The sequence below is a fragment of the Perna viridis genome, chromosome 3 (genome assembly GCF_037379345.1).
Source record: "Perna viridis isolate PV_CMFRI_1.1 ecotype Kerala chromosome 3, ASM3737934v1, whole genome shotgun sequence".
In the NCBI taxonomy this organism is placed as follows: domain Eukaryota; kingdom Metazoa; phylum Mollusca; class Bivalvia; order Mytilida; family Mytilidae; genus Perna; species Perna viridis.
In genome coordinates, this window is record NC_142447.1 from 29,419,773 (window position 1) to 29,480,720 (window position 60,948).

General features: G+C 32.8%; 3 protein-coding genes across 7 annotated transcripts; 1 reads left to right on the plus strand and 2 right to left on the minus strand.

Moving 5' to 3' along the window:
- Positions 1-9,726: 9,726 nt before the first annotated feature.
- Positions 9,727-13,561, minus strand: LOC148621781 (uncharacterized). Its single transcript, XM_088576467.1, has 3 exons — positions 13,447-13,561; positions 11,595-12,557; positions 9,727-11,100 (listed from the first exon to the last, which is right to left on the minus strand). The coding sequence occupies exons 1-3, from the start codon at positions 13,448-13,450 to the stop codon at positions 10,988-10,990; spliced, it is 1,080 nt and encodes a 359-aa protein (XP_088432593.1). The 5' UTR covers positions 13,451-13,561; the 3' UTR covers positions 9,727-10,987.
- An 11,956-nt stretch (positions 13,562-25,517) lies between these two features.
- Positions 25,518-36,127, plus strand: LOC148621782 (uncharacterized). 4 transcript variants are annotated; one of them, XM_088576471.1, is made up of 10 exons: positions 25,518-25,561; positions 28,036-28,561; positions 28,960-29,096; positions 30,855-30,908; positions 31,411-31,557; positions 32,187-32,318; positions 32,806-32,928; positions 33,194-33,445; positions 33,823-33,906; positions 34,191-36,127. In XM_088576471.1, exons 1-10 carry the CDS (start codon positions 25,534-25,536, stop codon positions 35,285-35,287), a joined length of 2,580 nt encoding a protein of 859 aa, XP_088432597.1. In that variant the 5' UTR covers positions 25,518-25,533; the 3' UTR covers positions 35,288-36,127. The 4 variants fall into 4 exon arrangements, with proteins under 4 accessions (XP_088432597.1, XP_088432596.1, XP_088432598.1 ...); XM_088576470.1 differs by having other exon boundaries at positions 25,532-25,564; XM_088576472.1 differs by having other exon boundaries at positions 25,534-25,564; positions 31,411-31,545.
- Positions 36,128-37,173: 1,046 nt separating this feature from the next.
- On the minus strand, positions 37,174-60,745 carry LOC148621783 (erythroid differentiation-related factor 1-like). 2 transcript variants are annotated; one of them, XM_088576468.1, is made up of 22 exons: positions 60,656-60,745; positions 57,439-57,665; positions 56,941-57,004; positions 56,510-56,635; positions 55,657-55,713; positions 54,978-55,057; positions 54,071-54,164; positions 53,369-53,490; positions 52,734-52,845; positions 52,269-52,416; positions 50,463-50,671; positions 49,734-49,850; positions 48,841-48,999; positions 48,214-48,553; positions 47,308-47,484; positions 46,806-47,018; positions 46,006-46,229; positions 45,178-45,336; positions 44,776-44,925; positions 40,640-40,787; positions 38,353-38,572; positions 37,174-38,083 (listed from the first exon to the last, which is right to left on the minus strand). In XM_088576468.1, the coding sequence occupies exons 1-22, from the start codon at positions 60,677-60,679 to the stop codon at positions 37,921-37,923; spliced, it is 3,333 nt and encodes a 1,110-aa protein (XP_088432594.1). In that variant the 5' UTR covers positions 60,680-60,745; the 3' UTR covers positions 37,174-37,920. The 2 variants fall into 2 exon arrangements, with proteins under 2 accessions (XP_088432594.1, XP_088432595.1); XM_088576469.1 differs by having other exon boundaries at positions 60,484-60,682.
- Between the last annotated feature and the right edge of the window lie 203 nt (positions 60,746-60,948).

Sequence of the window (60,948 nt, forward strand, 5' to 3'; positions counted from 1 at the left end):
AGCATTGCAATTTGTACATGACTTGTCTTATGGCAATCCTTAGTGAAATTTGTTCCCCATTTGATATTCAGTAACACATGTTAATGGATATTTATCAACATGTGGATAATTCAACTATTGATATCAATAAATGGAGAAGTTTTCTAGACAATACAAACACGTTCAAGACAAAACGTATGTATGTTCAAATTTGCATGCTCTTCGGGCAGTACCAGTCTGCGTTCATGCTTGCCCCTTAGTCAATACCAGTCTGTGTCCACACTTGCTTAATAACAAAAACGATTAATCTGTCGTGAGTTTTGTTCTCTTCCATTAATGTTTAAAATAGCTTAAGGTTAAAAATAAGTTCTGCAACATGTTTTATAAAGCGTGAATTTTGTAAATTTTGAATTTTTCATGTAAATAGGTTTTTCGATTTTACTTTATGTATTAATTTCTTTCGTGTATTTTAGTTGCCTTACTGAATCATTTTAAGTTGCAAAAGTTTAATGGTTCAATGATTACATCAATTGTTTAAGTAAAGATGTGTTGGACAGTTGCATCTATGTGCGTGTACAATTTTAACAAATTCTAAGGTCAATGCGATCACTAAGCCCATTAATCAAGTTGTCAGTTGTGTAACAGGTCAGCAAATAAAGTGATATTTTACAACCTGTGTACAAAGGAAAGTGTCATTTGACCTGCCATATGGTAGACAACCAAGAAAATAAAAGAGATGACCACATGTTAATAAAAAAAATACCTGAAATCGACTTTTGTGCTTAGTACTTAGATGTTTAGTATATCGAGGATGAAAAAGATGTCCGGTTGGAGCGGGTGGTATACTTGACGGAATGGTGGTATTCATGAAGAAAGAGTGATATACTAGTATAGTTTACCTTTGTACATCAATGAAAAACGTAGAACTATCAATGAATATAATAGTTATGGTGTATATGTTAAAGAGACAACAATCCCACTGGGATAAAAATGTCAACCCATGGCCATCCATTGGTCTTCAATGAACGACAAAATCTTCATACCAATGGGCAGGCTGATGCTGGTCCCAAAACATCATTATACACAGGTGCAACGAAAGGTTTGCCCCTATGTACTCAACTAACATAAAAAAATAAATTAAAGGTGAAGTATTGTATACCCGGCATTAGAATGCCCTTTATATTAATCCTGATTCCTTGTTTTTCGGGTAGCTGATTGCCTTGATATCTTGTAGTAGGGTGAGTCCTTGGCACATTGAACAATATTAGCATTTTGACTAGAGGTACAAACAGATAACTCATCTGTAGGTTCTGCCTCTGGAACTTGGTATTCCAACATTTATACGTGGTAGAACCACTAGGTGATGGATTTGGCTTTCTATCGCGATACTCTGGGTTTAAGTACTGCTTGTATACAATTGATATTTGGGATTTAGATCTTCCTTTATTTTTTATTCTAATGCTGCTGATGAGAGGTTACTCCTTGAAACATTGTGCAGCATATCGAAACTTGCAAAATATATATATATATATACAACGTCTCAGAATGTGACGACTCTATTTGCTACACTGCTCCATCGGATCAAATTGATACAGGGAAGATATCTAAACGTATAGAAAGGTCTGAAAATTCCCAACGATGTTAGAACTGTCAAATTTGCGATGCAAATTTTTGGTCGTTCCCACCGCGGGACTCGAACTCGTACTGCTGTGAGATCTATGGCAACACCGCCTGCACAAAGTCCAGCGCCCTAGACCACTCGGCCAGCTAGGCTATATAAAAATATAGCTTTCGCTGGCCGGGTCATTCCTCCTCGTAGGATTAATCTAGGGCTGTAACTTAGTGCACGATGTATGGTGGTACGGGACAGTTCATTTAAATGTTAATATGTAGGATAGAGGATCAAATTAATGATGCGTGTCACAACAAATCAATATTATACAACATCTCAGAATGTGACGACTCTATTTGCTACACTGTTCCATCGGATCAAATTGATACTGAGAAGATATATAAACGTATAGAAAGGTCTGAAAAATTCCCAACGATGTTAGAACTGTCAAATTTGCGATGCACATTTTGGTCGTTCCCTCCGCGGGACTCAAACTCGTACTGCTGTGACATCTATGGCAACACCGCCCTAGACCACTATATAATTGGTATTTTTGTATTGTGCATTCCTTTTCCTAGTCGTGAATATGAAGTTCAAGAAGCACGAATATCGAATGATTGATACTATTGCTTTTAACAATGATCTATGGACGCACAAAGTTAATCTGGACTTACTCGTGTATTTCATATCTTGACATACACGTAGAGATCGATGGAAATGGAAAACTATTGACCAAACTATACGACAAACGCGATGACTTTTCATTCCGTATTATCAACTTTCCTTTCATCTGTGGCAACATATCACCAATTGAACTAGTGCGTTATGCCAGAGCTTTCCGTAATTATGCAGACTTTATGAACCGCGCTAGACTTCTTCCAATTAGGCTTCTGGAACAGGGTTATATTGATTGAAGTCATTACTTAAAGTTTTATGCAGGAATCGTTATAGTGTATCCATCTGCACCATGACAACCGATTTGTTCAACGTGTCATAGTTTCTCTTTCCTCTTTCGTCTACCCCGTGCACGACTTTTTATGAACATCTCGGCTGGTGTTTCTAGAAAAGCAGAGGACACTTACCCTACCGGCGCACCTGATCCATGCTCCCAGTTTTTAGTGAAGTTCGAGTTGCTCATTTACTTTTGTTGCTTTGTACGTATTATTTTGGTTATTTTATGTTCTTTGGTGTGTGTGACTGTTTTCCATTTGGGTCTTTTCCCTGGATTGCATTCTTTTTTACGCTAGAATCTTGGCTCCCTTGATTACTCTATGACAAGATTGATTTCAAAATAAATTGATAAGTAGAGCTTACTTGATAAGACCTTAGTATCCCACTAAGAAAATGCGGTTTGTGTTTTGCGAAACAATTTAAAGAAAAAATGTTGTGGACGCCCCGACTTGTAGTTTGGATCCATGATCGCAAGAGTAATCAGAGGAACTAAGAATCTAGCGGAAACCAAAAGAATACTATCCAGGTACAAAGACCAGACAGATAAAAGAAGACAAATTACACCAACAACTTTATAATATTGGTAGTTACTTTTCTCTATCAAGCATGTGGTATAAAGGAGATAGAGGAACAACCCAATTGTGCGGGATTGCTTATTGTCTTTGAGTGGAATGCCATATCTACCAGCATACTGTTGTTTCTGTGAACTTGCACAATGAAAACTTAAAATATGTAACAACTGTCAAAGGAAGTAATATGTCGATGGACGCAAAACTGCAATCAACCAATAAATGAAAACTTCAAGAGAAAAGCTATGAAAAGATTCGAAGGAAAGATATATATGAATTGAAATTTCTTTAATTTTACAGTTAGAATAAATTGTCTATCATTACGAATGTCATCCGCAGTCCTACGGAAACAATATAGTCAGTTATGATACATGTTCCAGTTATTAATCATTTTCAAGACCACCTATCGATCATGCATGACCTTTACATTAAGTAAAATGATAAGTTTTCGTACGAAAATAAATGATGACGTGTCGTCATGAGACAGGAAACTAAATGTATCTATTCTGCATTTTTACGTTCCCCTTCATACAAAGAAACTGATAATTAAACTAATAAGCACACATACAAATGCAGTTAAATAATTTATAAACTGATAAGGAATATAAATATCTTTGGACGGCAGTGTGTGTAAGACAGCACTGCAAACTTTATGGCACTTCCGTGATTCAAGAATTATTCAATATTTCTTTTAGTTTTCTGGAAAGGAATGATAAAAAAAATCAGTTGAAATTGAAGACGTAGAAAGATGTAAACATTATTTTCATGTGCACAAATTTTGTTTTGTTCATGTTCTTGCTTGTCACAATATTAGTAGAAAATCACGACATTTTTCTACATAAATGGTCAAATAATCTAAACTTAAATGTATCTATGGTTGTTTCCAACTTTCCAATTTCTTGCGATGATATTGTGATTCGTTATACCGACTTTCTTTTTGACCTTTTTTGCCTATATTTTATTTATTCAGTAATTATGTTACTACCCATTATTTGAATAGGTAACATTACGAATGAATGTTACTTTTTTATCTACGTACATTTCTTTAATGCACCTCTCTTTCATGTGTTTAAATGTTATTATTAAGCATTTTTAATTTATAAATGTACTAGCAAAACAAAAAGAAAATCCAATATTTACCAAGACTTAGTATTTAAGATCATAGTTATGGCCAGTTCCACCAGTATTACGTCCAGTTCCTCGGTCATATTGGACAACCATTAGCGTTGCACCACGTCCATTTGCCATTCGACCTCTCCTCATTCCCCTTATTCTCAAACTGCCTCCACCTGGCATACCGTATGATTGTCCAATAAGACTTGAGCTGCTCATACTACCCATGTATTTGGACAGCTGTGGAGCAATGGCTACTCTCATACCGCTTGAAGAGCCCAATCTTGAAGCATAACCATAACCCGAAGCATAGCCATTGCTAACAGATCCAATATTGGAACCTGTATTGTAAGCATAACCATATCCTAGACTTGGGTAACTTGGTATGGTAGAAACAGATGGCATATATGCAACAGCTGATGGTTCGACACTTGAGCCAGAATAGCTACTGTAACCACCGAATCTGCTACCAGCAGCTCCAAAACCGCTGTTACCTCCTACGTAGACATAGTTATTCCCGCCATATCCGGAGTATCCACGAGACAAAGATGGTATGGAGACAGATGGTAATGTCACGGGAAATTCGGATGACCTCCTTGGTAGCGGATAATGGGCGAGTGCGGTACACAGCACACTGGCAAGTATCAACGTCAACATTTTGAATGTGTTGATCCTGTTACATAAAAAGTGTGTGTTAAAAACATCTTTTCCAACTTAAATATTATTCCTTTCACATATTCATTGCTTTAGTTGTACATTTGTTTAAATATACATATGAAGGGTAAAAATAATGGCATAGGGAAATGGAAATAACGGGCTTATAGTGTTCAATAAAATTAATAATTAAAATGTTAAAGCAGCTCTTGTCATCAAAAACATATCATTAAACTATACGAAAGTTAATTATAAAGGAAAATTAAAAGACAATTAAATCGAAAATTCAAAATGCACATTTAAGTAATTGTTGTCCTTCTTCAAACCCACCAATCCCATTACCAACGTTTGCTTACTTAATGTCCTGCAATGAATTCTCGTATTCCAGCAAGTGCCGAATTTTAAAAAAAAATATTATAAATATACAGTGAAATATGGATCATTAGCTTTATACGTAATACGGGCGTCGCTATATTTATCGATATTGACAAATTGACTTCGATACGCCGAATATTTTTTTTTGTTTGATCAAGTAACAATCCATCTTAATGATGGAACAAAAACAAAATAACTTTATTTCAAATATGTCTGTAAAACTTTGTCTCCTGGTTTTCGTTGCAAAGTTAATCGACCCAAGTAAAACAGAGTATCTTTACTCTACACCATAAGCTGTGATAAACAAAAGCTGATCGATAGCAAAGCACTTTACATGTGTATCCATTATTGTAAATGTACAGAAGTCATTTACAAGTTCAACTTGTTAGTATTCTCATACGTACTGCTCAAAGAAGCAACTAATGTGTTGAGTCCCCCCTCCAATAGCCGATGAAAACGAACCGCAGATCATTCCCCTCAGTTCGAGTAAAGTCCGGTCAGTTATCAAGACTTAATTTGTAAAGCTCTTTGTTGTTGTTGTTGTGTGTCTTTTTTTTACTGTCTCTTAGCTCTGTCTTGGGTACAGTTCTGACAGTATTTCAGCGACATCGGTTCCTAAACCACATATGACCTTTTAAAATTAAGGCAAAAAAATCGCCACATCGACATTTCTTAAAGTTGCGATCTATGCTTGAAAAAATAAAAGAAACAAACAGAAGAATATCAGCAAGTTTAAAAGATGTCTGGTTTTATTGATGATTTATATAAGCGAAATTGTTGTAAACAGCTTACGAACGTACAGGATAAAGTATTTATTTCTTTATTGCTATTCACATTTAGCCTTATACAATCCCTATTTCCCATTGTCCCCAATTTTCAGAGAAAATTTTACTTTCCCCATATGGAAAATGTGCTCATTCTATTCATCAAAATGCCCAGAAATCTCGATTGCATTTTCTTTATCATATCATTTTTTTTTTTAATTCTTTTGATCTAAATTATACTATATGATAATTATTTTACTTAAATCAAGCATAATTTAGCAATAAACAAATGAACGAGATCCCAATTTCCTAATGCCAATCTCCCGTCCATATCATGGGATATTTACCCCATATTTGAACAGTTAAAAAACCTTTTGAAATGAAAGTAAAGCTTATTCTAATTTAAAATAATTCAAAGAATATTGGAAGCAATTGAAACCTTGGGCCTGTTTAACGAAGGTGTCTTATGACTAAGACAGGTCTCAGGGTGGTCTTATGATATATCCAAGTTTTAAGTCTGTTTATCGAAGATGTCGTAAGTTAAGACATATCTTTATTTTAGTCCAAACTTTGAGACGTCTAATTAGTAATCTTATTATCATCTGACTTTATAGCTAATCTGATCAGAAAGAAAGAATATCGTTTGGCTAGATCCTTCAATCTCAGTTTTCGCTATATAAATGACGTATTATCTTTAAACAATCCTAATTTCGGGGATTTGATACATCGCATCTACCCAAAAGAACTTGAGATAAAGGATACTACAGACACTGTGAAGTCAGCCTCATATCTTGACCTACACTTAGAAATCGATATTAAAGGAAAACTATTGACCAAACTTTACGACAAACGTGATGACTTTCACTCAGAATTGTCAACTTTCCTTTCATCTGTGGCAACATCCCTTCGGCTCTTGCGTATGGAGTGTTCATATCACAACTCATACGTTATGCCAGAGCTTGCCGAAACTACGCAGACTTTTTGTATCGCGCTAGAACTCTAACAAATAGGCTTCTGGAACAGGGTTATGTTGCTACAGGATTGAAGTAATCACTAAAGAAGTTTTACGGTCGTTATCATGAACTCGTGGATCGTTATGGTGTATCCAACAGCACCATGAAAACTGATTTATTCAACGGGTCATAGTTTTCTTTCTCTCGTTTGTCTACCCCGGACTTGACTTTTTATATGCAACTGGGCGGGTGTTTCTAGAAAAGCAGAGGACGCTTACCCTACCGGTGCACCTGGTCCATGCTCCCAGTTTTTAGTGGAGTCCGAGTTGCTCATTTACTTTTGTTACTTTGTATGTATGATTTTTGTTACTTTATGTTCTTTGTTGTGTATGTCTGTTTTCCATGTCTGGTCTTTGTCCCTGGATTACATTCTTTTGATTACCGCTATAACCTTGGTTCCCTTGATTACTCTTTAAGATAGGACGCAGACTAAGAATGTCCTAAATAGGTAAACAAACATGGTTGCTGTCTTATTTTACACGAGATGTTTAAGCAAAATATTAAAATTAACAAAATATTTAATTTTGATATAAATTCCTTGCTGATGTGCATTGTTTTGCCAGATCCTTTAATCTCAGTTTCCGTTATATAGATGACGTATTATCGTTTAACAATCTTTGTTTCAGGGATTTTATTAATCGAATCTACACCAGAGAACTTGTGATAAAGGATACTGCAGGCACTGTGAATTTAGTCTCATATCTTGATCTACACTAGAGACCAGTGGTAAAGGAATACTATTGACCAAACTATACGACAAACGCGGTGACTTTTCATTCCTTGTTGTGAACTTTCCTTACGTATGTGGCAACATCACTTCAGTACCTGCGTCTAGCGTTTTTATATTTCATGTTACAACTCATACGTAATGCCAGAGCTTGTCGTAACTACGCAGAATTTTGATACCGCGTTAGACTTCTTACATTTAGGCTTCTGGAACTGGGCTATGTTGCTACAAGATTGAAGTCATCACTACAGAAGTTTTATTGTCGTCATCATAAACTCATGGATCCATCTGCACCATGAGAACTGATTTGTTCAACGTGACGGTCATAGTTTTCTTTTTCTCTCTCGTCTACCCCTTGTATGTCTTTTTGACGGGTGTTTCTGGAAAAGCAAAGGACGCTTACCCTACCGTTGCATGGTCCATGGTCCCATTTTAGTGGAGTCCGAGTTGCTCATTTACTTTTGTTGCTTTGTACGTACTATTTTTGTTATTCTATGTATTTTGTTGTGTGTGTGTCTGTTTTCCCTTTCTGTTCTCTGGCCCCTGGATTACATTCTTTTGATATCAGCTACAATCTTGGTTCTTTTGATAACTCTTTACTTCGAATACCGATGAATTTCATCCGGAACTTTCCGATCGTAATGGTTTGTCCATCTCTATTTATGGTGATAGATTTAAAAATTGTTTAAATGTATGTAGTACACTTTTCTTGTAATGAATTTTGATGGAAAATGACAAACGTTTATTTGACGTTGTCTTATATTTTTCGATCAATTAATGAATGCATGTGTCAATATCAGAAAGATAACTAATGTTTATTACAGTTATGACTTTTTAAACGTACTATTAGGTGCTTATCTCTACTAGGTAACCGAACATAATAAGTATCCTCTTTGCACAGAATGTCAGGCACGACATGTTTCTATGCAGCAGAGGGGATTTGCCCTACCGGATTAATGTTGATGGAGTTTGGGTTAGTCTATTTAACTTTATGAGTGTTTCGTGCAAAGTCAAAACGACTTATTTTCATATACAAATGCTGCAGATATAATTGATCGGTTAGTATGATAATAACCATTTCCAATACGTTTGAATAGTTTAATATTTAAGTTATGTACATATACAGATTTATATGTTTTTGTATAGTTAGAATATTGTACTATCCTTTTGTGTTGTATTACATGGAAAATCTGAACAGGACAACAAACCGTTTAAATTGGTCGAAACAAATGTATGGATAATCTTTCTACTCCTAGTTTTGAATGTGAATATAAAGAGGCTGACATTTTTTTAGTGAAAGAGATAAGTATAAGATAACCAAATACCAAAACTATAAACGATATGTGGCCCCCGAAACTAAAGGTAATATTATGGGCCATAAGGGTGATAGAGAAGTCAACAGTAAAAACAAACAATATTCAGCAACTCAGACTCGACCAAAAAATAGAAGCAAGATGTATATAGCCATTTCCACTGTGGAGACAGATATTCACTTCACTTCTCATCATTTTCGTTGTTCGAACACAACATCCTACATTAATACATTGTAAGCCATAATGAATTTAGAAAGGTATTTCTGGAAAGGCAAACCACACACTATAACCCAGTACGCTTAATTGAAATAAATGTATTAGTTACCTTTTTTTTAAAAAATGAATTGAATGTTTTGCGTTGTACTTATTTTCATATTAATGAAAGTTCATTGTGGTGGTCCGTGACAACTTTTTATGTTGTAATAGTAGTATGTTTATAGTTTTTTCTCTTTTTTTCGCGTGAGAAGTATGTGACGATTAATTTGATAATTTGTGGTTAATTCAATTCTGGTACTAAACTTGTTGCATAATAACAAAGCCTTCTTGTCGAATTGATGGGATCGTTTAACAAAACTTTGGTTTGCATAAGATTTATACATTCACGTTTTTGTATCAAGTCACGATGTGTCGGCATAAATGATACAGCTACCACAAAATACTAGAAACATTTTTATTTAAACTTACTCATAATGGGTATATGAACAAGGACTTTAAAAGGAACGGAAAGTTTGCCAAATGCACAGGAGTTAAGTTATCAAAACATTCAAACAGCTGGTCAGTTCTTTTCCGATGTTATCCAATTGATAAAATAAGTGACAACAGGGGCATAATCTGTAGTAACATCTATTATATCGAACAGTCCCTGCTTGGCGCTGGTAGTACACAATGAGCCAGTTTGTATTGTGCTAGATCACAGAAGCAATTCAGCTCGCAGGAAGGCAAGCCACCCTACTCAGTCACATTATTCTGACTCCGGACCAACCAATAGTCACTCTATTCCCTTGAATACCGTAAGCTTGGCAGAGAGACGGTGACTTCCATTTTTTAAGTCTTTGGTTTGCTTCATTCGGAGAATGATCCCATAATTGGATAATGTATTGTGTACATTAATAAAATTCTAATAATGATATTATAAAAGTCAAAAGAGAAAACCTCAAATTATTTTCTTCGATTAAAAATATGTTTGTTCATTTCAAAAGATGCGAGGTAATCGTTCGTCCATCCAGAAAGCTAAAATTAAGGGCATGCTATACTACAGACACTGCGTAGACTATTTCATATACTAGTACTAAAAACAATTTAAGACTATCTGTGAAATCGAACAGTAGCGGTTCTATTTTCTATCATCAATTGCTTATTACCACTTTGTGACCCTTGTCGGGAGCTTCATTATCTTTGTTAGACTATTACCGGATTACACTCACTTGCAATATTGATGTTTGGGGAGAAGGACTTACTTACCCTTCCGGAGCACCTGTTAAAGGGATATTGTTATTACATGTAATATATTATATCGGGACTGTTTATTTTAAATTCACTTTTCGATTAATGTGAACATAGAAGTCACATAAAATGTCATTTTAAATATTCTTTCGAAAGATACTTGACTGAATGTTTACAAACGTAATTTTAGAAAGAAACTTTTTCTTTCCCATATAAATAATCAATGCTGTATAACAACGATTAATTGGCTTAAAAGTTGTTGAATTAACTTGTCAAATGATGAATGTGATGCAGTGGCGGATCCAGAGGGGTTACTCCCATTTTATTGGAAAAAAATGTCATTTTCAAGAGTAAAATTGACAAAAACATGTCCTAGCACCCCTTTTTTTACCGAGGAACCCCGGTTAGCACCCCTTTTCAAAGTGTCTGGACCCGCCCCTGTGACTACTTGTGATTTTAAAAGTTATTAATTAGTTAATCCATTGGTGGTGCAGATGGTAAAGAATGTTCTGATAAATCCATTTTTTCAAATTCAGCTTCAGAGTATGAAGGTGGTAGTTCATCTCCGCCATTACGTCTCCGTGGGTCTGAAATGTCAGAACTACATTGAATAAAGGGTTTACTATTTGAAAAACCAAAAAGGATCCTTGCAGTTTTTAGCTTATTTCTTAAGAACCATTTAGATCTAAAGAGCATGTCAATGGATGAAATGGTCATCGTTATAAGGATTACATACGTGTATATCTTTACTTCGTAGAATTTAAATGGTGATTTATGTCTCAAGATATTGTCCATGTAGGGGCGAAAAATGATTCTTCACCAATACCTTGAAAAACATCACTTGTGAAAGGATATATTTGTTTGATAAAATGGTCTTATAAAAAGACATAGAAATGTCTTCTGGGTTGAAGTCATAGGATGACTCCTTATTAAAGCTATTGCCCCTGATGTGCAAAAAATGGCCTTAATTTGTCACCAGATTCATTTTTTTTCAGGTAAGTGATTCAGGCTCTTTGAAACCTGTAATATATGACCATAAAGAAAGTTTTTGACAATTAAAACTGACAATCTTCATACTTACTATCAAAGGGTGGCGTCAAAATAGCGGATTCTCGGACCATGGAAGCAATTTCAGTAATTGGTATAGGAGAAGTACGTGCATGTTCTTGTGTTTGGGTGTTATTGGTGAAATGAGAATATTCAGCATGATACACGTCACTTCTTGTAGTGGGGGACCAATGAACATGGTTACTTGTAGTGGGTGTCCAGTGAACATGGTCACTTGTAGCATACTTGACATCGAGGCAGTCCGCTACACAATTTCTTCTATTTACTAGAATACTTCTTTGGTTTAAATTACTTTCATTACGTTCGTTCATCGTCGATTCGTGGAAGTGTTGTTTGAATTTCCCTATGCCTAATGATGCCTCGCACTCGAATTCTGATTGTGTATACGAAGGAGGACGGGCGACTGAAGATTCATTTGAGTGACTCGAAAAAGACTTACGGTTGATTTCAGCAGCTAAACCTGAGATAGTTTCAGACGTTTGGTTATTTCTGTAAAATGAATCAGGTATAGTCGGATAAATGCAAGTCTCTCTTCGTGATATATTGTTTGTTTCTTTTACCGTGTCACGGAGATGCATCTTGTTCGTGTTAGTACAAGTCCCCGGTGACAAATAAATGTTGTATTCAACCATGGGATGGGCAATCAAATGGGTGTCGCCATTTTCGTGCTGTTCTTGTGAATCTTGTACAGATTTGTTTCTACGCAATTTTGGTGATCCATACAATCGGGCACTGGCTTCTTCGATTTCGTCCACGTTTATCCCTGGTAGATCATCTGATGATCTGGTATTTGTCTTATATATTCCATCACAACAACAGTCTTTATAGATCCATACATAACAATGACAACATACTGCTTCTGTGCAGTGACGGAAATCGCTATCGTTTCTACCATGACAAAACAATAAACACAGCACAGTTATAAGAAGTATAAATCCTAGAACTATTAGAACTGGAACCAGTATTGTCGACCATTCTAAAACAAAATTGATCGCAAATGAAACAGTCGACTTGGTAATAGTTCGGTATCTCCAAACTTTATGTAAACTAAATGCGTCTTACTTACTATTTTTCACGATACATATAGTACTGTGGCATTTCTTCATTGTTTACTCGCCTAACTTTTAAAGGTTTTCTTATGTCTAAGTTTTTTACTTCTTACTCATTGGTATATATCTATAACGGTTTTAGTTGCCCGAATTACAGTTGTGGATTTACAGTTATAGAAAATTAACCCTAATAAAAACAAAATAACGGTATAAGCCTGCAAAATATTCTGTGCAATTGAATTCCGTATAGCAAATCTGCTTCCGTAAATTACTGATAAAAAAATGTTCCTATGTGTCTTGTAGCTGATAATACGCAATAGCACTCGCGATATGTAAACCCCCTCCAAAAAAAAAAAAGGAAGTTACTCTGGAACGGCAATCCTGTTTTTCTCCGCCTGTCACATTGCCGGTGTCTTATTTCTACGTGTAATTCGATGGGTTGCCGATGTAAGCCGTGATCAAGGGACAAATGCTGGCACATCTTTAACTATAAGTGTTACGTGCGAATAAACTATTTTCTTGTTTGTAAGACATTTCTTGACCAATCAAAATTAATGTCAACAGAGCAATCCGATATGTGGATTGTGTATAATAATTTAAGATACAATTAGGAATTTTATAAAATTTTAAATTCACTTAACTTGAGTGAAACAAATCTTGGTAACTTATTGGAGATTAATATATTATTTGATAATGGTGATATTCTGTGATTTTTATAAAATGAATACGTCGTGTATTAAATAAATAGAATTCATTTGAAAAACAATCGTTTGATCATAACTGAAGTAATTATAAAGAGCAACAATAATCACTTACCCATTCTCGGTTATTACGTTTTCGTATTTGGTGATTATTTACTGCTGTCAAAATATGTATTGAATACAAATGCGTGCAATGTATGACATATAGATTTATTTTCAAATTTAAATCCGCCAAATAAATAACTATGATAACTATTTTGAAATTCATTACTGTATATTTAATAAACGTTTAAGCACCTTATACTTCTTGCTTAATGTACTTAATTTATTGCTTATACTACAAATTTGCAGGTGTTTACGTTTATTTACGTTTATTCTGTATCGGCTTTTCGACTTGTGATATATACACGAGTGTGTTAATTTTTGGTACAAGTAGTTTGATTTTTATTTAAAGTTAATTCGCCTTGGATATACTCGTTTATTTTTTAAATATTTATCTGCACTGTATACAACATTTTTACCGTAGCTATGCAGTTGTGATGTTCGTTCCTCTATTACGAGTATGTGAATTTTTTTGTTTCCTAACTACTTATAGTAGTCTATCATGCAGTATTTCTTGCAACATGACACTAGACTGTCCTTGATATTGAAATACCTTTTCATTCTGAATTATGTTTACATTATGTAATACCAATACATAAATAGAAATTCGTTTTTTAATCTTTTTGGTTATTGAGCAATATGTTTCCGTACTTTAATTCATTTCGCAACTTAATTAGTCATTGATGCGTGTGTGTATATGACAGGGAATTCTGTGATAAACATGCATCAAAACACGACTACCCCAGAAAATTGTTAAAATCAGGTATTAACACGATTGTTTGTTCAAGATAGAGAAAACTATTTATACTGGGCTATGAGGATATAAGCACACACACGCGCGCGCATAGATCACACAATCTTACACCCCGTGCGGGTCCAGCTGTCAAAAGAATAGGCCCACAGCAGCGCTAATTAAGCATGTCGTAAGAGGCGACTACATGTAAATAGTGCTCAGAACCTTAGCCGGGGGCTAGACCGCTCTGCCCACAGAGCAACTGGGTTGTGTGCCCCAGGTGGTGGAAAGGGTACCCCTGCCATGCTTCTGGCTGGGGTCGTCAGGACATAATACGGAAAACCTGACCGCAAAGCATAGTGGTACACCGTGTTTGGAAAGATGTCACGTTCCTTGCACATTAAAGAACCCTGCTTTGGTGTTATCTCGGAGTAGGAACCTTTTTTGAACTTAGAAGTTCTACTTTAGACATACATGTACAATGGTCCCATTATCAGCAATAATGATTTTATTAATAGTAGAAAAAACTCTCAAAGGATGGGTTTACTTCAGTTTATTACGATTTTTGTTTTCTCCCACGAACAAACGGGGATAGAACATAGGTTTTCCCACTTGCATTTGCATATGGTCCTCGTCCTCCTCAATACAATCTGACACAACACACAGAAGCATGTAACAAATAAACATTTTACAGTCATTTGCAAACAAAACAACAACAAGGATGACAATACCAAGCATGCATTCGACAACAGTAGACAATTGACTTAGACAGCAATCGTGTTTGATTTTCTGGAGTGGGCTATGGATTTTTGGGGAAAAAATGTTTTCTGGAAAATGTGGGGAAAAATGACTAATCACCATTTTCACAAGTCAGGAGCACCACCACCACCACCCCCCCCCCCCTCAGAGCGAATGTGGACTTAAAACCCTAACTTGGGAAGATGACTAATCACTGGAGAGAAAAAAGTTTGTTTTAAAAAAGGACCCAAAAAAAAATAAATCATGCTGTCTTGGTGAAAAAAAAATATTTGTATTTGTATTTGTTTTTGTTTGTTTTGTTTTGTTTTGTTTTGTTTTGTTTTGTTTTTGCCCTGGAAAAAAATAAAAAGTTAGTTTAGCTCAAAGGAAAAAATGTTTGTCTCAGAAAAAAATCCATATGCCCACATAGAATCAAATGCTTGCTGCCTTTACTCACGAGGATGCATTTCGTTAATATACTATTTCTCCAATAATCAACTTCACCAAGTCTTCATATTTGCATTGTGGATTAAATATATTTATTTTGAAAAGGCCTTAAACCAATGATGACAGTCGAAGTTAAGTCAATATAATAATAAGTTTTCGTGGCTCCTGTAAATAGTAAGTAAGCTTTGATCCATATAAACTTGAGGCTTGACGCGAAAGATCATTTGAATTCTTGAGGAGAATTGTAGCTCGCGTGTAGATATATCATGATAAATGTATTCCAATCGCGAAAGCTTGACGGGACGGGTGAATCCGCACTTGTGAACAACCGACAGACAAGAGCCTTTTTGTAATGGGAAGATAGTATTATTTGTATACCCCCACTTGCAAAATAGGAGATGGTACATAGTGATAAGGGTGTCCGTATTCCTTCCCTCCGTTACACAATGGGGGTCGGGCCCATCTAATATATTATCCTTTACTCCTCCTATGCCACCGAATGGAATTGAATGAAAATTTCACAGAATCTTTATTACATGTTCCCATTGTGCACCTTCTACTTTAGAATATGCTACGAATGAATTTGGGATTTTCGCATAGCAAAATATTAACTTAGTCATTTGCTAATATGGGCAAATAGGGAAACCCATCACTTATTCGTTACTCCTCCCATATCACTGAATGAAATTAAATTAAACTTTCACGGAATCTTTATAACATGCTCCCATTGTCCACCTTATACTTTAGAATATGATACGAATGAATTTTGAATTTTCGCATAGCAAAATATTAACTTAGTCATTTGTTAATAATGGCAAATAAGGGTACCCATCACTTATCCGTTACTCCTCCCGTACCACTGAATGAAATTAAATTAAACTTTCACGGAGTCTTTATAACATATTCCTATCGTGCACCTTAATGTTTAAACATTTGATCAGAATCAATTCGGGGGTTTCACATAGCAAAACACGGACATATTCGTTAATATAGGGACAAGGGCCCATCTTTTAGTTCTATACCGATGAACGGAATTGAATGAAATATTCACAGAATCCCCATTGTGTACCCCTTATTTGAGATTTTGATCTAAATCAATTCCTTATAGCAAAACACGGACTTTGTCATTTTGTGAATATGGGGACATGGGGATACCACTGAATACAATTTAATGAAACTTTCACAGAATCTTAATTACATATTCCCCATTGTGCACCTTTTGTTTTAGATTTTGATCCAAATCATAATGCAGGTTAAAATTTGCATGTTATCAAATGTGGAGTTAGGACATACATCACGTTAACTCTATTTTATCTTTGTTTTACCATGGAATAGCCATTTATGTCGCATTGTTTTACCATGGAGTTTCCATGATTTATTTCAATCATTTAAGGACTAGTTTATTCATATTGTTGTAATAGACAGTTTGTGTGTTACACGAAATGTTGGCCATGTGTTTATCACATTTTTACCATGGCTGTGGAGTATCAAGTTAGTGAACATTGCTCCCAGTTTTTTTCTAGTTTGATTGTTGTTGTTAATAAAATAAGGTTTCACTTACTTTTAAAAGTACAGACATGATTTTCATGAAAACACTGTCTATGGTATTGAAACAAAACTTCGCCATTAAAATAACCTCTCTTCCGAATACTGATTTACGACATAGAGAGAGAGGGGGTACGGAGGAGGCTACATTTCATCCATAATTATAATCATGTTGTTGAAGCACTGTGTCAAAGAAGACCTCAATTTAATCCAAAATATACATGAAACCAAGTTGTAAGGTAGATAACCCGATCAAAACTTAGTCCTTTTAAAGAATAACCATTTGTTTCAATTTCTTTTGTACTATTGCTTTTGGTATTCCTGGCTTTAAACGTACGTTTATATATTCTCAAATTTCATGACAATTTACACTTAAATCAGCATTTCTTAAAAATATGAATTCCACTGAGAATCATTAACTATCAATATGCGATGAAAAGTAAGAATGGATCTACACTTTGAAGTTTCGGTCTGGTTTTACAAAAGTAGAAATGAATCCCGCAGACTGGAGGAGGTTAAACAAGGGTCTAATCCCAAGGGAGAAATGAGCAAAAAACTTCTCATTGTTAGTACCCACATTTACGTGGAATTTTTTGGTAATTTTTTTAAATGTACAAATAAGGCAATCTTATTAACATTCAAACAGAACTGACTAAAACTTGTCCTTGTCATTGTTATATTGATTAGGCCCTAATTCGTTCAAAATGTGCACGTATTTACAATAAATGATTACCTTTCTCTAGGATTTTCCTAAAAACTACTATGCAGTTTAGAGATCTATAAACTAATACAACTTTGTAAGATTCCAATTAAGTACTAGTAAATGACATAGAGGTTTGTTGAATACAGGGAATAGGATTTCTTTATCACAAATGCACTTTGAGTATAAATCCATTTTTCTCTCCAAAGCAAACAGAATACTAGTGAACCCATACCCCATGAGTACCACATTTTATGATAAATCACTATTGTGCTCAAGCTGGGTGTTTTATACCTACCTCCAATAACGTATGTGCATTTCTCTCATTTTTCTCTGCATGATTGTTTCACAAATATGTATAAAATTATAATACAACTACACAACTATTTTTTGCATATATATAAGTGCTAAGAAATCAGGCTTCATGTTTGTATAGTTTTTTTATTAAGAGATATTGACATATACATTTACAGCTGCTTCATGCTTCACATACATTATTACATCGAGCCCCGTGCAGGTCCGGGTGTCAAAAGAATAGACCTGCAGCAGCGCTGTCGTAAAAGGCGACTAAATAGTGCTCAGAACCCTACGCTCAGAGCAACTGGGATGTGTGCCCCATGTGGTGGAATGGGGTACCCCTGGCGTGTTTCATGCTGGGGTTGTCAGGCTATAATACGGAAAACCTGACCGCAAACCATAGTGGTGCACCGTGTTGGGAAAGATGCCACGTTCCTCGCACGTTAAAGAACCCTGCTGTGGTATTCTCCCGGAGTAGGAACCATAGAGCTCCGCCACAGGAGGCTAAATTGCCCGACCTTACCCACCTCTCCCTATTTCCAGTGGCAATCAAAATTTGTCGACCCCATTGTCCTTGTGTCCCATCCCTTTTTCATTTCATCATCATTTCATGTTCATTTTATCATTAATTTCATGTTCATCGTCTGAATATAGCTGAAATATTGCTGCTCGGACGTTAAACCCCAACAAACAAACATATTACATCGAATTTGTGTTCGGTAAGTTTGTTGTTACCCTTATTGACTGCATCAGCAATTTTCATTATTTTCCAAAATATAATAATCGGCATTTAAAAATTTTTCTTTTGCAGTTTTCTTAAGAAAGTTTTCTATTAATTGGGCATATCATAAGTTCTAAAGAGCTTTTTACCGAATAAATATGTGTATATATATTATCCACTTTGTATCTCTACTTTTATACATGTATCAAATAAGTCTCGATTCCATTTTAGTACTTCTTTGCTTAACTAGTCTCGCTTCTTGTCGTATATCAATATTAAACCAATGTTTATCATGCGTTTGTTGTTTTTGTAACAGATCTAGCTATTTCAAGAAATTTGTTTTCAAACTCGGAGCAGATTGTTTGTTTGCTGATGCGATGCATGGATGCATCATACATGTACATGGTCACTTATCACTTTCAAAAGATAATCATTGCATTCCGATTATCAGTCTTTAAAAAAATACAATCAAAAATTGTTTAACAGTTTGAATAGAAAACGAATTTAGCTCGTCAATATCATTTGAGGAAGAAGACAAATCAGTTTTAATATGTATCAAAATACAGAACGCTTTCTGTATAATCGTTTTCATGCCTCCAAAAAGCATTTTTTGCTTAATTGCTTCATTTTTAGAACTAATGTCCGACTGTCGGTACTGTGTAGACTTACGTGTCAGTCATCGGTTGACGTCTGTGATTTTCACAGATTAAAATGATAATTAAAAATCCAATCTAGACTCCAATGGTAATCCAATGAAAAAAGAGCATGAATTAATGAATTGGCCAGTATAACGCGTTTGTTAAACACTTTAACTTTTTGTCATATTGAATTGTGTTTAAGTATGGTTTTTCTTTTACCTACAACACTTTTAACACATTAAATTCATTAAAAAACTTGTTTTACGTTTGTGTTCATGCACATCTTGTTTTGAAAAAAAAAAACATCATTCCTGGTGTTCATGATTTTTATTTCGCTTTTAATGTTTTTATGTGGACAAGGTGGACTCAAAACCCTGACTTGGAAGGATGTTTTGTCCACAGCTTGCAAATTCCGTTAGTAATGTCATATTAAATTTTCAGGTTAAATATCAGTATAAATGTTATACTTCCTATAAAAACTTAGCTTGTTCCGTTATAACTATTATATCTCTTATATTTTGCATGGCAAACTGCTTATGTAGTACAAAAATCCTTGTTGTCAGATAATAGAAAAAAGAACGGATATGGTGAAATGCAAAAAAGCACGAGCGACAAACAGACACATAGACTGAAACTTTATTTGACGTCGGTGATATATAATTACAAACACAGTCAAGCTCTGTAAAGCTTTTTTACCGAATACATTACATACATACTAAAAATTCATATACAATACATAAAAAGCAAGAGGATAAACATACAAGCTACTAAAGGTACATGCAGCATGCAAGCACAAAGCAAATCAAATAAAATTATAATAATTTGGATTACAAAAGCACGAAGACACTAAGCGTAAAGTGTGAAAAAGCAGCTTAAGATCTACAACGACCACGTCTGCATGAGTTGCCTTCCCAATTATTGATAAGACTTTTAAAGTGGTTCTTTGTCTGCTTGCGAATGACGTCTGGCAATTCATTCAAAAGTGTGGTCCCAGCGTATCTAAAAGAGTGCTAATCAAAATTTGTTGTTCTCATCTGAGCAATTTCTGTTACGTTTTCTTTTCTAAAACAATTGTTAAATTGATTAGTCATTTAAATATGGAGGAGACTGGTTGTGTAAAATTTTGAAAACTTCAACTGTCATTGTCCGTAATCTTCGAATTTTTAAAGAGTTGATAAACTAGATTTATACAGAAAATTTTCATATGATGCAGAGTAACCTTCATAAATGAAACACAAGAATCGCTCTTGAATTTTTTTTTTTATTTTTTTTTTTTTGTTCTTTCCCCCACAAAAATGCCAAAGCAACATGACCGGATCTGGTTGAATAGCAAATCCATTATGTACAAGGTATTAGACCGGATCTGGTTGAATAGCCTGTCTGGTCAAATAGATTTTCTTTGATGGCTATTCGACCGGATTTTGATGCACTTCATAAAAAATGTGCGACCATACGTCATCCATTCATTATGTATACAGCAAAGTACAATTTTGTTGAATATTGGATTTATATTAGTTTTTTTGCAAGTTTACTTATAGATCTCAATATATGCAATAAAGTTGTTTACAGATGAAACTACCAGCGTTTTCTTCTTTCATACATAACCTATACATCAATGACAAACAGAATTTTTTTGTAAATTGTAATTTTTGTAACTGAAAATAACAATTATTGACAATTCTGTCTATTAAATCTATTTCAAAAACTTTTCTAGGTTTAAACATATTTTGTTCAGAAATAGTTTTATTACAATTAATTACAGAACATAATAGTATTAAGACAAGGATTCGGAAACAAGCATAGCTTATACTAAGTCCGTCTCCTTATAAGAATGACAATTTGGTTAGCACATATGTTCTATTGCATGCTCACATGTGGCAAGGAGAAAATAAAGTATTTAGGAAAAAAGGGATGAAATGCATTAATAGGTAGTTGATTATAGTTAGGTGTTCACAAACCGTTTACTGTCTACTATATACTTTTGCACATTTGTAAATATATAAATATTTTGTTCTAAAGTTAGAGCATCTGATCCATGAAGCAAAATTTTTGGAGTTAACGGGATTGGTAAATCTAACGACAATATGCACGTCTGGCGAATGGCTGCATACTTGTTACAGTGAAGAAGATAATGGGCTGACGTTTCAGATTGACCGCATGTACAATGTGGGTTATCGACAAGATTTCGCGCAAATAAATGAGCATTCAAAGAACTATTATCCATACGTAATCGTGCATGGAGCACCTGACCGATTCTACTGTCGATGTAGAAATATGCTGGGCATTTTACGTTCTGAACTTTCAAATAGTTCTTGAACGTTTCTAACGATGACGCCTTACGAATGTCAGGAGGCAAGTTGTTCCAGAATTTGACACTTGAAAGTAAAAAGTAACCAGAATAGATATTAATTCTCGTAGGTATTTCGGGTACGTTGTTGGAATGTTTAGTAAAATGATGATGCAGGTCCGAAACCGTGTTTGGTATCAAGTTACAAAGATAGTCATTAACATTCTTATGCACCATTTTATGAATCTTAACAAGTTTATGATTCTCTCTACGATCTGCGAGCTTTTCCCACCCTGTCTCAGCGTATAATTTTGCTATAGAATTTAGTTTAGTCCCACCCGTTACTATTCCCGTGGCCTCTTTTTGTACACTCGACTTTTTCAGACAAGTATTCTATATTGTTGTCCCAAATGACGTCGCCATATTCCATTAGTGGTCTAACGTACGAGAAATACATTTTTTTGAGTGTAAATCTATCAAGAACTAATCTCAAGCGACGAAGTGCATTTACACGGGTAAACGCTTTTTACTCGGAAGTCACGTCAGTGGCTTCGAGTATTTTAAGTATAAGAATGACAAAAGGGCTTCCGGCAGATAACTTCACGGACGAAAATGCTTTTTTCAAATTAATGCGTGATTCTCTTTTAAATTTTAAATATTTCACCGATATCTCAACTGAATGATATTTCAAACATTTGAAGTGTTAATTTTCAGCTAAATATTGTCCAACTGGTAAATCGAGACGCAAAACTATTTCTTGCGCTAGGCCGCGTAGTAATTTCAGAGAAGATAGTTAAATGCCAATACAATTTAATTGGAGTTATCTCTCTTTGGGTGGTGTTGGATTTTAACTAAGCCCCGTGAATGGTATTATAATCAAAATCATTTTATCAAGAAGAGTCACAATCAATATCATCAGCTGACTTTTTTCAAGTTTAAGGTCTCAAGAACGTAAACAAATACAAAAACTTATTTTCACGATATTTGCGTACATCTTTGCAATGTTTTGCTGCAGGTTGCAAGGGAAATATCGGTTCAACACCAAAACATTCTCAACCTTAGTCCATGTCATGACCGGCACTAGATAGCACATTGCTTAAAAAATAAACATCGGGAACCTATCTTGCAGGTTGCACGCCAAGCGACTCCCGAGTTTCAGCACATTCGGTGCTTTGATTTGACAATATTGTCGATATGATTATGTCACGATCCGTTATCTGAAAATATTATACCCAAATGCTTATGGCTTGTCACTTCCTGTATGACGTGATTATTCATCTTTAATACCGGATGTACCACTCGTGTACACTTGCGCGAAATAAGCATCGTCTCGGTTTTCGGTGGATTAAATTTTACAAACCAAGTAGTTGCCCACTGGTGAATTTTCGCGAGGTCATTGTTGAAGATATTCGCGGCGATAGCAGGCGAATCGACGGTTACAAAGAGGTTAGTATCGTCAGCAAATAACTCAATAGTCGCATCTATTAAAACTTCTCTATGTCACAGACAGTAGGGAAAAGTGAGTACAAACAAGAAGTTTTTTGCTCATTTCTATGGTGTATCCATCTGCACCATGAAAACTGATTTATTCAACGGGCCATAGTTTTCCTTTCCTCGTTTGTCTACCCCAGACTTGACTTTTTTGAGCAACTCGGCGGGTGTTTCTAGAAAAGCAGAGGACGCTTACCCTAGTCCGAGTTGTTCATTTACGTTTGTTACTTTGTATGTATGATTTTAGTTACTTTATGTTCTTTGTTGTGTATGTCTGTTTTCCATGTCTGGTCTTTGTCCCTGGATTACATTCTTTTGATTACCGCTATAACCTTGGTTCCCTTGATTACTCTTTAAAATAAAGACACCGGAACTTGTGATAATTATGGAGGTGAAATCTTCAATTTTAAGTCAGCGTCAGACACTGAAAATGAAAATGCTGCCTACGTAGTAAACCCTGAAAGACATAGGTGTTAAAAAAGACAAATCAGCCGCCATAAATTCCACTACTTATTCCAGTGCACAAAGTTGAAACAAGTTATGAAGATTTATCCTGCAATGAGGTTATTTGTTAAACGAATAAAGATATACCGTTATTTTTTTGCTGTATTCGTACATTAGCAGGTTATCGACTTTCTGGCTCCTCCCACTCACGTGATCGAAGGAACTACTTTTTTCTGGTATGCATAAATTAATCATGGCCGCCACCATAGATACGATATAAACAAATTGCGATTGCGTATCCGGTTAATCTTTTTTTCGCTGTGTTGTTTCGTTTTCACTTTTTTACCTGAATGAATAAAAGACTTTATGTAAACCAAATAATGATTTTGTTTGTATTTTTTTCACTGTCATATATATGGCAAATCCCAAATCTCGTTCAGATTTGATTCATTATCAGTTTGCAGACGACTTCCCCTGTCATTTCAGCCTCGCATTTCCTACCCGTTCCGTCGCCTCATCACATATCTTCAATAATTTTCGACAATGTACCTATATTGTACATATATCATGCGCATGCTTGGATTCTGATGTAAATATAAACACGTAAAACTGGTAAAAAGAGTCAATGATAAAAGTACTTCACCGAAGATGCTACGGGGCGCCAATTGGGACCCTTGTGGTTTTGTACTCAAAATTCAATTTTGTGTCACCAAAGTAAATTCTGTGTCACAAATTTCAATTTTGTTGCATGGTAGGCTGTTTATAAAACATACAATGAGTAAGTTGCTGAACGTCTGTTCTTATGTAATGTTTGTAAATTTTTAAGATGGTTTTGCGAATGTAAGAAGTATAAATTTCGGAAGATTTTTTAGCAGCTTCAAGTAAGCTAATGACTTATAACTTGAAATATTAATTATTTGTGGCGGTGGGAGCCAACTGCCAGACAGAGTTGGTTATTCATATGAACAGTATTTGTGATAATTATGGACATTTTAATTATAATATAGACATTTTTGTTATATTTTTGAAGTTCAGAAATGTTTTGGTAATTATATCATATTGTATTGATGATAACTTTGCAATTTAAAATATGGCATGATACCATTTGATACGTTCACATTGAATTTAAAGGTTATGTTAAATTCATCTGTCATACTTTGCTTTTTAACCAAAAGCCATTTACCTTAGATAACTGTCTTTTAAGACAGAGATGCAGTGTTTTTACCGCAAGAGCCAATTTCACTTTAGGCACCTAGGCTGTCTTTTTAGACTGAGGTCTCGAACAGACCTGGCCTATTTCACTTTACAAATGTCTTTTTCACAAATACTAGCTAGTTTTTGTACATTTCCTTTATAGACTTTTTGAAATTGGTTTATTTGCACTGCTATTTTCATAGCTACTTTTTAGATATTGATAAATGGTGCAAGTTTACCTTGTTTCATTTAGTCTTGTGCAACAATGAGGGTACAAAGACTCATGCAGGTCCCTGTGTTCAAATCCGAACAATCCTATTAACTTAAGGGATTGCAAAGTAAATATTTCCCTGGAGTTGTGAGTTGTTAAAGCATATCGTTGCTTCTGGAGAAGAAACCTGGTAGAGACTGAAACTACGCAGACGAAAATATGTGACTTGACATCTTGCTCTTCAGATGTTCTCCTGTTACATATTATTAAATAATGCCAACGATGTGTCGTTGAAACTTATAATATCACATTTGAAATCATATTACTTGAATGTTTAATAAATGCATTTAACGTATTTTTTAAAGTCCGGTTGATTAGCCTGTCCATGATAGATTAAAATTAGACATGATAGGTGAATAATAGTGAACTTTAACGTACCTCCCCTGTTTTGATAAATGTTTATCTATACGTTTCAGAACATTGTAAGAACCCATAGTACCTTTTGACATGAATGCAGTTTTAATTATTGTTCATATGTCTTAACAGAAATTTTATTGAATTAATGTGGATGCTAACTGACTACGGTAGACGTTAAAAAAAACAGCATTCCAATGAGTACGCCGGATATAATTAATAAAGTTCGCCCATACCAAAATGGCGGCCGCTTGTGTTCAAGATCATGGTAGTGTGTTTCCCTTTTGAATAGCAAGATAGTTATAGGAAAATTTTAAATTTTCTTATCCTTATGCATTTTTTTGTTTCTTTGACCCATTTTCTTTACGTTCGATATAATTAAGTATACATTAAATGTTTTATGGGGTAACAGATTGAGATGCCCCTGAACACCTTGATAAAAAAACATTTTTTATATTTGATGTGAGGGACGCGTAAAGTTCCGTTAGCTCAGGCTGTGCTACACCCGACAGTGTGGCCAAGGACGTGAAAATCCACCAATCTTAATACTTAATAATGTTCATAACTGAAACTATTTAGGGTGGGTCAGTTGCGTATTTCTTTTAAATATCCAAAGACTATCGACTGCTACTGGTCATGTCCATGGTCAAAGACAAAGTTAAAGTGCTGTGGTAGAAATGAAATCCGAAGAAGTCCAAACCTAAAATAAGCTATAAGCATACGATTTTTTAACTTTTCATCGGACTACAATTTTACCCACCCATCAAAGAGTGTTTTTTTTTGTCAACTCTCGTGTGTCAACCAATTTTTCGTACTCTCCCGTGAAACAAGTTTGCACTAAATCATGGTAAATGGTGATATCTACTCCGACCAGCAGATACATGTACTGATAGAGAATAGATTTCCCTGTTTTCAAGACGGAAGCAATTTCCCCCAATCTGTCTTTTTTTCTGCTCGCAAAAATTTTATTCCTCAATTAAAAGGGTTGTATGATAGCTTATTTTGATAGCTAAATATCTATAATTATCTCCAATATGTTGGACATTTTTTCATTAAATATTGGACATGAACATTGACACAGGAAAGGACAAAAAAATCAGTTGTTGAGAATTATACTTGCTGGCAAGAACTACTTTTAGAAATAGTGTACAGACTTGTTAACCTTTGGAACTGTTCATGTGGGAGATTTTTTATGTAAAGGCAAATTTTTGATGTAAAACTTCAATTATTTAGTATTTTTCACAGAAACGGGGTGTAACAAATTCACCCTGCCACAATCCAATACATATCATGATTCTTTGCAGATGATTTGATTTGTATGGTACATGTAGGTTTAGTAATGACTAATAGGATAATTGTTTTGAAGGAGTGAATAAACAAAATATGGTCTCTAGTGCTGAAGAATGGAAAAATTTATAAGTGTGCAAACTTGTTCCGCATTGGTTAAATCTTAATGCATTTTGGCACAAGTAGTGATATTTTGGTTATTCACAATAAACAATGGTTTATCCTATTTATTACAAAGATTTCTCCTTTATTTGTTGCTATTTTTAATATTAACAGCGGATTGATATTCATGTTGTGACATTTTATGATGTTTTGGTGGGAGAAAGTCTAATGGAGAAATTACCTTAAGAAGTTATTTCACAGTATGAATTGTCAAAAATTTTTACACAGGGAACATTCAGTAAATTACTGCTAAGTGCTATCTACAATAAAAGCATTTATCCCTTACACTTTATGGAAATCTGAAGTGCTCAAAACAGCAGATGAATGGGTATGTGATTGAGAAACAATTTTTAGCCGTCATTCCAATTATGACTTTTAATTAAGTGTAATGAGGATTACATGTAGATGGGAATTGAAAAACCAGTCCCAGTATTGATTTCTGGATCGTACATGCAAATGAAAAGATCTTGATGCACCTGTGGATTGTTACCCCTTACAGAAAATATTGTAATTTTAACCAAAAACCTCCTACAAATCTTTCATTTTTATGTGGGAGATTCTAAATTTTTCATGATTTTGTGGGAGTCTCCCCCCCCCCATTATGTGGAAGGGTTAACAGGTATGAGTGTAAAGGCGTCTTACATATACCCATGGTACATGTATGTAAAATTCCTAATTTTTACTTTCGGACTTCTCTACCATTAAGCACCCTTCTGGAGCATGTGATGCATGTCTGATATACAAATTATTTTTATCATAGATGTATTTATATGATAGGAAACAGTGAAAGTTTGCATATCCAATCTCAAATTTATTCGTGTCATTTGAAAAAGTTGTACTGGTCTTATTTATGGTTTAAGAATTGAACAGTTTTTGGTGATTTGACCAGCCCCTGATGATTGTTGATATGCCTTTGCCAGATCATGCTTATTTGGATGCTACTTTATAGACATTACCTTAAATGTTCTTGCCGTGATATGGCCATGGTCGCTAAAACTGCATTAAAAACTATCAATCAATCAATCATATAGAAATTACCAGCAGAAGGATGTATTTTACACAAGGGGAAGGATGATAAATACATGTACATACATGTACCTTATTAAGCTACATGAACATGTACTTACACAAATGTGTAAAAAATTTCTCACTATTAATGGCTAGCAGTTTGTTGCTTGTTCTCATTTTATGAAAGCCTCTTTAGACATGTTAGAATATCATTTTAAAGTAGTGATTATACATGTACATCTACACGTGCACAATCAATTAAAGGGCTTTTTTTTCCCTTTTTAGATGGACTGTCTGAAGTTTCAGTTGAAAATGGAAAGTATATTTCTATAGAAGATCTCCAAAACCAGTTGCAACTTTCAGGAAGTGAAGCTCTGACTGTACAAGTTGACAATGAATCTGGTTACATCATTAAGTGTTCTGGTCCTAATGGTGACAATGAAACTGCAGGCCAACTTGTTGAAGCTAGTGGAGATTCTACTAGCATTGTCAAATATGCTGTACCTCTGGCTTCAACCAATCAGACAGCATATATTGTTGATCCATCAATTGTAAAAGGTGGTTTAATATGTAATGTTGATCACTCAGAACAAAGTACACAAAATGTGGACAAAGATAGGGTATTTGACTTTAAAACTACAGAAGGTTCCTTGGCTGATACAGTGGAGAGTAAAGTGGATGATGATGATGATGATGACGATAATAGCAAAAGGTCACAAGTAGAAATAGCCATCCAAGCTAATGATTATGATATAGAGAGGAGGTCTGGAAAAGTTCCTGCTAGGAAAAGGATGATTCCTTTCAAATTCAGGTTACTACATGATACTATTACATTTATACATTAGCAATTTAAGGTGGTGACTTAATCAATTTATAATCCAACATGATTAGGATCTGTTTGTGTGTTTTGCAAATATTTTCGAAAACAAAAAAAAATCATGTTACATTCATGTACATCTTTGTGACGTCAAACTCCTAATATGGAAGAGCTCCCTTGTTACTACCAATATTTGACAATTGTTCTTGTATTGTTTTATTGTAAACAGGCTGTATGGAATTGTTTTTTTTTAATGTTTTACATTTGTCTGTTTACATATACAGTCTCTATTTATCTTTTAAATGGTGCTTGATATTTTGGACATACAGTTGTTTGAAGCTGTACAGGATTACAAGTTTTTGTTGAAGGTCATTTCTGTTAATTTATTTCAGAGATTATAAGAACCCAGACCTTGTCAATGAGAACAAGAGTGACAGTGACTCAGATTATGATCCTGATATCAGTGAAGAAATGTCACTGAAGAGAAAAAGAACAGTTGCACGGAAATCCACAACACCTGGGAGAAGAGGTAAGTAACTCAGAGAACACAATTTTCGTCATGTCTCCGTGTATGCTCCCAAGATCCCCAAGTACATATCAGTGACCATTACAAACAAAAACCGTTGTTTTTTTTTTCAAAGACAACATATAGCAGCAATTGATTAATTCAATTTCTAGAGCCTTGCATAATTTTATGCATTGTTCTCCCAAGGCCCTTATAGCGCTGCCCTATACAGCACTGTCAAGTTTTAAGTACTGTGCTATGTTGCTACCAGTGCTGTGCTTTTAAGATTTGTTAATTTGTGTATTGTGGGGATGAAAAACCAATTTGACAGGAAACCCATGTGCCCTGAGGTAATTTACGGCATCCTACAAGGTAATTAGCTTGATCGACAGCAGTTAACAAATCACCACATGACCGCACAGGTGTTTGAAGGTAATTAATATTTATGACATTGCCAACATTTTTAATGAATTGCCTCCTCATTGATCACAAATTACTTTAGAGAGGTGTTGATCAGATGTAAAATACCTACAGTACTGAGCCAATCAAAATTGACTATGATCAAGACAAAGGTAACACAACCCTAACAAATGCAAGTGGTTATTTATAAAATTATGCAAGATTGGATGCAGTGTCGATGTGTTCAACATTTAGAAACTGATTTACATGTGTCCTTTGTTTACACTGCTATGTTGTTATGTATCTCCCCCCTACATCAGTAAAACATTTTTTTTTTTGCAGAAAAATCGATAAGAAATAGAAAGTAAAATTTCCTAAATCTAAAAATAGTACCAAGAATATAGATGGGTTTCTATCATGATTGAACTCCATTTTAATGTTTTAGATTCAAAGTTTTCATATAATTGTATTCATAAGAACTTCATAAGAACCATACTCATGAATTCTTTTGCTACCAACTATGCTGGCCTCACTAATGAATGACTTCCTGAAAATTGGCAAATTTCTGGCACTTTTCCAGCAACATAAATTGTAAGGCCAGAGTTGTCTGGTACATTTACTTGCTATCTTTTTAATTCTAAATTCTTAATGTATTGAAACTTACAAAACTAGAAATGGAGTTTAGTAGTGAAGAATGCTCTTAATCAAAAGAACAAAATTTTATCCATGGAGAACCCTGGGTGTACGTGTGTACATTAAATGTATGTTTTGGAAGGAATGTTAATGAAGAATTATATATCTTTCTAATCAAAAGAAGATCTTTTTATTTTTATGTCAAGTACATGTATTTAAAGGGGGAAAAAGCAGTTATTACCCCTTTTAAATATTTACCAGTGATATTTCATATAAACTGCATATTATTGATTTTTTATACACAGATAAATATTTTAATTACATAAAATACAAGGCAAAAGCGTGTCTGGATACATGACTTAAAAATGTCTTGTTACACACACTGAATTCAGCCTATCCAAAAATCCTGTGGAAAACACTGCTTTATGGTTTGGTCGACAAATCAAAAAGGGTAATATATGTACAGCTGTACTTGTAGATCACCTATTCCATCATTTTTAAATAAAAAGTGGCTTTGATGTATTTGAGGAATCTAAGTAATGAAGCTATGAACTTGACTGGTTAAAGTCATAGCTTTGAAAACTCTCACATCAGTGTTCAAATCAGTGTTTAGTATACCTTCTGAAGGATTTCCAGTTCAAATGATTTTACTTTAAAGATGTGCATATACTTCAATTGCTAGCACATGATTTTGAAGTTGAATTTTACTCAACCATCAATTTGTTTACATAAAGTCAATATTTATTTTAGGTAGACCTAAGAAGCAAGATCCTCAAGAAATGGTCATTGTCATACAGTCTACAGGTTTGAATGATTTATTCACAATAACAGTCCTAATAGTGAATATTTTATATTACCAGACTAAAAACATAAAATCAGGGTTATTTTGCTGTATGGAACCAAGTTTTATTAGCCCAAATTAAAATTATTACTGTGTAAGAAATTTCGCCATTTAGTTGGGATGCCACTTTTTTTCTGTTTCCCCAACAATAGATTAACTGGTCTTTCGTCCAGTGGCTCGTTTTTAGGGACTGCAGTTCCAAGTGAATTCATTTATTTCTTATTTATGAAAAAAAAAATGGATAAATCTGAAATCTAATCAGGTTAGTTACATATATAATTGTATTGATATTGATTATTTCACATACATATATTTTACATTGCGTTCTATGTTTTCTTTTTGTTTTTATATTAATGTAAACTGTTTTCAGTCTGTCACTCTTCTGATTGCAAATGAAAGGTAAAAGGAGATTGGTTTTGAAATTTTGCTAGTTAATACAGATATCAATCAAGTCTTAATTTCCAGGTCCAGGTACAGCATCGAGTCAGCTTGTACCATTAGGGTCACTGAATGAGAAAGTCGAACAGTCGATATCTACTGCTGTTGTTAATAGAGAAGTCAAGAAGAAAGTAGATAAAGAGAATACAAGCACTGAAGCTGGTACTAATGATGGTAATACATTTATTTTTCTTCCACATTGACTCATGGTATATTAAAATTTTATTGGATTTTTTGCATTAAATGTAAAAATGAACTGCTTCATCTATCTTGATACCAGTAAACTATACTATTGTTTATAAATATATGTTTGTATGTGTGATCATGAAGTTTATAAAAGTTTTGTTTTATGGTGTACAGACCCTCTTGTCACAAACTAAGGGTTTGATGATTCCATAAGTACAACTTCTCCTAAACCATTCAATTGATTTTGATGAAACTTTATATAAGTAATTGGCATAATGTATAGACATTCACATAGCAAGATGCTTATTCTGAGTTTCTTTGCAAAGGGAGAAAATCCAACTTACGGTTGTATATGTTTTAATCTTGAATATCATTCTCAGATTTAGTCAATGCATAATGTGAGACTGTTCACGTGTTGTAATTATAAATAAATCATGCAATTTATTTTACCTCCATAGTTTAGGATGAAATGTTAAAATGGTATTATTTAAGAATGCAATGTTTATATCACAGTGAGCATACAGTATTACAAGAAAAAACATCTGTTATATCATATTAAAGCATAGAAACAAATGCAAAATTATATTCAGCTATCAGTACTAATAATTCTTACTCAGGTGATGGAACAGAACAAGATTCCAATGATGAACAACAAGGAAAAGGAAAACAAAATTTAAAACATAAAAAGAAAGCTAAGAGAAACTTGGAATTCAAGTGTGAAGTTTGTACTAAACAGTTTTCTTCCAAAGGTAAGTTCCTATATACATTGTACAATGTACTTGTAATGGTTTGGCACTTCAGAAAAGTTTGCTTAAGCTGAATCCATAACAGAACAGACTTGAATCTTTCATCTTTGGTTGTATGTATCTTCATGCCACTCAGATGTTGTATTTCGAAAAAGTTCTGAATCCTTATTTCAAAAATTATTTTTTTACCATCAAACATGATTAAAAGTTATTACTGTTAATGAATTTTCTAAGTTAGTTATGTTCAATAATTATTCTAAAAAAAATCATATCATTTCTTATCCAGTTTTTAGTGGAGTCCGAGTTGCTCATTTGCTTTTGTTACTTTGTATGTATGATTTTAGTTACTTAATGTTCTTTGTTGTGTATGTGTGTTTTCCATGTCTGGTCTTTGGCCCTGGATTACATTCTTTTGATTACTGCTTTAACCTTGGTTCCCTTGATTACTCTTATATTTAATAATAATAATATTTTATTTTGTGTTTTTCAGGCAACCTAAAGACACATGAGAAAATCCATGTTGATGAAAAACCATTCAAATGTGATTTTAATGGCTGTGGGAAAGCTTTCAGGAGTAATGAAAGCCTCAGAAGACATAGACTATCACATATGGGTTAGTATACTAAAAAAATGGAAATATCATACCCTTCAATAATGTCAATTAAATGAGTTCTTGAATATAACTTTGCATTCATATGTTGTATGATTTTATTTGAATTTTTTAATTCATAAAATTTATACATCACTTGCAATTATATTGACAGTAAAAAAAAAAGTTATGATTCTTCTGCATTTATTATAATATTTGCATAGTCTTAATACTATTGAAGAGGATTTAAATGAATGATAACTAAAAATATATTTTAATTTTTTTCTAGGAATTAAGCCTTTTGAGTGCTCTATATGCAAGAGTAAATTTGCCAGTAATGTCAGTCTTCAGGAACATGTTTCCCGACATACCAATGAAAAGCCCCACCAGTGCCATATATGTCATAAACACTTCCGCCAAGTCAGCTGTTTACGTCGCCATCTTATTACACACACATCAGATATGCCATTTACTTGCCATGTTTGTGGACGTAAATTCTCGCAGAATGTTTACCTTAGGTCACATATGAAAGTTCATACTGGTAAATGATAACAAAAGCTTTGACAAGAAGATTTTTACCCTGTTAAAAGACTATAAAAGTTTTAGAAGATAAAATTTTGTTTAAGTCTGAAAGAAAAACAAACTTCCTATGAAGAATGAATAAATATATTATAAAATCATTAATCACCTTTTAATTCTGTTGCTTGCATTGTACATGTAACTAAGTGTAAACTGTCTTGAAGAATGAAAGAAGTATTGGAAAATGTCCTTCTTTTTATTGGTTTTAGTATTTGTTTGTATTCAACACAGCTAGCTGTGCTCTAGTAATGAAACTACGTATTTGCTATTATAAAGCAGTTAATTGATAAACTTGATACTTTTTATTTTGGATTAATGAAAATAAATGTTGTATTTCAGGAGAAAGACCTTTCAAGTGCAATGAATGCGGAAAAGCCTTTGCTCATCAATCCGATTTAACCAGACATAAAATTGTACATACAGGTAATCCTTATAAAAGAACCACTATTATAGACGTGATACATGTTTAAAAGTTTTGCTAAAATTTGGAGGTATTAAATATTGAAATCCATCTTGATCCACCTTTAATGAATGCTTAATTCAGACTGCTAGCCTAGACTTTAAAGTTTTATTATGTACACATACATGTACGGAAAATTTCTTCGAGTTTTATTGTTGTCTGTTTCTTTTAACTGGTGTAACTTTTCTTATTCTATGCCTTATTATTGTAAATAATATATCTCATTTCTTATGTATGTTTTCTGTAGGTCGAAAGCCTTATGCCTGTGAAGTTTGCAATGCAAGATTCAGTGATCCATCCAGTAAAAGACGCCATGAAAAGGAACATGTCAGTGCTAAACCTTATGTCTGCCAACTCTGCTTTGAATCATTTAAACGTGGAGGACAATTGAAAACTCATCTAAGCCGTAAACACACAAACCAAAAAGAAGATGTTAAAGTCATTCAGAAAGATGGCTTACTACAGTTTATATACAAAGATGGCAATAGTCAGTCAATTCCTGTTTCACAAGTGGACAACTTAGATCAGGTCAAAGATAAGAAAATTGTTAAATTGATTAAAGATTTAAATAATAAAATGGTGCAGCATGTCCAGATTGGTTTACCTCAAGATGGAGACATTGATTCTAGCATGGAAGGACTGGCTGCCATAGAAACTGTTGTTATGGAAACTGATCAAAGTAATGATAGTATGCTTCAGAACATTTGCTCTGGAATTCCAGTTGACAGCCAAAATATTCATGTGGAATCTAAAAACTGTGATGATGAAACTGTAATTACAATTGCCGAGGTTCAAAATCTGCAAGAAGTTTCTGGTAGTGAAGTACCTGTAGAGTATTTACAGATTATCGAAGGTGTAATCCCAGAAACCTCTAATCAGGAAGTGGTGGTGTATAATGAAGGGGAAGAAACTGACACAGAAAAAATGTCAGAAGAAGCTCAAGCTTCAGAAACACTCTTAGAAAAGGAAATTATTGAACAAGAAAAATCCATTCAAAATAATGAAAATATTGGATTGCCTCTGGAAAATACTGAGACAGAAAGTGAAGTGACTGACTTTGTAGCAAATCCAGACTTTAACAGCCAGCCATATTACAACTGGTTATCTAGCTTTACAGAACTGTGTAAAGTAATGCCAATGCCTTTAGACTTGTCACTGTTTCAGAAAATTAATCAAGTTCACAAAACTTTGTCAGATGTCATGGCTACACCCTCTGGTGTTGTGGCAGATAAAGAAAATTTCAAAATCCTCATGAATATTTCCCATGAACTTAATGGAATCATTAACGAACATTTGTTTCATGTAATGCAGAACTTAGAAGCAGACAAGGAACCACAAAGTTAATTTGAACTTTTAGGACATGTCAAGTTATTTCTTTAATTTGAGGGGTAGAGTCCTTATAAATACATGTAGAAATTTATTTATTTGCTATTATTACCCTCCTCAAATTCCTTAAACATTTAATTTTTTAACTTGAATTAATAAAACAATTGAAATTTTTTACTTGTATCTCAACATGTCTAGATTTAAAACCTTGAATTATCCCTTTAGAGGTGGACACAGTGTATGCTTTCCCTGAAATTGAGAAAGTGTTTTTGTTTTTACTTGAAATTTCGTGGTTATTTTTACATGTAAGATTAAACAAAAAAAACAAAGAACAAGAATTCAGTCCACTTTTACTAGTGTTTATTTTCATGTCCTATTATTGATCCACCATGGATTTTTTTAGTTTTGTTTGGAATGAAGGACAATGATACATTTGAACATACTGTTAAACCTATTTTAAGTGATCTTCCAAAGGGAGAGCAAAATTGTGGTTACATTAAACAGGTAGTCTTTAAATACATGTAGACTTTACATGTACTACACTTAAACTTATAACAAATTATATTCTTTATTCAGTGGAGATTCTTTAATAGTTTAACTTGTATACATGTGCATTTTTATAATCATGATGATTTGTGACACTTTTTGGTATATAAGGGTGTTGTTGTAAATGAATGAAGTAATTTAATTGTTGTCTGAAAATTTGAGTCTAATATTAGTATATGGTGCATATAAATTAAGGATACATGTACATGATGTGTACATCCATCTACAATGAAACATTTTTTTTAATGGTGTAATTGGTTTTACAATTTGATGTGTTACATTGTTTTAATAGTAATAAATTTGTTCTGTTCATGATCTTTTTATTTCCACATAATAAAGATCTTTATTTGCCTGTCTGGATTGAATAGATATTAGTAATAGTTTATTAAATATCCACTCAAAAGGAATTGAAATATGATTGTAATCTTTTTTTCTGTGTGTGGTTTTCTCTTTCAGTCCATGTTCCCATCTTTCAGTACATGTTAACAAATTTCCTTCAGCTTTAAAAACTTTGTATCCCATGTTGTTCAATGACCTTTTTTTACTGATTTTTAGCTCACCAGGGAATGAACTATTGCCATTATTTGCGTCCGTCCTCCTTAACAATTTTTCAAAACTCTTCTCTCCTGACACTGGACCAACTAGAACCAAACTCGATATGAATATTTCCAAGGGTATTCTGCGTGGAACTGATGTGGGGATTTGATCTGTTGCCACCGTTAATAAACATGGAACATAGGGGTCAGACACCAGTCTTTTGCATATATCTCCTAAACTGTAAGGTTCAACAAAATTCTGATAGGGTAAAAGTGTTCAGCATGATGAGATATATCAAATTTTCATGGAATTGTTTACCTTTTTTTTCAATGTTTTTTCCCTCTATTTATAATATTATTACTTCCAAAAAAGTATCATTGTACTGCACAAGATGACCATTGGGATATTCTATCTGTGAAAAAAAACATGGTCACTGTTATTAAAGATAGAACATAGGGGTCAAACAGCAGTTTTTTTGCATATACATTGTACTTCCTAAAATATTAGGTTTAGCCAAATTCTGGCACAGGTTCAGCATGAGATGTTTAAGTGGTTAAAGTGATGCGCTAATCTCCTTAGTAATGTTTGAGTAATCACCCTTTTACAACTTTTTTTCTTTCTTTTTTCTCTTTTTAATTTTATTACTTTCAAATATAAAAGTTGATATAATTGTTCCTTAAGGTATGATCATTAAGAATTTTTATTTTTTAAGAAAACATGGTCGCTTGTACAAAAATCAAGCTAGGTAAGCCATTCAGGCTCTTTAGAGCCTCTAGTTTAAATTCATGTGCATTAGAAAATTGAACCAGTTAGAAGTAAGATTACAAGAAAACATATAAGGTTTATTCATAAATGATCAACAACATTATCACAGATAAAGCTGATCCTGGATTATGCATTTTTAACTTAAAAAAAAAATTTCTGGAGAAATAACAAAGCCTTCAAATGAAATGAAAATAAAATATAGCACCAATGAAAACTGAAATAACTTGCATGGCAGAAAAGGGAGAATGCTTTAAATCTTACTATTACTACTGTCACTTGGATCTCTTCTTATATTCTGAGGGCTGTTCCATTAATACATAGGTATGGGGAGGGCACTCTTTAATGTATACATGGATGGTTGTCAAATCTCCTGAATAATTGAATGAAATAGTTAATCTTTGCTTAAAATTGTTTCTATGGTTGAGTCCGCCGGCAAAAAAGTGCCTCCCCTATACCTGACAAGTTTCAGTGAAACACCCCTGAAACAAATCTACCAAGAAATAAAATGTGCAGTTGTACTCTGAAATGCACGTGACAAGAAAATTGTAAATGATGTACAGCGTAACAAGTTTTAACACTAGTGTCCAATAATATGTTAGGAAAGTGAGAATTTCGCAACACCAGAGATCTTTATCCTGGCTGTACCTCATGGACCAAATTTTCCTCATAAAACTCTCTATGTGCAGTTGTACTCTGAAATGCATGTGACAAGAAAATTGTAAATGATGTACAGTGTAACAAGTTTTAACACTAGTGTCCAATAACATATTAGGAAAGTGAGAATTTCGCAACACCAGAGATCTTTATCCTGGCTGTACCTCATGGACCAAATTTTCCTCAAAAAACTCTCTAATATCGTCTAATAAGCTGAGGATATCTGATAGTCTGTCTAACTCTGCTAGTCTCCCAGTCTTCAGACTAGCTGCATAGAATGTCTTTATTCTCTCAATATCTGTCTTCCCAGATCTGAATAAAAAGTAAGTTTCAATTAACTTTCTCATTGAGGAATTTGACCTTTTGAAACACATACTTTTAGCACAATTTATCTTTTTATACGTTATAAAAATATCTTTGAAAGCCAAATAGTACTTTATGCAACAAACACATCTTAAGCTTGTAATCCATCAAAGAAATTCAACCAACCATTTAGAATATTTAATTAAAAGCTGACATGCAGAGGTAGATGGATAGAAATATAAATTGTACATACACGAAGTGTGGGTACAGTGACATACCTTTTCTTGTTACCAGTCAAACATTTCATCAACTGTAACAGAACAAATTGTATCCTGGACTCCAATATATCTGTCAGGTTCTTGGCTTCCTGTTGTGATTTCTTATCAAAATCTGGTTCTTGGTACTGTTTGATAATTTTCTGTATAATGTCACGACAGGACAACAGATGTGACAAGGCCATCATTAGGGTCCGTAATTTACTTCTGTTTGTGTTTTGAGCTGATAATATAAAATTATAATTTATAAATCAGGGCTAAATCTAGACATCATGGACAAGGAGAAGTTTTGGTAAATTCTATATGAAAAATTACAATATTGACATTTTTGTCAATGTAATCTATTACAAAAACATCTCCCTGTCAAAGAAAAAAGGGAGAAGTGAGCACAAACAAGGAGAAGTTTTTGCTCATTTCTCCTTCTAGATAAGGCCCTGATAAACTTTACTGTGTACTGGTTGCTTCTATTTTTCAAAAAATAATCTGGTTAAAATGTAAAGGAGTAATCAAGGGAACCATGATCCTAGTAGAAATCAAAAGAATGCCATCCAGGGACAAAGACCAGACATGGAAAACATGCACACACAACAAGGATCATAAAATACAACCAAATTACCAAAATAATACAAACAAAGTAACAAACGTAAATGAGCAACTCGTACTACACTAAAAACTGGGCATATGGACCAGGTGCACCAGAAGGGTAAGCATCCTCCGCTTTTCTGAAAATGCACGATCAGCTGCTCATAATAAGTCAAGTCCAGGGTAGACGAAAGAGGAAAGGAAAACTATGACACTCTGAACAAATCAGTTCTCATGGTGCAGATGATACACTAACGATCCATGAGTTCATGATGATGACCATAAAACTTCTGTAGTGATGACTTCAATCTTATAGCAACCGAAGCCTAATTGTAAGAAGTCTAGTGTGATACAAAAAGTCAGCATAGTTACGGCAAACTCTGGCATAATGTATGAGTAGTGAAGATAGTGGAAAAGTAATAGTACATGTAGATATCAATGAGACAAATCATAATTAGGCCATTGTGGTCCTCTTTATGAAAAAAAAATACCAAAAGTGTATTTTTCAATTTTATATCCTATAGCTGTTAACCATTTCATCAATACAAGTAATACATGTATAAGGGATGTACAGACAAAGACTCATTTTATTCTTCTAACATCCCATTCATATACAAATACAAAATGTCAAATACATCTGAGCAGTAATTGTCTTTGTGTACATGTACATCTTTGCCTCCATTTTAAAGGCCATACCCATGATAACCTAAGATTACTATAAAGCCAGGGATCCTCCAGCATTTGGTGGAACAATATGAAATTAATACAGTGGGCACAAAAGGGATAAAGTAAAATGAAACAAAATTCCACCATATTTAAAAACTATTTTATCACTTTTTCATAAGAAGAATTATAGGATAGTTCATTGGAAGGAATGATTTACCAAAATATGATCATGAGTGTCAAAGAACACCTAGATTTAACAAGTGTGTGGAACTTACATTAGTTAAATCTTTATGTGTTCTTTTCACATTTTTTGGTTATTCACGATAACCAATTGATTATCCTATTTTATTATATAGATTTCCTCCATTATTTATTGTTATTTTCAATATAAATTTTTAATTTTTTGAACAGCAGATTGATATTTGTGTTGAGATGTTTTGGTGGGAGAAAGTTCGAGAGTGAAAATTACAGAATTTAATTCACATTGTGAATTATCAATTGTTTTTACACTGGGAACAATTGATATCTCATTGCTATTTATATAATAATACCTTATTATTGCACATATCCACTCTTCTGGTTGTTATTTATTCACAAATTATATGCATAACTCCATGAGCATGCACCTTGCTATAATGTTGTAATGCTAGATTTTAACCTTTTCCTCTATTTCAGCAGGTTGCTAATTTACTTTTGTTTATTCGTGGATGTTATTTTGTTTGTTTCATGTTCAGTTCTTTGTTGTCTATTTTCTCTGTCTGGTCCTAGGAATACCCTCTTTGTTGTCTATTTTCCCAGTCTGGTCCTTGGAATATCCTCTTTGTTTGCTGCTCAAATTTTGGTTTCCTTGATTTCTCTATCTGCTATTTGATGTCCATTGGACACATTTTAGTTAAATCTTACATACAAATCTTTTTTTTTGCAATAACCACGATCAGCCTTTCAAGCAGATGAAGTACAAGAATAGTTGATTTTAAATACACCAGTACACAAATAATAACAACAGCCAAACCACATTACAAAATAACATGTATAAACTCACTTGTTAATAGATACTCCTGTAATGCCACTTGTTCTAGAAGTACCCTAAACAGTTCTAACGTACAGTCAACGGACTGGAAGTGTTTGATGGCTTTACTGTAATGGCTCTCTGCTAACTGTCTTAAGTATTTCTGTTTGGGTTCATTCTCCTATAATGGACAAATAAATAACAGAGTTAGTAAGAAATATTTACAGTGAAGCACTTCATAACTGAGAAACTTTTGGATTTTAAAATTGGATTGGTTAAGTCATGTGCTTACTTTACCAAGATTCAAAATACATTTAAATTGATACAACAGGACTTCTTATCAAATCTTCATTTTACCATCTTGGAGAACAAATTAAAATCCATTCATTTATACTTAAGGTGAATCTATATTTAGTATTATATGTAACATCAGCTGAACAATAAGAATACATGTTTACATATTCTAAAATTATAATATCTCTTTCATAAATAAATTATTGACAACCACATGTACACTCTAAATTTCTGAAGAAAATTTCTATTCTCACTACTCCAGGCTAAGAAAGGAAATTCTTTGCCAGTAAGATCAATAGAAATTATCCTAATCTAATGATGATCTAATTACATTGTGTTTTAGGCTGTATGTTGGTTTTTTTAGTTTCATTAGTCCTTCTGCCCTAAATTTTGCCAAATTGAAAAGAATTCTTTTTGTCTTCTTGCACATTGGTTTTGCCAAAAATTTTATAAAACAAATGAGTTGCATTTATGTAGCAATACACTACAGCTAACGACCATTTTGACGATGCCACTCGCCCACGGTGGACAGATGTCCACGTGCCCACCGTGTGAGGTGGACAGTATAGTGTCCACGCCCACGGTATCCGGTGGATGCGTGATAACCTGTTGATTGAATTTAATCCATGGTTGGCAATTTTATTACAATGTTCAAACGGTTGACAAATAAAAGAACAATGTGTCAATCATTACCTTGACCGTGAGAATCAATTTTCTTTCACGTATAATTGGCCTCAAGCCAAAATTGTGACACCACCAGGTGTTTACTTAGGAATTGATATAATTAGGTTTTTATATGAATTAAATGCTTTAAACTCTTGTTTTTTTTTTTTTGGTTTTGTTTTGTTTTTTCTACTTCTTACGGCCCACATCGTACTTAAGTCTACCATTATATAGTATCATCAAAATGTAAACCTGAATTAATCGGAAACCAAAGTTGATATAATTTTTAAAGAAATTCATAAGGCCTTAATTTTATCATTTCCAGTTGCTACATGTATCATGTAATAATATTATACACCTGACCTGTCACCAGATTGTTACGAATTGTAAATTACAATGTTCAAGAAAATCGAGTATTTGCGAACTCCTTATTTTACTGACAATCTATTTAACGCAGTTGTATTTTCTAAGTGAAAGAACGGATTTGAAGCAGACACGTGCAACTTTAACTTACGGTCTATAAATAACCAATTTCGATATCGTGTCATTTCAACAAAATTTGAAAGCAGGAAGCATCGTTGGAAGATAATATATGATCCAGAATTATTGAACCGCGTACTTCATGAGTTTTCAAATGGCAACAGATTTAACCGCGTATTATCCGAGCACACGTTAGACAACTATAGTGATGGGTGAAAATTTCCCCTCTTGAGTTGAATATGCAGTTAGTTCTTGTAGATTTAGCACACCATAGACAATTGAACGACGTATTTCTTCTGTTTCTTTTTTTTCTTCACTTAGTTCAACATTTTGACTACGATTAGTTCCATTATTATATAATAACAGTAGCATACAAATTGTAGATTAAAATGTTCAAGAAAATCGAGTACTTGCGAACTACTCATTTTACTGACAAGTTTCTTACATAATAATTCTAAAAAAAGTATTTTAAACCAATAACTATTAGAACGCTTTGAGTGTGTCAATTTCTTATGCAAATTTGACAAACGCCTTTGTAATATCGTCGACCAATCTATGTGTTTCACGTTTTATCAAAAGGTTTGTCCCTCTGTTTTGAGCATCATATGAGGTAAAATGATATTTCGTTGACACTGCAACAATTATCGATCCACGAACAACATGCCTTACTTGCATAGATAATAAGAAGAGTAATAAAACTTGAAAGTATTTAAAATTCGACACCGTCATTCAAAAAATATGTAACTTTAAGAGACATATAGAAATGTAAAATTATGCTTTCTTCATACCGTTGACGTTAAATCATAACTTTTCATTTTACAAGTCAGACTTTTTAATTAAAATTAATTTACATGTCATTCCCGAAAATAATCGCATATCAATTTATTAATCAAAATGCACTTCGAAAATGGATTTCTTTTAAAGTGTTTTATTTTGAAATCTAATTTTTTAGAATCTTCTGAAACTTTATTCCAAAAACATTATTACTTTCATTTTTGAAATATCCATTGTTAGTTTATGAATATACAAATAGGTGAATGACACAAGGGCAATCATATTTTTATTTCAATAATTAAATGTTCAGTGTTCTTGTAAAATCATGCTAAATACAAGTATTGTTTTCTTTTTACTAAACTCAATCATTTGTAAAGTATTTGTGATTTTCATATCATAGCCACCTAGAAATAAAATTAATGTGTTTACAACATTAACTTAATTAGTCAAATCAGTATTATCCGTGTAATGTCACAACTTAATACCTGAGCGTGTCACACTCAGCCAATATACAGGAAGTGGTGGATTAACTGCTAATTAACGAGAAGGAATTGTTTAATAATATTCAGATTAAAGAATAAAAAGAAACCGAATTTAATGTTTTATGATTACAGAATCGTTTTAGGGACATCAAAAATTATATTTTTAAATCAAAATTTCGCCATTAAAAATCCCTTATACATGTAAAATAGTGTTAGAATCCCCCAGATATATATAATCTGATAAAAAAATTAATTATTTTAGTATGAATTTTACGACTAACTATATATAGAACAAATTAAACTAATTGGTATCTTTATTTAAACTGGTGTGCCGACTTAGTAGGCCTTTTTTCTGAAAACCTCCAATATATTTCAATACTAAAACGGGACAAAATTGAGTTTGAAAATTTCGTATTTTTGCATTATGTTGCCTTTCACCTGTAGTTATTGATATGGATACATATTAAATTAATCAGAGTAGAGAGTATTATTCAAATTTTAACATATTTAAAATTCGTAACACCAGCCCACAGTCGTTCCGATTTTATTTTCGAATTTCATGAATGTTGCACTTATCGTATATTTCGTTAATTTTCTTTACGGTTGATGACAAAAAAAAAGAAAAAATAATTATTATTACTTCTGAATCTTAGTACACACGTGCACGAAGGTCTAATCATGATTAAATCACCTACATGAATACGTCTTCTAAGGTACATGTAAGTGTCGTTAGCTAATACGCGCCGTTTCAATGTCCAGTTTCATTTCACAATACTTTAAACCACACCCTCAATATTCCTATAATTTATTACCTGTTAATCAACGTTACTGCATCTTTACTTAAAACCACACCCTTGACATTTTATTTAATTGATTACCTGTCAATCAAAGGTCCAAGATAGAACACCTGCATCTTTAGCCACTGTGAGAAATTCATAGCAAAATGATGCTGTTATAAATAGATTCATCTTTCAAAGGGACTGCACATCCAATCTTAGCTGATTTTCTCTAAGAATTTTAAATATTATAAGCAAAAGGAGGGTGCACTCTTTCCATCACATGGTCATTAAAGTATTTTTCTCAAAATTCATCTTACAAGATTAGTTGTTGTTTCCAATTAATATGTTATGTTGAACTATTCAGTATTTCTGAAAATATTCTAATCCAACAAGTAACACTTGATTAACATAAAAAAAAAACCTGCCGCTGCCGTTGATTGATTAACGGTCAATTAAAGAGATCAAATGGCACCTATCAAAGGTCACCACGATTTCCTGTATTTATTCCATTTTTTTGGCTAATGCTCAAGCTTCTCTGCTTTAATCCCGCCCACAGGTAATTGATGATTGTCAATTATAAAGAAGCTCTATTGACACCCGTGAAAATTATCCACCATTGCCCACGCCCACCATGGGAAAAGGGAATCGTCAAAATAGTTGTTAGCCGTAGTGTATGTTAGAAAACATGTAAATTTACCTGTTGCCGAAGTCCATTATGAAAGAGAGAAGCCAATCTGTGGTTAATTGTTCCAGCTCGGTATTCATACATAGGTTGCCTGGCTGGAGATGTTTCTGTGTTACAGTATCTCAAGGATTTGTTCATAAAAATAGCCACTTCTTTTTCAATCTGTAATGACAAGCATTTGGAAGTATAAATAATCATATAATGTTGGATACCATGTCATAGAAATCCAAGTCTATTATTACCAAAACCTTTTACATTCACGAACAATTTTTTTTACATGTTCTTATAATTCATCTTTTTTTATTTTACATTTTGGGTGACATGTTTTGACAACATCCCAAATTATAAAATAGATACTTTAGATTCCATGTGTAAAAAAATAAGCATACCATTTGAAATACTAGTATTACTCACCTCTTCTTGTGATGAGGTAGACAAAGGGGCATAATCCTGTAACAACATAGCCATGTTAAAAAATGTGGTTGACAGTTCCCAGCAGATTGAGTCCCATATATCTTTATAATTCTCCCTGTGTTTTAAAATCTCCAATGCTTTTTGGTAACAACTGATGGCCTGAAAAAGGGAAAACAATAGAGTTATGACTAATTACAAATAGGAAGAAAGCATTTTAATTTTTTGCCTGTTCCGACTTAAATTTAGTTACAATCGATGCACCTTATCCAATCTCTTAAAAAGTTCTCTGTCGGAATCAAGATCTTATCACAGATTATTAATCCATTATAAAAGAATAAATAATCACAGATGTACTTTTCACAAAACCAGTAGTATATTCATACTCTGAGTTAACTACTGCTTTACACATTATGACTCTTATGTGCACAAACTTACATGGGAATACTTTTTGTCACTATGGAAGCAAGAGGGTTGGCTAAACATAAAACCTGGTTTCACCAATCATTTCACTTTGAAATGCCTGTATCAAGATTGTAGAAGGAAATTTCATATTTCCAATTTATGCTGGATTTTGCCACTTTTTATACTACATCTATTCACCTCCCTTCCCAATTTATGATTATGAATGTGGTAATTTAGTTATACCTTCACTGATATCCTCATATACCACAAAAATCTGTTGTTTATTTTGGATCTCCTGATAAGTGCTCTGTAATTATCTACATTACATGGGGATCGAATGAACCATATGGTTCATATTGCAATTACAACTGTGATGTATTTTTCCAAATAAAGAAAACCTTGAATAGATTTCAGAATTTAGAGTACCTGTTTGTAAGACTTTCTCTCCTCGCTACAGAACTCTCTGCTTGATGATCTTGAGCTGATAGCCTGTTCCTGAGCCTTTACACGAGATAATCTCCCTTTGTTAGACATTAGCAGTGCCCTGTTAGCTTGATCCCCTATTGCTTTGAACCTTGATATCCCTTTGTCAAGACTTGTTTCACTTTCTTCACACAGAGACTCAAACTCTCCTTTTGGAAATATTCCATCTACACCAAATAAAAATTACAAAAAATACAACATGAAGAAAGTAAAAGTTTGCTAGTGTAATGCTTATTGCAAAACCAATCTACAATATATTTCTGTCAAATAATCAGGAAGGAGCAAATATGAATCAAAATTTGAGAAAGTAATAAACTGAAACTAAAACTTGAAGTTTGTTAGCGTTAAATAGGATATAATGGATTAACAGAGTATGGCACTTCACCCTGAAAGAGTTGTGTTAAAATTCCATTTATTTAGTATTTACTATTGCTCTCCTAAATTGTACTTTAAAAAGAATGAAATAATCTAATATTAAGGAAGTAGACCTAGGGTAAGGGCCATAACTCTTGACGTTTGTATCATATTCAATTTCACCAAAGCCTATCAAGCTTTTGTTTGTAACAGAATGAAATCAGTCCAAGTTACTTTGATGCTTACATGAGATTAATGTAAAATGCTAAATACAAACATTCAAATGATTTGTAAGTGTTGTGTCTCTTACCATAGGCCAATCTCCTTAAATCAGCATTAAAAGTAATGAGAGTACACATTAAGCTATACCTGGTTCATAGACTCATTACCTTGTTTTTCCAATAATAATTGTGCCTGGTTCATATACCAAACACCAAGTTCATTCAGAATGTTACCATGACGCTTCAGTAATGATTTCAAAGGTTCTGTGTGTGAGTCAGTTGTTAAAGCATGTGCCGTTTCTATTGCAAAAGCATAACACTGACGACATAAGACTAGTCTCCCATTCACAGTCTCTGGCAAACTACATGCCCATTCATATTCTGGAGAAAAATTAATATGTCATCAAAACAATCAGAATTAAAGTAATGCACGAACTGATTCAACTGAAAAAATATGTTTGCTGTTAAATACAGTAGAAAAAAGTTTATGTCCAACACGAAACTGATTAAAAACCATCTATGAACAATTAACATGTATAACTTCTTTTATCATTTCTAGTAAAGGAAACATTTGTGGTATGCACTATCATTTGAAAAGTGATCATTCATATGGTATTAAACAACATACATGATCATTTAATACAACATCAAGTTTATTTGTAGACCTTACCAAAACTTTCTAATTCCCTGCTGGCACTCTCTACAATGGCTAACTCATCCTCACTGTACTCTGGAGAAATAGACCTCTGTGTGTACATCAAGTGAATATCTCCAGCTAAACTCAGTATCTGTACTAGCAGACTAGCATCATCTCTGGCTCGTTTGGGCAATAATATTCTTATACCAGCTGAAAAATAATGTGTGTCTTTTGTTTTTTTTTTCCTTTATTTTCAAATAATCAAACTTATCATTTTCTTCTAGTAACTGCAAGTAAATGAGTTTCCAAATGTTAAAATTCTAAAACAGAAACACTAAAAGGACATTTTAGTTCATATAAAACAAGGGGGATCCAGCTGTAACCTTTTTTTTTTTAAATTTTAACAGTTGCAGGTCTTTTTCATATTAAAATATACATGAACAACTTGTAGAAAAGACTATAATTGCATTTTACACCAAAAATATTTTTTTTGCCTGTGATACACGTATTTGTTAAAAACACATCAAAGAATTAATTTTTTTTAAAATGGACATGTTGAAGTGTTAAATAACAAATTATGTTTCTTCAGAGATACTGCTATTTGTCCCTACAAACCAATAATAAATGTTTTAAAAAAACATGTCATATTTCCATGAAACTTGATACTTACACTTGTATGGCACATTTCCAACAGGCATTTTGTGCTTTGATAAACCAACAAACCATATTCATGGGGTGGATCCAAAGATTTTGAAAAAGGGGGTCCAGGCTGTTATTGATCATTTTTGCACAAATTAACAAATACAAAGATGAGGGGGTTTCAACCCTCACAACATCTCCTGGACAAACCAGTGATTTGAAGTAAAGCGTTAGTATTTTGTTGGTTTCTCTAATAAAATCTTAACTTCAATTTCAACCTGTTATACAAATAAAACTTACCAAAGCATTGTAAGGATAATTTAACATATTTAAAGCTCTCAACTATGTTTTGCTCTGCAAAAGTTGACTTTGCTATGGAATAAAATGTGATTGTTGCTTTCCTTAGCAACAGTACTTTTGACAAACGGTGCCAAGTTCTCGATGTAGAAGTCTCTGATACTTGGAGGTGTTCCATATCATGCAGAGGAGTATGTTTGTCATCAAATGGTGGAGCAGATTTCTTCAGAGGTTCATAATGTAAAGGAATTGCTTCATTGCTATTACATGTTCTTTGCTCCTCCACAATATGGTGCTGTTTTCTGGTCAATACAGTGAAATCTTTGTCCAATGATTTTAAGCCCTGAAAAAAAGATTCAAGTATTTGATTAATGGTAAAAATAAATAAAGGTAAAGATCACATTTTACTTAAAATTCATCCAATAAATACTTAAGGTACTATTTATTATTTTTAATGCATTGTTTGAAATTTTTAAATCTCAGATTAAAGCCTCAGATCTTCTATCATCATCTATCACTGAAGGACAGAAAACACTATAATTATAGAAATATTGTGTGTAAATTATAGACCCTACACATCTTTTCACTGTTACAATGATTATGATCAACACAACAATGGTTCCTACTAACCTTAGCTATGAACTGAAGAGTTGTAGTACATCTGTCCTTAATATCTTCAGCCAGAAATCTATTGTTAACAAACTCTCTAGCTTTACAATAACTATGTGTCTTTACACAAAGTGCCTTTACATCTATAGATGTTGATGAATTTTCCTCTTCTTCCTCTTGCTAAAAGTTAAATTGAATTGTATATGCATTTACTAGGTTATTTAAACTTTAGGCATTGAAATATTTGTGACTATATGCTGGTAATTTCACACACTAGGGGTGCTATTCATTATGCAGTTCAACTTGATCCACAAATTTGTGTTACATTACTGGTTTTGTACCAAATGGCTCATCTCAGACGATATATACCAGATTAACTGGAAGTAGAATGAGTTAAAGTCCTAATCGTACCAACTGATGGAAAACAACCCTGTTCTCATATCAAACAATAAAACTGAAAGCAGACTCTCAAAAGTATACCCTTACTTCCATTTTGAAGATGTAAAAACCTGGATTATTGCCTTTGCAAGTATTGGACTATTTGTAGGTGAATAACAATTTCTAACTTTAATAATCCTTTATTAGCTACTTAAATTATGAAAACTAATAGTATACTTGCCTTATCAAAAATATTGTTTTTGCTATTTTTGTTCTCTTTTTGTCTTTTTAATGAAATGAAGAATCACACTGTTAACAATAATTAAATCCAAACAATTTTCATGTGTTACTAGACTGTGTTTAATAACACATGTAGAAAAGTACAGTTGTTTTTTAAATTTTACAAATACATGACACTATATTCCTAACATACCCAAGGCTGTAATAACATTTTTCTGATAGTAACTCTATATTTTAATTAATTCTAGAACAGCTCATATAAATCCTAAACAACAAGTGTTCTTAATTAAATTTACCTCACTCTGTTCTGAATCCTCTTCATTACTATCACTATCCTCACTGTCCCAATCATTATTGATAGCTGTCTCGGGTACATACAGGTCTGTCAGTAAATAACATGCTGATGTATATACCTGTATCAATAAAATTAATACAAACATGATCAGTTTTTCACTATTACAAAAAATAGGGCATTTATGGAACTTTAAGTGATACCCTGCCATGTAATGGGAAAAAAGACATTGCAAAATGTTTTTAATTATCTTACTTGGAAACTACATTTTGCAAAATACCGAAAATTGAACTTACCTATATTTTATGGAACTAAACAACTGTGCAAAGTTTCATAAAAATTTCATTGATCCATCCCAAAGTAATCTGGAAACACTTAAGGTGACAGACAGACATACATGCAACTTTTTGTTGAGGTTATCGCATAATACCTCACCACATAGGGGTATAATAAGACAATGTGTATATAATTGCTTAAATTTCAATGACTCTCATAAATTAACAAATGCTCTTCTTCTTTGAATGAGGATATACCTGCCAATGCTATTCTACACTGAAACATACATGTATTTTTACATAATGTGCAATACCAGGAAAAAAATGAAGTCAATTCATTTTATTTTTTTTTCAGGTTTTTAACTAAAAATCAGTTATACATGTAGTTCAATTAACCTTATATTTAGCACATACTGTATGTTAAGATGCATATAAGAAACTAAGAATACACTAAATACCTGTGCATGTTTGTCTTCATCTAATAACATTAAACAATTTTCTAACAGAGTTCTAATTGTTGACCTTTTCTTCCTACAGTCTTGTTGCCACAGATTACGAGCTACCCTGTACAGCAACATGCCAAGAGGTACAGTAAAGGGGCTGTCATTAGCTCCCTCTGAACATAGAGCAGTCAGATCATAGAGTTTCACAACATCATCATCTACACCTATAAAAAAAACAAAGTACTGTAAAATCATTAGGATTATGATGTAACCTGATGTGAGGAGCAATATTACCTCAATTACACTAAGTAGGTTTTATAAATGCAAGAAAACCACAAAATGACAAATTTAATTCTAGTTTATGAAGCTGTATTAATTAAGGAAAATGCCAAAGCATCACCCTGAATGTGGGCTTCAGTACAGGGCTCAAGCTACTTGAGAAAAACAGGAAAAAGTGGGGAGTCGTCAGGGAGAAGTGAATGCATACATGCATCATTCACAATTTATGCTTTTTTTTAAATTATATGTGTTAAATGATGTTACATACATGCACACAATAAGCAGGCATTGTTCATATTATATGTACATTTTGTATAAATTAATTTTCTTTTTTTTTAGATGTTTCCTTTTCTAAACGCTACATATGTAAGTAACTAAAAATTTTGGAAATCAGCCTGCTGACTGAATGATTGACTGTATTACATGTATATATACACAAGATTAAATTTCTAAGCAAAAACCACCAGATAAGATTTATCTTGTTAAATTGGAAAAAAGTACAATGTTCCTTGAATTCATTTACTTATAATTAAATACCAGTTAAACCGGACCTTAATTGAACAGGAAACATGTCTAAACCCATTTCCAAATTTATTATAGCAACATTTATATACAAATAAGCAAAGCTTCTCACAAAGCAGCATCCTTTTGATTTTGCCTTTCTTAGCAGCACTGTGTTAGAAAATTTCAGGCATAGACAATTCTGTTGGAATTTTCATTTCTTGTTTTTTCCCCCTGGTCCTACTAAATCCATAAATATTTTTCGGTCGTAATATCCAGTTTCTTGATATACATTATGTAATTTGATCAAGAGTATCAATATATAAATTTAATACTGACATATCAAGACTGAAACTTTACTGACACATATTGTAGTGGTTGGTATGAATTTGTCACAAGCTTTATAAATATTCCAGCGAAATGAAGAATTTATTGTTCAATTATGAAACAAGAAGATCAAATTAAATGCTTTGTGTTTTCTACTGTATTATCAATTGAGATATTATCAATTTACCCAAGAAACCACATACGACATTTTGTAATGGGGTATGAATGATCAATCATAAATCATCAGAAGCAGGAGTGAAAAAATGTTCATTCTGTATCCTGTCCTAAACGTTTGAAGCAAAAAGCTTATTAAAATAGTTGCTTGTAACCAAATATTCCATAGATTTAGAAGATGTTTACAATTTTTTTCCTCTCCAGTGCCATTTTTGTTAGAATTATCATCAGGGGAGAGATAACTCCGGACAAAATACTGCTTAAAGATGGAATACAGTCCCGACCAAGGGGAATGTCACCTTATTTGTTATTATTTGAGAGCAAACTTAGTGACCCCAGGGCCACTATTTGCCCAAATCTCAAAGTACCATGAGAAGTGGGTGAGTAAGGATGAAAAAAGTAAAAACGTCAAATTTTAACAATTTTCAACCTCTTTTTGAAATTATTTTCATATTTCTAGACATACGAGATAAAATGCACTATATCACATTACAAACATAATTCCTTCATCTGCAAGTAGTAATCAGATAACAATACTACCTTTATAAAGCCAGTATGTATGGCCTTCTTTGGTGGCATTAGATTTGAGGAAAGCCAAGATATTCCTAGCAACATCAGCCATCATTGCTGGGTCAAATTCTGAACTCTTTAGATTTGGTATATCTTCTGTCTTTATCAACTCATATTTCTGTCATCAACATAAATTTATTATAAAAGAACTATAAATGTTGGCTGTACATGTATTTTTCAAGAGCACAAGATTTTGAACTACACGTTATGCTTAAAGATGCTTTTTAACTGCAGATTGAGAACAGTGGATATAAATGCAAAAAAGTATTTTGTATATATTTTTTAATCACATAATTATCAAGATGTTCTTAATTTAGGCAGTTATTGATTAATATATAATAATTATTAATTTAAATGAGACAAAAGATCAAAAGAACATGTATGCAGTAAATAGAAACCTACTTTACACACTTCACCTTTCATGTTTCTACAAACCTGTACAATACCATTTAGATGGTAACACATGGCCACCTCTGGGACATTACTCATCAGATTGTCTAACCAGTAATCTAATCCAGTCAGTACATTTATAGGGGTTTGCATATCTCTAAATAAAACAAAGTATGAACATTTAAAATTGTACTGATTTTGTTAGTACACGTATTAACTTTTTTCATATTCCATATACAAGGGAAAGCAAAAAATGTGTGTTTCCACTAATATGCCCTAAAAACTAAGGTCGGTTTTTGACTGGTTTGCTTTTAAAAAGAAGACATTTTTGTGACTTTCTGACTTTGATAGTGCTTGTAAAAAAACTTAAGGGTCAGCACAAAAAATTAGGGTTGGGAGGGATAATGGAAACACAGGTAATTTTTAAGCTTTATGTAGTGGTAAGCATATCAAATAGATTGTTCACTTCAATACATTTAAATTTCACATTTCTGTCAAATTTCTGTAGGATCTCTTCACCTTTTACGATTGTGATCAAAGCCTAATTTAGTAAGGAAATTATGGTTATTAAAAAAATAATTTTACACATGTACATGTATATCACAATTGATCAATAGGTTTCTGATCATGTCATTCTCCACAAGTAATGTTATTCATAATGTTTAAAAACAAAAACTCACCTAAGTCTGAGGCTAATACAGGGGCCATTTTTATCTTTAAATATTGGTAGATCTGTACCAATCAACATTCTGATATCTTCAAATGTCCATAGAACTTCTCTATGGAATCCTGGTACTTCAAACTATTTAAAAAATAGCTGATTAGTTATACAACAACATTTGGGAGTATCTGTGCGATAATCTAAATCTAAAATATTCATAAATGAAAAAATATTCTGTACATTGACAACCATTCAGCATGTGAAAGAGTTGAATAAGACCACATACCAGTAGCTAATTAGTTTGACTGTTCAATGCTGGCCAATTTACTACACTTGTACTTACTTACTGTTATATGTAGGTACATTATAAATTATTATTGCAAAATGTTTGAACACCCTCTGATTCCAATGATTAAAATTTGCATTATCACAGTGTTATAATGACTTCAGCATGACTTTCTACATATGCAAAAATACATGTAAATTAGATCTTAATATCAAATGACAATATTCCAATCATAAATGCATATAATAATTTCAGAATTTACAGATTATTTTCATAGCATGACAATCCTTTATAAGTGCTTTGCACAATACAAAGTTCTGTGAATAAAGTACGAGGAATCTTGTGAAATATTGGTTCAAACTGAAAAAAACAAAGAAGCAATATGTCAATTATTTTACCAATTAAATAAATTCCAACAAACAATGACAGTTTTACCTGTTGTGGTCTGACTAGGTCTTCATCAGTTGGCCCACTGTCTTTATCAATAACAGGAACAAAATCTTCTGTTTCATCATTGGTATCAGCAATACTGTAAGAAATAGAAATGAAGCAATAATAAATTTACAAAAACCCTAATAATTACATAATTCATGAAATTTATGATTTTATTGCTGGCAAGTTTACATATCTAAAAGATCTAAATTATCTATCTATTAGAATTTCAACTGGTATGTAACATGATGTTAAAGGTGTGATTATGACACTAATTGACTGAATGAGAAATTGGCACAGCAATTAGATTTAGGTTACTTCTAGTCAAATCTGTCTTTGCAACCACCATATTCAACAATAACCTGCCTTAAAAGACCATAACTATAATATACCTATGTAGTGCATTTTATGAAAAATTAACCTGTATATAAAGACCACTTGTCTTATGTGACCATGATTTAGCTCTTCCTTCAAAGGTTACAAAAAAACAAGTTTGTCTGCTACTAAAATTATCCTCTACATAAAAACTTTGTAAATTACCTTTTACTGAGAAACTTTTTTTATTTGTGGATACCAATTTTTATGGATTAGGGAAGAAACACAAATTCATGGATTCTTGAATTTGTGGTTTTGAGGTTTTCAGTATACACATCAAAGGAAATCTTTTTTCAGTTGGGAACAAAATTTCATGGTTTGGCCTACCCACAAAAACCATGAAAATTGGTACCCAACAAACAACAGTACTTTCACAGTATGTAAAATCTTTGTGAATTACCCACTGCATAAAAACTAGTGAATAACTTTCTATATAAAATCTTTGTGAATTACTTTCTGTATAAAAAACTTTGTGAATTACCTTCTGTATAAAAACTTTGTGAATTACCTTCTGTATAAAAACTTTGTGAATTACCTTCTGTATAGAAACTTTGAAAGCATATTTCTGTTCTGTAAATTGTCTCTACTTTTGTTCTTCTTTGGAACACATTTCATCTGAGATAAAAACCATACACACATTAATGTTAATACTAAAAAAATAGTACTAATTTGATTTAAAACTAAATGCATTTTTTTCTTTATAATATTCAAATAACTATTTGTAATAAATATTCAAAACAAAATGGTCTTATTCCAGATGGTACATGTAACAGGATTTATCACAAATCAAAAATAATATTCTAACTTTGCCCTTTTTTTCTGCATTCAAAAATAAAAAGATTATTTTTTTATGTTCTCAAAGAGATAAAATACATGTACTTACTTTGTTTAATTACCTGGTTCATGACTCAATACTTTATTTTAATAATTGTTGTTGGTTGCTTCTAAATCAAAATGACTGATTAATTGTGACTTTACATCCTAGTGCAAATAGTTGATGTACTTCAGAACAAGAACTATACCATGCTTTGTACTAGTCTAACTTTTATTGTGTGCTAGCTCAAAGAAGCAACAGTCCACAGCCTGCAAGTATGCAAGACAGACACCTAACTTAGACCTATATTTCTGACTCCAAGTCAACAAGTCATCAGTCAATAGTATATATACAGTATGCCTGGCAGAAATCTGCATATAGTAAAAAACTATAGCATTACCTGCATTTCCTTAGCAACTGAATGGTAATAAAATTCTCTTAACCATTTCCAATCATCCTGGAATTACACAAACAAGTTGTCAAATTTCATGTACTTTTTACATCCAACAATTTAAGAAAAGTTTCTCCGTTTTCATCCAAATTACTTATACTCATAAAAATACTATTTCAAAGTAAACAATTCTTCATCCAGTAAAATGTATTAAACATGTCAAAGACCATGCTTCTGTGAAAATTCAAAGCACTGAAGAAACACTTAAAACAGTAGCAAAAGACAATACATGTGTACCAATACTCTAAATTAAGAAGCCATAAGAATTGATTGTTTTCAAAGGTACAATAAAAAGAAAAACAACCTTCAATACTACTGGAAGAAGATTGGATTAGTATGGTAATTTCTAACAGCAATGTTCACTGTAGTTTAATTTATAAACAATACTGTCAGTATCATTATCCCTGAAACTAGTTAAATGCTTCTCCATCTAAAAATCAGGCAAAATGTGTATAAAATGTGGCACATGAAGGAAAAAACAGAGATCTTATTGCATGAACCAAGTATTCATACCTGATACCTTCAGAAATAACCACCAAAGTGTTTGTAAAATTTGTCTTTTTAAGATATTGATAGGTCAAATTTAGTTGAAATGCACTATGAAAAAAGGGCGGGGAAATTTTCTCACACTTTTTCCATATATAACCAGTCAAAAACTATAAGTCACAGATGCTTTACGATAAATTCAAATAGATTTTCTAGATGTATTGAATATAGTTGAAGCAAAAAGACCAAATTGAGAATTATGATGTGCCATCCATTGCCTGATTCTTACACAGAATGGTTCTTAACATGTTTGTACCTGCTGCTGCCGAAGTAAATGCTTGTGTATATCAAACTCATCAATTAGTAAGGACTTCCCAATACGATGAACCATCATGCTGATGTGACCTTTTGAAAATGGAATTTTAAGAAGCTTTTTGATATTCTGAAAATTAAAGTAAGTTATGATAAAAAAACATGTGCTACTTAAGATATATACCTGTATGTAAACACCTTCATAAAAATCTTCCTACTTGACAATTTTCAGATTGTACTTACATGCATGTTTACCATGAAATAGCAATTGTATTTTAAGGGAGTGATTAGAATGTGGATTATTGTAACTATTCTCCCATTCCCAATATCATACAAATGTACATGTATGTACATGTAAGTATATTTAAGAAACTAAAATCAAAACCTTAAAATGTATTTATTTCTGAAGTGTACAGAGAACAACCAAGTACATACATGTGAATTAGAAATGACATCCACTTCTCCAGTCAAGTCTAGGTCATTGTTAGCCATTTCAATACTGCAATAAAAAATGTTAAGATGTACATAATACTTACCAGAAAGCAACAGGTTATAATTACATGTATATATTTGAAATCACATGAAACAACTGAGTGTTAATGCTGCAATAATATTAATATTATGTACATAAACAATAAAAACTAAGCAATAAACAACAAGTAGACAATCTCTTTAGTCATTATTTTTTAATGGATATTAGATTTTAAAAGTTTACATTGAATGAACTATACATTAAAAATAAAAATGAAAAATTATTTTGCAAAAAAGTTAAATATGAATTATTATAAATTATATATACATGTACATTGTAAGTTTCATCAAAATAAGCTATTATTTCATTATTGTGCTTTGTGAAATAATTTCTGCAAACTTAGCTACATATGAATCCATAGTTTGAAGCTTTTCTTCAACTTCAATGTGTACATTTCATACCTTGAAAATTGTGTATGTTCCATCCTTTCCCAAGTGAAATCAAATATATTTTTCTCCATTTTAGATGAGTTTCTGAGCCAGTTTGATGGAGGAACATTCAAGTTGGTGTAAGGCTGAAGCACTGAGAAAGCAGGTGAATCTGGTACTGTGGAATGTTTGACCACTGCCATACTTTTAACTTCCTGGTTTCCATCCTTCCCTCCTTTGACTAGCTCTTTGTCTTTATGCTAAATACATAGAGATGTTGAATTTAGTAAACTACGTCATGTATGTGCATAGTGCAGAACTGTGCTGTTGAATAAAATTCAGTCACGGTCAGTAACGTGACCAAAAACATATGATATCAAAGGAATTGTGTATGCTTATATCACCAAATTTCATTCTTTTAGTTTTTACATGATAACTTATTCAATATACTTCAACTTGTAGTTATACAATTAAAAGTAGGGGTACTGTACAAGTAAATGTACATTTTACTTATTCCAGGGTTTTAGCTAGGATTTTGAGGGCTTTAGTCACTTTTGCGTAGAGCACGAATGACATATTATGGGCAGCAGAATTTTGTAAATAGTGAATAGTATCATAAACTAAAGACATAAACACTCTTAAATATATTCATTTTAAGTTTACAGATACAGGCATAACAATAAATACAATAAATGTTACAACAAAATAACTATTATTTTCTACAACAAAATGTGTGTTACTTAATAAAATAAAATAGTTACTACTAGAAAAATAGTAAAATAGAATTTTTTTTTACATCATGACAAAACTTTGATGCATTCAGTCTAAAAATAGCTACTATTTGACATAAGCTACTATTATCGTATGACCTGACACTCAACTAATAAGAGAAAATCCTCTCAGTAATCAGAAGATAATGCAGAAACTAGACAGATAGAAAGGATGTTGGCCACATTGGCATAGTCAACTGCAGAATTTTGCACTCTGTAAGCGGTTGCTGCATGATATCTAACTGCTGGGCGGTAATTTTTTAGTGACCTTTGACCCCATATCATAAGTAGAATAGAAGACATTCGTAATCATTGTGATTTCGTTTTAAGAAGAAAAGAGAATCATAAAATAAATATTTATCATTGATTAATACTTCATAACTGTCCGCTATTGCGTTAAAATTAATTGAAATCCACAAGGTGACCAGTCACACATCGGAGACATTGTTTTTGTGTGCATTTAAATTTCTAGAAATAGACTGCTATATATGTTGCGAAGTTCGTGAAGGATTTGTTTTTATATAGGAGTAAAATCGGTCAGTATCCATTAATGATCGAAATCGTTTAACATGACTAATCCTTAAAATAAGGATATATATGTTATATTTTAAACGTACTTAAAAGCAGAAATGTCTCAAGTCAACTTGACGCTTTTTTGGGCGGTCGAAAACGGTCACCTGAAGTTGAGTGAGAACCCTGGGATTATCTTTTGTGGTCCTAATGATCAAATGATTGATAAATTGTTGTTATTTTAAAGGATTATTAACAATGCACATATCAGGAATGCCAGGTTAACAACAATAAAATGTATTTCACAACTGGTTGACCAGGTAATTACCAAGCTTGGGGTCATAAACTTGTCAGAGTGTAAGGCCAGGTGAAATTATGTAACTTTCGATTGACAGTTTTTAACAACATTTTTATTTAAGGTGACAAAAATTAATCTGAAATACTTTTTGAATGGAATATGTTTTTATACACTTTTCAAATTTTAAGTGACGAAAACGATCTAAAACATTTTCATCATTTATGGTGAAAATGATGAGCGCTAGCTAATTCACTGCTTATCCTCAGTTGGTGGGTTTTTTCTCTTTTCGTCATTTTTTGTCATTTAAAAAATAAAAATTCAGAACATGTGAAATTTTGTTTGAATCTGTATTCAGTAATATGAAATTTAAAGCAAACTTGCAAAAACACATCTTTCTGTTATCATTACCGTAATATTTCAAGACCACCAACTTTTTAGACACTCTAAACCTAAACAGAATACAATTTCTGAAATTTAACATTTCATTGTTAAAAAAAATATATAATGATTATTACCTGTAATTTTATGATTTGCTTCAAACCTGTTTAAGGCAGTGTCTTTTTAGTATTATGTAACCTATACAGCTTTTACTTATGACCTTAAAATCACTTAAAGTTTGTGGCAAGTTTCTGATTACCTAAACTACATGTGTAAAAGTTACTTTTATTTATTGATTACGTGAGTTAAAATTTGTCAAGTAAATACATTTACACTACCATCCAACTAAATTTTACTTTCTCTATTCTTCAGAGTGGAGTCAATACATTGTATTTTCATCCATATGACTCCACCAGAGGAAAAACGAAGATAAAACAGCATCATCGTTATAAATGATGACGATGAAGATGATGTGATTTAAAATTCAATTATAAAAATTAATAATTGCCTTGAATTTATAAATATTTATTATAATTTTATAAATATATTAATAATTCATTTATTAATATTTATAATTCATTTATAAATATAAAATAATTGCCATATTTTGATTATTTATAATTGCCATAATTATAAATATTCATAATTCAATAATAATTAATAAATATTAATAAATGATTTATAATTGAATTATAAATATTGACAAATGAATTACGAAAATTTATAATTATTCATAAATTATAAATATTTATAAATACTTATAAATATTAATAAATAGGCATTTTTTTCTACTTTGGCTTGCCGTAAGTTTTTAATCATTTAGTGAAAATATTTTGAGTGGTACTAGTATTTTCATTTCTATCATAAGTCTCAACAAAATAATGAAAAGTCAGATTGTAGTTATATCAATCAGCCCAAAGACTAATTTAGCTTTTATGAACGTTTGTTTTCTTAAATCTGATACTTTCTGGTTTCACTATTGTCGTATTGACACTAAGAGTCTTAAATTATTAAATTTACGATCATTTCCCATACAATACTAAATTTTATCTAGTGTCGTGTTTTTTATTACAAAGTAGGATGTCAATTTAAGAAACGCTTGTGGCAATTTACAATACACACAGCTCAAATAATGTATTGCAGTACCGCAATACATGTACATATGAAATTGCATCTCGAACAAAACATAAATCCAAATTCCACGAGTTCAAAATGACAATAGCATTGGTTCAGGATTAGGCATTCATATTTTTCTCGTCCATTAACGAGATAAACGTATAGTCCAAATGTTTACGTTCTCGTCTGTATGGTCCTTCATCTTCGAAAATTCAAGAATTTTTTTCTATTGAGGGGAGATAATCCACACATAACCGGAAGTTTGTGTTAGGCGCGCTTGCTTTATACCAAGAGTAATCCGATACTATCAACCGAATCGTATGAATCTTGAAAATTATGAAGTCGAGCAATTTTTTACATTCCAAAATAGCTTATACCATTGATTTCGGTAACATTTTTGCTATAATTGCAATATTACAAAGTTTTCGGTAGTGGATACAGTAGAGGTTGATAATTTAGAAATATTTGCTG

Coding starts and splice junctions, on each gene's coding strand:
- LOC148621781 (XM_088576467.1), bottom strand. Junction 11,101..11,594: donor TTTGACGCCACCCTTTGATA/GTAAGTATGAAG, acceptor CTGACATTTCAG/ACCCACGGAGACGTAATGGC.
- LOC148621782 (XM_088576470.1), top strand. CDS start 25,534: ATGGCGGCCGCTTGTGTTCAAGATCATGGTA. Junction 30,909..31,410: donor CATTGTCATACAGTCTACAG/GTTTGAATGATT, acceptor CTTAATTTCCAG/GTCCAGGTACAGCATCGAGT. Junction 31,558..32,186: donor TGAAGCTGGTACTAATGATG/GTAATACATTTA, acceptor ATTCTTACTCAG/GTGATGGAACAGAACAAGAT.
- LOC148621783 (XM_088576468.1), bottom strand. CDS start 60,679: ATGAAGGACCATACAGACGAGAAC. Junction 53,491..54,070: donor ACCTAGTCAGACCACAACAG/GTAAAACTGTCA, acceptor TTTTTTAAATAG/TTTGAAGTACCAGGATTCCA. Junction 47,019..47,307: donor CAGGGAATTAGAAAGTTTTG/GTAAGGTCTACA, acceptor ATTTTTCTCCAG/AATATGAATGGGCATGTAGT.